We start from the raw sequence: 71430 nt of genomic DNA on the forward strand, positions 1-71430 counted from the left end.
AAGGCTTACGGTGCTGTGGCATATCTTCAAGGACAAAACAACCTAGGAGAGATTATTACCAGTTTTGTGGCCTCCAAGTCACGAGTAGCACCATTAAAAAAATGACATTACCTCGCTTGGAGCTCATGGGTGCACTTATTGGAGCAAGATTAGGATACAGCCTCCTTAAGCCACTGAACATGGAGAAAAACCAGCTCAACATGTGGACGGACTCTATGATTACGCTTCACTGGATCCGCAACTCATCACGGCGATGGAAACCATTTGTGAGCAACAGAGTGGCAGAAATACAAGGGATCACAAATCCAGAACTGTGGTCCCACTGTGCTGGCAAAATGAACCCTGCCGACCTGCTTACGCGGGGTCACAATGCTCAGAGCCTTATTGAGAGCCAGCTGTGGTGGAAGGGACCCACTTCACTGTCTACAGATGAGAAGGAACTGAACATTTGGAGTGACTATGTAGTAGATGAAGTGAATGCAGAGCTGAGGTCTGGGTATGAGACAGTTGTACAGCTCACTGGAACTGAGCAAACTGAACCTCTGTTAAACTTAGAAAGGTACAGCAAGCTTAAGACCATGTTAAGAATCACTGCATGGGTAAAGCGGTTTCTTACTAACACAAGATCTTGTCTGAAGGTTCAGGGAGAGTTAAGTACAGAAGAACTTAGTGCAGCTGAAATGTACTGGATTAAGTCTACACAAGAGAATTGTTTTAGTTCTGAAATAGTGCAGCTAAGGTCAAAGCAAAATGTGAAGGTAGATTCTAAAATCAAAGATTTGAAACCGTTCTTAGATGAAAATGGTCTACTAAGTGTGGGGTGAAGACTGCATAATTCAGATCTTAGTTTCAGAGAACAACACCCTTGGATACTACCGACAAATCACAAGTATTCTGAACTATTAGTTCAGTCGTGTCACGAAAGAGTGATGCATTCTGGTGTAGGAGACACATTAACTCAAGTTAGAGAACAATATTGGATTTTGAGAGGCAGACAGCTTGTAAGACACATTGTATCAAAATGTTACATTTGCAAAAAACTAAAAGTTAAGGCAGCACAACAGATCACTGCTCCCTTACCTCGAGACAGAGTAATAGAATCACCTCCTTTTGAAGTTACTGGTGTAGATTTTGCTGGACCCTTATATGTTAAAACTAAGGACGGGTCTGTAAAATCATATATAGCACTGTTTACATGTGCAGTGACAAGAGCAGTACATTTAGAGTTGGTCTCAGATCAGACTACAGAGAATTTCTTATTGGCCTTAAAGAGATTCATCGCAAGACGAGGTCTATGTAGGGTCATTTACTCCGACAATGCTAGAACATTCAAAAGGGCGGACAAAGATTTAAAAGAGTTGTGGCAAAATATCCAAGGATCGACACTCACAGAGTTTTTCACTGACAAGGGAATCACATGGAAGTTTATTGCTGAGCGAGCAGCTTGGTGGGGGGATTCTGGGAAAGGCTTGTGAGATCTGTAAAAACATGCTTAAGAAAGGTACTGGGGAAAGCATCCTTGAGCTTTGAGGAGCTCACGACTGTTCTTACTGAGGTTGAGGCAGTGTTGAACTCTAGGCCTCTGTCCTATGTAACTAGTGATGCATTGGAACCCCAGCCACTTACCCCATCTCATTTCCTAGTTGGTAAACGCTTAACTTCCTTGCCACCAAAGATTATTCCTTCACCTCACCTAAATCAGGTACTCACTGCAAACTGTGAACAGCTAGGTAGAAGGTGGAAATACCAACAGAAACTTTTGATAGGCTTTTGCAAACGCTGGCGCAGAGATTATTTGATGGACTTGAAATCAGCCCACAGGGTGAACAGTCCTACTCCAACACTACTTAAAGTAGGAGATGTAGTTCTCTTGGGAGAGGACAATACACACAGACAGACATGGAAAATGGGTAGAATCGTAGAGGTCTTTCCAGGCAGGGATGGTCTCATACGTTCATGCAATGTTCGTACTTCGACTGGTGGCTTGTTACACAGGCCTATTCAGTTATTGTATCCTTTAGAGGTATTTTAAATGAAAGGTAAATCTTATACACATGAACAGTTGTTCATCGGGCGGGAGGATGTTGTGACTTTTTTACACTTATATGTTGTTCAGTATGATAAGTGACTGATTTACAATTATATGTTAAGCATAGATTACATGATTATTATTAATTGAATTGAACATGATTGTATATAATTACAAGGATGAAGTGAAATATATTTAAGTGCAAGACATGATTTATTTGAATAGAAGAAGTCTTTTATTTTGAAGAATGCTTAAGTATCTGGTTCTGTTTTGTCACTATCTTGCTTTGTTGATATTTTGGTTGGCTTGGTTACGAACACACTGTAAAAAAAATTCTGTTGTTTTTACAAAAAAAAATCTGGCAGCTGTGGTTGCCAGAATAATTCTGTAGAAAACACAGTGAACATGTAAACCGTTTTACTGACCAAACAGTAATTATAACAGTGTTAAATTGTGAAATAAACAGATTATCCCATAGTTTTGCACAAATTTTAACTGTGATTTGAAAAGGTTTATTTTGGTAATAAAACAGTTTTATCAAGTAATTTTAACCAACTTTTTCTGATGAATTATCATAATAATGCTGTTATTTTACACTTTTTTTCCAGTAAGATTTACTCAGTTTTTGTTTGTTGTACAAAAAACTTCATTTAGTCCTACTGATAAATTACCTTTAAATAACGGATTAGAACTGTTAAAATGTCAATTTAAAACATTTTATTAATACTTTCTGAAAAACTGAAATTTGCTTTAATTTTTTACTTTTTACTAAGAATTATATCTTTAAATATCTATAAGCATGAAATTTCAACAAACATTTCTAACTTAAAGGAAACTTTAAAACACAAGGAAGCCCAATATAAATTGTATCTATGATAACCTTAAAAAAAATAAACATACACTTGCATGCCTTTGAAATATTTATTTTCAATGAAGTTCTCATTTGTCTTTTCTGAACATCATGAAGCACATGCACCTGCTGAATACATATAAATTTCTTCAACGTTTTTAACTTTATCAGAAACAGTATGAGAGCCAACTTTCACCCCCTTTTTTTGGAGGGGGGGGGGGCTTGAAGATTATAACATACAATAAATTTCTATTTCCAGTATACATTTTAATAATAATGTTTGTTTGCTTCAAAAGTTTTCCTTTTTTAGAAGCAATTCTATTTTCAAATATCTATAAATAATCAAATTTCAACAAACATTTACCAGTTAAATGCAAATTAAAAACACAAGGAACCCCAATATAAACTGTATCTATAATGATAATTCAATATATTTTTTTAGAAACAAATAAACATTTTAATTGAAAACATATTTTCAATGAAATTCTCATTTGCCCTTTCTGACATGGAACAAAATTCAGCCACTGAACAAATATAAATATGTCTTTTCTACTTCCTTAACTTCAGAAGACACTGTGTGAGATGCAACATACATTTAGAAATCTATTCAGCTCTGTTAAGATTAAACACTGTCTTGATAACTCACTGACTTTAGTCCTTTCTCAAACATCACGCCACTCATGATCCGCAAGTTCCTGGATCAAGGTGAGGACACGGGGGTTCACATGCAGTCTGGGTTTACGGGTTTCTTCCACCTTACTGCCCTTGTTTGGGTTGATTGAGAAGAAACACCTTAAGATAAAGAGGACAAACAGAAAACTACATCAAAATGTGCTTCACAAAGACATAAACATTTTATTCAAGATATAAAAGTTGTCAAAAGTCAAATTTAACTGCCTACAATAAAAAACAAACAAACAAAGAAACAAGAACTCATACCTCTGCAGAAACTCCAGTGTAGATGCCAGCCCCGATAGATAATGTATGTTAAAACAATAATAGCTCCCAAACATCATGCAGAGGGCAGAAATAAAACAGGAGATGTTGTTGTTTCCAATCTGTTGATCCACACTCAGCATGAATCGTTTGGCATGGAAGCAGGATTGACCTAAGGAGAAAGAACAAATACATTTAGACTCCTGATACAACAAAACAATGACATTTATAAGAAAATAACAAATTAAGTAAAAAGTACAAAAATAATATTAGTATAGTAAAAGCTTAAGAAAATAATTGGAATAAAAAAAACTATTAAAGAAAATGTCAGATGGACAAAAGTGCAAAGAAAGGGGACAAGACAACAAAAAGACAACAGGTCAAAGAAACTGGAAAAACAAAAATGAACTCACCACACACAATGATAGTGGAAGTCAAGGAGACATTCTCCATCTGTACTTCTTCAGCTAGGCATGTGTCCTCCACACAGAAGAACACTGCTTCTTCATTTTCATTGAAGTAGCAGAGAAGTAAGAGCATCAACTCTAACACTCTAATGCCTGCATCAGTTCTTCTGAGAACTTTTCCCAGGGTATCTCAAAGGTGTCCACCCAGTCTGCTGCAGATGTCTGGTTGCTGCTGGAGGAGTTTGATGACACACTTAGCGGGGACAAAGACTGCTGTGATGGAGGAGTATCTCGTGATGCATTACTTGAGGACCTGCTGGTTTCAGGGGTCCTGCCTTCAAAAACACAAAACAAAAAATAAGTTATCAGAACTGAATATCAGTGTTTAATGGTTGATTTTCTAGAATTTTACTTACATCTGAATTTCCAAGCAGCAAGTGCCTTTCTGGCTTGAATTGGTCTTAATGCTGACAGACAGCAAGTCTTTCTCAACAATGAACTGGAAGTCATCATACGTTTCTACTCCAATTGACTGTAAAGTCTCCTCGAAAATGTCTTTTGAAGCCTCTGCAAGATCGGGCAACACTTCATTGATAGCACTACGTAAAAATGTTTGCTCAGCCATTTCTGGAATAAAATCAGACAAAATAATGGTAAAAACACAAGATCACCGTAATATAACATGTATTCTATGTACAAATTAAAGAGAGTCATACTTAGTGTCAAACAAAATATCGTGCCTGATTCACACTTTTTATTCATGTACATCCTTAAATTTTTAGTCAAACTTCTCTCCCGGTATCTTGTCACCAATAATTACTGGCAACAATCTCAGCAAGTTCCAGTTTTGAACAGCTTGACCTGAAAGCCTGATTGCCTCAGAGTTGACAGGGCATGGCTTTGTGAGAGCATCTGATTCTTTGTACTTGAATTGCTTGATTCTACGGTTGAACTGGGAATATGTAAACCGTTTCTTTGTTTTAACGAAATATTTCAAGTATAGTGCAAGATCACAGGACACGACATCCTCAAATAAGTCATGGCCTAAGCAAGGCGGAAGACCAGGTTGGCAAACATGAAAAGACTTTAGTGAGTTGAAGTCAGAGTTTACCTTGACACCTTTGATGTCTTGAATGCTTCCAGTCTCTCGATGATGGACTGCCAAATTGTAAGCTTCAGGGGTTCGCTGTGGACCACAAGCATTTGGATCATTAAGAAAGTATTTTCTTGTGATTTCACAGCACCTACAAAAGTACTGAGAGGTACTAAAGTTTTCAGTAAACCCACCAATGCTGTGTTACGTTATGTTTATCTTATGTTTACGGGACATATGAGCTGTGAATGATGATTTGACGCTGAAAACTTTTTTGCAGGCTTTTACTGGACATGCTACCGGCCGCCCCTCCATTATATGCTCCTTTAAATGAGCAACGACTTCTTTCACAGTTTGGCTTTGGTGCCCACACAATGAAATGGTGCATTTCAATTTAGCAGCAATGACTTTGGCTAATTCGGGTTGTGAAGCCACGTTGTGAACTCGGTAAAAATGAGTTTTAAACGCTGCATATGTACAAAATGTCCGCTTACATTCTGTGCCGAGGCATTTGAATACACAACTGGGCTCGTTTCTGTGCACTCTACAATGCAACACATAGCCCCTCAATGATTCTAGTGTTTTACAGCAAAATGTACATATAATCATGTTTAAATAATTTCAACCTACCCAACAAGTTACACGTGTTGCAGGTGTAGCAAAAAATGATTCTACTGCATATTGTTCCAAGAAGCAATATGACGCCTTAAAAACAAAATGTAATCTCCCCAGAAACACAAATTACCGTTACGTTTGAAGAAAACAAAGCTTAACTTACATTTGCTGAAAGCTGACGAGGTCCAAACAGCGCTCTTTTCTTTGTCAAGGTTTGAGCACAATTCAGCTTCTTCTGAGATGAGAACCGTTGTACGAACTTGTTCAAAACAGCTTTCAGGCGCCAGGTAAGCGAACCAATCAGAGAGCAGAACAGACCGGAAGTTGAGCACAAAGCGGTGTTCTCTGTCTTTCTCGCAGTAGCCGAACTTTGAGCTTATAATGGCAACGGTGAAGGTAAAAAATCCAGTGTTAGCAAAAATAATAAATAAAAATAAAATACATGTACCAATAAGCAGGTACATGACTTCCTTGTTGATTCATATGTTTCCTCCACGTTAGACGTGAAATATGAAGAAATGATCCAATCAAAATTGACAGAGAATAAGTAAATGAATTAAAGAGGAAATGACAATCTAAAGAAGTGGGAAAATACAAGTGAATATAAATAGATAACTAGTGAACAAAATTGGAAGTAAACAATGTGGAATCATAATTACTTAATTCCACATTAATTTCCAAATCTATTAATTTATTCATTTATTTCATTATCCATCCATCCGTCCATCTTCTACTTATCTGGAGTTGGGTCTCAGGGGCAACAGCTTAAACAGGGAAGCCCAAACTTATTTCTCCCTAGCAAAAAAATGGTAAGCTAGCTTCCAATTCATTTGGATTTAATCATCACAGAATGTAAATGTTAGTTTTACACTGCTGAAATGTTGTGAAGGATCCAACTTTTTTCATTAACAATACAAAATTTGTGTTTTCTACAACTAAATACAATATTATTTACAATTTCACATTTTAAAATTTACAATAATTTTCTGTTCTACGTTATACAACATCATACTGGTAAATGAACAAAATATAATTGTGTTTTTCTTTACAACATTTTTCTGTCATGATTTCACAGATTTTTACTGTTGATTTTACGGACTTTTTTTACAGTGCAGCTGTTGCCGTTATCAGCTGTCGCCTTTTTCTCTCTTCAATAAAGGAACTGAACAGAAAGGTTCAGTAAAAGACATACGAGCCTCCGTTTTGTTTGAAGAAGCTTCACTCCGTAACAATATTTGTTACCTTTTGTCCTCCGATTCTTAGTTTTTAAATAAGTCCGAATAGCCATGCTGCACGAACAAACGCAGGTCTCTTCGTGAAGATAAACATGAATATATGAATAAGTGACGTAAGGGATCGCACCTTTTTATTTTCAGTTGGCCTGTCATGATTGGTTGATTTGTATGACTGACCAATGGAGATAGGAAAAAAAGAAAAGAAAGTTTTGGCCACTCTGAGGTTTAAAAAAAAAAAAAGGGCGGGCAAGGCTGACTCTGAGGGGGGGCAATGCCCCCCCAATGCCAGCCCATGCCGCCGGGCCCGGGGCGACCGCAGGAGGGGCAACTCCTCCGCCCCCCATCCCGCAGGGCGCCAAAGGCAGCCCATGTCGCCGGGCCTGGCGCGACTGCAGGAGGGGCAACTCCTCCGCCCCCCATCCTGCTGAGCGCCAGTTCTTTGTCGTCTTGTGTGGGAACACTGAACCTTCAAGACAGGAAGGAGAAACTCCTGAGAACCTGTCTAACTGGTTCGTTCTGCAAGACGAAAAGAAGTTTAGTGACCAAATGATGGTAGAATACCTACATTCAAGGACTCTGGTTCAGTCCTTCATTGACGTCAATCTGTGACGTGTGATTCGGGCTTTGAATATGCTTCCTGAGGATCACGTCATCAATGACGAGCTGACTTGAATGTTGCTCCTGTTCCTTTTTAATCTTGTTGTGTACAACTTGTCAAAGTGAAACATCTCAAATAAAATAAACTTTTACCAGCTTTATATGAGCTGATGATGAACTCGCTCCCTTACTAAGAGAGAGAGAACATTTATATCTGATGAATTTTCAGGTTTACAGAAATTGACACGAAAAAGACCAAATTATTACAGGGACCAACATTCATACACAGTCTAAAAATACTGTGAGGTAAATGTGAATATCTATATCCTCATATCTACATTATATAGCTACATCACATGTCATGTTACTATTAAAGCTTAGTCACATGACACAGATTGCCCTCAGTAAAAGCAATAACCTGATAATGACCTGCCTCTGATTGTTCTCATTTACATACAGGCAGGGGTGAAAGTAGTTTTAAAATCTTGGGGGTACGATGACAAAAATAAATAAATAAATATATATATATAGCTTTGGAGCTTCTGTGCTGATTAACGTTTTTGCAAAGCGATAAAAGCTGAGTAGCTCTTGAATTGCTACAAAATAAGGCTGTATTTCCCTCAGCCCACTGGCTGCAATGTTGACACCTTGAGATGCCACGAGACCTAAATTCTGAACATCATGGCATGGAGTGCATCCCACTTTCCCATGTCTGACATATAACCATTAATTTTAGCTTTTAAACTGGTTATATTGATCCTGTATCCAGAAAGAGGAATAATCAGTAATTCAGAATCTAGAATATCAATATTTACCAATCAAACTTCAAGTCTAGAACTTATTTTATATAATTAAAAATTTCTTATTTCAAGCACAGAAAATGAAATCACATACTTAATGAAATGTCTTCAGATAATTAAAACAGACTATGTCCAAATGGAATCATTTGTGTTATTGGCAATGAAAAATAAAAAAAAACATGAACTTATACTCTTGTATAAGTTGGCAGAGTGTACTGGAAATTATAATTTAATATTTAAACGGTTGACATTTAACACAACAATTTCAGAGACAATATCAGTTTATATATCAAGATAATTCTTGGCATGTTTCCGTCTGCTGTGGACCTTAATCTGATCTTCTTGATGCAAGATGTGGGACCTTTTACTGACATGTCATGACATTTCTATTGATGTGTGATTTGAAATGGCTGGTATTCCACACAATGAGATTAGAATGAACAATATTGATTAGCTCAATGTCATGATAAATATTTGAACTTTTGGTTTATATTTCAAATTCTTACTTTATAAGTTACTAATATTAGTTTGAACAATATTTTATTCATCATGTTTGTAACCCCTTTTATGACATCATACAATCCAAATGGGAAAGCGCCCAAAATGTCAGTGAGATAGTATTAATGTTTGATACAACAGATTTTCTTTCCGATCCAATACCGAGTAAAATTTAAGCTGGTATTGGCAATACAGATCCCATACTTTGTGCAAAGACAGTTAATTTGTTTCTTAACTAAATAAAAAATAGATGTAATCCATATCTTGGCTTCATAAAAAGAACACAATGTACTCTGATGGACTCATTTTACACTCAGAAGGACATTGAGAACAATCTCGTTTACTATAAACTATTTTAATTCAACAGAAATATACAAAACATGTGAAAATGGAGTTGCAAACTAAAAAAGAGAAAATTAGTAAAGTAATAACCCTACTAAATACATCCTTGTTTAATTATTAAAACTAATATAAAATGACAGCTGAAATAGCTCCATGTCACTTTTATAATAATCTGTCAACATGTTCATTTCTGAGTGAGTGAGCGTCAGCAGCACGCTGCGCATGGGCATTACGTCCTTACACATTACATACTTACCAGGCGGAAGAAAAAGTAGTTCCCATTAACAACGTTTTATTTAGGCAAGATCTCAATAATTTAGTTACTTTCTAACGTGCTCTTGTTAATCTACATTATCTCAAATTACTAAAGTGTTGAAAGTATTGATCCTTGGATCTAACAATAGATTTTAAAGAATTAAGTTCTGGTATCGGAAGAATCGATATTTCAGTATCAATCCGCACATCACTAATGGCAACGCGAGAGATCATTTAACTGCCCTGATTAACGGTTAATTCAGTTGTAACAGCCTAACTAAGCTTTTATCTACTGTACTTTTATAAGATTTTCTTTTGGCAAATTCTCTAATCTCGGTTGGACATGAATGAAGATGGAGGACTTTTTTACGTGTATAGACCCTACAGCTGCTGTACTCAGAGGTAAGTTTAAAGTCTGTCTTTCTAAGATAAGCTAACTGAAGCTAGCTAGCATGTCGTGATATACCAATTTTCATCCGCGGTTAAAGAGCCGCTCTTGTGAATATGAGCTTTGAACAGTCATTAACCACAATAGATGTGGCTTAAAAATAATATCGACACGAGTTCTTGGTAGCTTCCGTTTTTTAACATAGCTAAGGTGGCTTCTCATATAGCTTCTGATTCGGGAAATGGTTAAAGGGCAATTCCGCCTAGTATTTCACTAACTGAGGGTGTTTGATGTGCTGTAATTAAAAACTTAAATGCAATGAGTCTAACAGCCTAGGTTAGATATTCCACACTGTTACCAGGATATTTTAAACACTATTTTTAATTGGTGAATTTAAGTAGTCCTAGTTTGATTTAATTAAAATGACTTTCTTGCCATCTTGAATTCATGTAATATTGTAATTGAGCAAATGAACTAAAATAAGACTTGTTTTATTTTTCAAGTAAACCAAACTGTTGCCATGGTGAAGTCTATGCCAGACAAGTCTCCAATCACGTATTGCACCATCTACAAGAAACTTTGGGAATTGCAAGTGACGGCGTCCTTCACATTCTTGAGGTAAGAAATTTATGATACTGATTCATCATTACACTGATTAGTCCCTAAAACGTGGTTTGTTTTGTGATTGTTTTTCTGTCTGTGCTCCAATTAGCAGATGACCCAACAACTTCAAACAAGATCACTTTTCAGCTCTGTGGTGATCGTGAAACCAACTTTCTACTGGCCATTGGAACCATGCCTGCCCTGATCTTCTGAAAGGAGGACATCACAGCTACTACACCTTTCAGCATCCGTGTGTGGGACCACTCCTCTCTGTGCTGCTGACAGACGTCTTGAGAACGCCGTCCGTAACTGAGGCAAGACTTCCACATATAAAAGGCTATGGCTTATTGGAAGAAGTTCATTGCGGAGGAAGCTCCTATTGTTGACATCTAATCCCAAGATTTTTTTTTGCTTTGGACAATTTGGTTTGCTTGACTCTTAGGGCATCTTATGAGTGCGGCAGATGTGTCAGATCGTCATTGTTCTGTCATTTTACAGGATTGTTTCAGAATCAGATGCCCATCCAGACTTTAAATTCTGACCAGTAGTCATGTTTTATTGTGTTTATGTGAAACTTAAATGTAATAAAGATGTTAAAAGTAATTGAACTCATGTCTTCATTTCAGCTAGCCAATAACATCTCTTGTTCCAGTATTCACAGGATCAATTTTTGGATTTTTGTCTTAGCATAAGAACCTTGAGTAAGGCTATGACAAAATATATATTTTAATCCTATGCAACAAAAATAAACTAGTTTTAGGTATATCGCTGCAAAAAATCCCCTTTCAAAAACAAGGAGAAAAAAAAGTACAAAAATAGGGTATAATTTTCTTAAAATAAAAATTATCTGCCAACAGAACAAGAAAATTTATCTTGTCAAGATTTTCCAAATATCTTAAAATTAGTGTATTTGTACTTAAAACAAGCCCATTTTAGTAATATAAATAGAATATATGAGATTTATTTTCTTAATACATAAAACATTTTTCTTAAAATAAGAAAATTTTACGCTGATTTCAAGAAATTCAGTGTCAAGTAACATTTTCTTGAGATAATTTTTCTTATGTAACCGGGTGGTTTTACTGGAAAACATAGTTTACTTCCATTGGTTGTAAATTCCCACCCGTTTTTGGCCCTTGAACACATCTGGGCCACGCTCCCCACCTTCACTTCCGGTTGCAGCCTTGCCGGGCTCATTAGTGTATATAGGCACCGGGTGTGCACGCCAATCTGAGTGTGTTTGTCGGGTCCGTTGTGTTGCAGTTGGCTCTCAGTCAGATGAGCGCTGGCGCCGTGCTCATCGGGTTGCTGGAGAGTGTTCGGATCGTGGACATTTGATACTGGTAGGACATGGATTTGATGTCACTACCCTGCCTGTCTATTATTGTCAGCAGATGCGTTATTTTTTTCTTTTGGTATTGCAGATTGCTGCTGTTGCTATTGTGCTCCACCAGTGCATGGGTTTTGTAGTTAGATGCTCTTAAAGAATAGGTCATCTTTTAGGGATGGAGTTGTAGCACGAACAGTGCAGAACCAGAATAGTTTATAGCTCCTTATTTTATTAGATTATGGGCACAGCCTTAGGACTGGGTTGGGGAAATGTGGGATTTGTTTTTCTTTTGTCTAACATTATTTTGTGTTCTACTAATTTGGTTTGTATTTGTTTTGATTCCAATTGCTTCTAGTCTTGTCCTGGGGTTGAGCTTTGAGTTTTTAATTAGAATAATAAAGTCAACTTTTAACATTGTAAGAGAATGTATAAATAAAAATATATTTTGTATACTATTTCTGTTTCATCATTCTCAGCCAGACCTACCTGGGTATTATTAATAGGGAAACTCTAGGCCACTTGATATTTCAGTGGTCTACCAGTTGGCTTTAGAGCCACGTCCTCAGTCACAATCCGGGTTCTTTCCCTCGTGTTACAATTTTCTTAAAATAAGAAAAAATATCTTATAAGTAAAATTGGCTTGTTTTAAGTACAAATACACTAATTTTAAGATATTTGTAGGTTTATCTTGGTTAGATATTTTTTCTTGTTTTAGAAAATCTTGACAAGATAAATTTTCTTGTTCTGTTGGCAGATATTTTTTCTTATTTTAAGAAAATTATACCCTATTTTTGTACTTTTTTTTCTTGTTTTTGAACGGGGACTTTTTGCAGTGATGGAGTACATCCCACTTTCCCATGTCTGGCATATAACCATTAATTTTAGCTTTTAAACTGGTTATATTGATCTTGTGTCCAGAAAGAGGAATAATCAGTAATTCAGAATCATGACCTGTTTGTTCTGAAGATCCTTCAGCTTCCATTTCATCTTCCTAACATGGCGCCTCCTCACACCGACTCTCATACTGATTGATAGGAGGAACCACAGAGCTCTGTTAAGTTAAAGCTCATCTTCTGAAGTTGGGATATTTTTCCTCCAACAGGTTCCAGAAGTATCACCTCAAACCAGATGTTGCACTGGATTTTATGCCACTGTCATTTGTGAATGTTAGCTTCTCATTTTCAACAGTGGAGCTCTAAAGGTTGAAAAAGGTTTTCATTAAGTCTCATCAACATTTCCACTAAATAAGAGGGAAAAAAATTGTTTGATGAAGGAAAAGACTCAAACTCTGAGCCAGACAGCATCAAACTATTTTTTTATATTAGACAATTAAATTAATTTCACATAATTATCACGGTAGAAGCCATTTGTTTGTTAAATACTTAATGAAACATATTTACCGTGTTTGATGTTTGTTGTAAATGATGTATACTCACACAGAACGAGGTAATTAGTCCAAGTTTGTCGTTTATTGAACGCTCAGAAACTACAGCGGCTGTGATGCACCAAGGCAAAGGTAAACAAAACAACCTGAACAGGTGATCAACTCTAAACCACTCGCACCGTTTTATTCTCCGTCTCTGTCATTTAAGCACAATCCGTTGCCATGGCAACCTCATGCCATGGCAACGGCAGAGACAATCCGATCCATAATATTCAGTCTTGGTATTTATTTTGCGATTATTAATAAGCGCTCTTATGAACACAGCGGTGGATGATTAGTTAATTTTAAGCTCCTGTTCTGCTAGTTATTTTGGTAATGGAACCGAAACGAACCTTAATTTGAACACTTTTTTTGTTGTTGTTTTTTAATAAAGTTACGGACATTTTGATAAGCCAATCAGAGGAGGACGTGCGGGTATCAGCCTCCTGGCGGCGTTCAGTGTGTCACCTAACGCCGAGATCGACTCAAAACCTTCCACGATCGACGTATTGCACCGCTGCTCTCTAGTAAAGCACCAACAGTTCAGAAACAACATGAAGTGGGAAAAGTTATTTATTAACTGATTTAGTTGTGATTAGTGGGTGCACTCACGGCTGCACAGTGAAACCATTGATATTTTTTTTATAGCAGACAGCCTCTCCCATCTTTTGCAGGTACTACTTACCCCGCTAAATCTTAGGGGTACGCAGTCCCCTACCGTACCCCATTACTTTCACCCCTGCATGCAGGTCTGCCCTCAAGGACGTGCAGCGCCACAGCAGCAGCATTGGCAACTCCTCCTCCCCCACCCCGCAAAGCGCCAATTTCCTACCTTACGCGTCATGCGGGAAGGTGTAAGTTTTTGGGGATGTTTTTAAAGACAAAGCCTACAAAAAAAAAGCATATTTGTTACCTTTTGTCCTCCGATTCTTAGTTTTTAAATAAGTCCGAATAGCCATGCTGCACGAACAAACGCAGGTCTCTTCGTGAAGATAAACATGAATATATGAATAAGTGACGTAAGGGATCGCACCTTTTTATTTTCAGTTGGCCTGTCATGATTGGTTGATTTGTATGACTGACCAATGGAGATAGGAAAAAAAGAAAAGAAAGTTTTGGCCACTCTGAGGTTTAAAAAAAAAAAAAGGGCGGGCAAGGCTGACTCTGAGGGGGGGCAATGCCCCCCCAATGCCAGCCCATGCCGCCGGGCCCGGGGCGACCGCAGGAGGGGCAACTCCTCCGCCCCCCATCCCGCAGGGCGCCAAAGGCAGCCCATGTCGCCGGGCCTGGCGCGACTGCAGGAGGGGCAACTCCTCCGCCCCCCATCCTGCAGAGCGCCAGTTCTTTGTCGTCTTGTGTGGGAACACTGAACCTTCAAGACAGGAAGGAGAAACTCCTGAGAACCTGTCTAACTGGTTCGTTCTGCAAGACGAAAAGAAGTTTAGTGACCAAATGATGGTAGAATACCTACATTCAAGGACTCTGGTTCAGTCCTTCATTGACGTCAATCTGTGACGTGTGATTCGGGCTTTGAATATGCTTCCTGAGGATCACGTCATCAATGACGAGCTGACTTGAATGTTGCTCCTGTTCCTTTTTAATCTTGTTGTGTACAACTTGTCAAAGTGAAACATCTCAAATAAAATAAACTTTTACCAGCTTTATATGAGCTGATGATGAACTCGCTCCCTTACTAAGAGAGAGAGAACATTTATATCTGATGAATTTTCAGGTTTACAGAAATTGACACGAAAAAGACCAAATTATTACAGGGACCAACATTCATACACAGTCTAAAAATACTGTGAGGTAAATGTGAATATCTATATCCTCATATCTACATTATATAGCTACATCACATGTCATGTTACTATTAAAGCTTAGTCACATGACACAGATTGCCCTCAGTAAAAGCAATAACCTGATAATGATCTGCCTCTGATTGTTCTCATTTACATACAGGCAGGGGTGAAAGTAGTTTTAAAATCTTGGGGGTACGATGACAAAAATAAATAAATATATATAGCTTTGGAGCTTCTGTGCTGATTAACGTTTTTGCAAAGCGATAAAAGCTGAGTAGCTCTTGAATTGCTACAAAATAAGGCTGTATTTCCCTCAGCCCACTGGCTGCAATGTTGACGCCTTGAGATGCCACGAGACCTAAATTCTGAACATCATGGCATGGAGAGCACCCCACTTTCCCATGTCTGACATATAACCATTAATTTTAGCTTTTAAACTGGTTATATTGATCTTGTGTCCTGAAAGAGGAATAATCAGTAATTCCGAATCATGACCTGTTTGTTCTGAAGATCTTTCAGCTTCCATTTCATCTTCCTAACATGGCGCCTCCTCACACCGACTCTCATACTGATTGATAGGAGGAACCACAGAGCTCTGTTAAGTTAAAGCTCATCTTCTGAAGTTGGGATATTTTTCCTCCAACAGGTTCCAGAAGTATCACCTCAAACCAGATGTTGCACTGGATTTTATGTCACTGTCATTTGTGAATGTTAGCTTCTCATTTTCAACAGTGGAGCTCTAAAGGTTGAAAAAGGTTATCATTAAGTCTCATCAACATCAAAATTTCCACTAAATAAGAGGGAAAAAAAATTGTTTGATAAAGGAAAAGACTCAAACTCTGAGCCCGACAGCATCAAACTATTTTTTTATATTAGAGCAATATAGTACATATACTTGCATCATTGTTATTATTAAAGAGTTGATTCTTCTAATTAAGAAAAAAGGTCCAACTAAGTAGATTTAAAGTGATATCTTATCACTGATGGTCTTATTTTGTGGGTTAAAATGAGAATAAAATGGTTAGTTGTGATCTAATAACATCAAAGCAGAATTCCCTTATATAGGTTTTTAATGTATTTATCAAAGTGTCACTCACAATACCAATATCCAATCCAGTTGTTCATGCAGAATTCATTCTTACACTGAGTGTCAGTTTTTAGGGGATACATTTAGGAAGCACCATCATCTTTGACTGAATAATATTTTTCAAGGCAAACACAGACAGCATGTTTAATCAGTAAATATGAAAAGAAAGTATTGGAAAAAAAACAACCCTTTATAACACTGATCTTATTAACCTTCATTTTTTTGCATATTATATTAAAATGTAATGCACATTTCATTACTACAAATCAGAAATGATGGGATTAATTATAACTACAGATGGACCAATCAATCACCGAGAGATTGCATTCTGTCAATATTTTCCTTTGATTATCTCTGATTGGCATTTAGTTTCATTTACTATCCACCAAGTCATAATCTGGTGCACTGATTAGAATTTCATTAAACATATACAGACAAACGCTTTGACACTTCAATCAGAAAACTTGAAGCACTTTTTTTCTCTTTCATCAGTTACTTTTTTGTGGTTAGAACAACAAAAAAAAGATTTAATAGAAAACTGAAAATCTGCATTGAACAGGAAAAAGATGACTGTTGCATCTCTAAATAAAACACCTACATTTTTTATTAAATTGTTTTTATTTGGAAAATGCTCTGGACATCATATTTAATAGTAGCCGAGTAAAAATGTATACTGAGAGAATATTGGGCAACAAATTTTGCATGAAATCCTTTATTCCATCAGATATCAAGCAGGGTGACCTCCCCTTTTTAAAGTGTCCCTTTGTGGCGTGTATACATATTATTTATTTATTTCTTTATTTAGTGCAATTTTTAAAACTACAAATGCCTTAGTGCTAGATCTCCTCTCATCTATAAAAGTGCTCGTAGATTCTGTTGCTAAGCATAATTTTGCTAGCAGTGCTTAAGCAACATATCCTCTGTAGGTATTCTCAATATGTATTGCTACTAGATTTAAAGTGCTCACATTGCATTTTTTTCCCCCCATGTAGTCTGCATCCTAAATGAAATGCACCATGCTGTCTTCACATTCTTTAGGCACTGTTAGCTTGTAGTTTTGGCAGACTAATTTATAATTCTTTCCATCGTTGTTGTCCCAGTATTCAGCCCCACAAACTTTGTATTGGATAGCAAACTCCAGCTGCGCTCCTGGTCGAAGGGAGGGAGGGACTGTTAGGTGGAAACGAAATGTATCACAACTAAATTCCTGCCCTCTTCTTCCTACTCCATCGCAGGTTTTGGTGACAGTGGAGACCCAGGAAGCCTTGGTTTCCGCAGAACTTTTCCACTCCGTAAACGAATACCGAACTTCAACTTCTTTCTCAAAGTCTAAATTTAGGACTTGGGTGATGCCGATAATGCCCAGTTCGAAGCACAAGACCCTCTCCAGACACACTTTCTGTTCATGGAGACGCCGCAGGAACTCCGGCTGGTCACCGGGCTGTTGGGCAAAAACCGGCTTTAGGTATGGCAAGTTAATCTCAAGATGCTTTCCATCTGTCATCTCGGCACCCATCAGGAGTCGGAAGGTAACATGTTGTGGCACAAATGGGTCTTCGCCTGATTTAAACACCCTGACGTCTTCCAGGTCCAGCCCAAGAGAGTCGACAAACCTCACGCCAACACCTCTGCTTTGTTTCTTTTTGTTCTGGGTCTCAGAAGGCAGAGAGCGTGACCTTTGTCGGATGATGGGCTTCGGCGTAGGCTCGCAGGTCAGGAAGCTGTGGGAGTCTTGTCCTTTTGGCCGAGTAACTCTGGGACTTGGCGGGCGGATTGGGACAGGCTTCCTGACGGTGTTGGGCTTGTCAGCTCGAAGCATTTCGTTCACGTTTACAGTCAAGAAGGGCCTGGACCCACCGCTGCAGCTAGACAATGGCTGTTGAGATTTGGGGGGGAGTATCCTCTCATGTCCGAGGAACCACCCTCTTTCCATGTTGTCTGCTGGCCCTTCTGACCTATATAAATACACATTAAAATGAGCTTCGAAGCATAATCACTTAGCATGTCACATTAAGTTTATGAATCTGCTCTAAGCAAAGTGTTTAGGATCGAAATGAAACTTTCTTTATTAAGAAAGAAAATGCACAGCCTTTTCATGAAACTGTACTGCCAGAAACTTCGAGTGGGCGTGTATGCTGGTAGTACGTGCCCGACTGCACAGTCTGTCTGAACAGCTGCAGCCATACTGAAAATGCCCTTAATTAATTAGCATCAAATAAGCAAACGTGCATCAAACAAGCAAACTTTGAGCTCACCTCAACATACACAGATACGAAGCGTGTTGCATGCAGGCTGCAGAAACACTGTAGGTCCTTGCTCGATCCTCCATATAAAGCAACGTGTGGCGGAACTACGTCGTTTAGACTGCGAGAATGATTTCAAGCATGAACCCAGACTTATGAACTCTAACAGTTCGCACAAACCCAGCGTAAAGTCGATGGAGATCGGCTAACAAGCGCGCAGTTAGGAGGAAATGTACAGTACACAGACTCATTGGGTGCGCACCATTTGTCAGCTGGCATGGAAAACGGTGCCAAGGTGGGCGTGGCCTGGGAAAATTTCAAACAAATCATAAACTTCTTGATTTTAATGTTTACAAGGTAATTTTTTTTTAAAGACATTGAACAATTATATTATAACAATTATATTATAACTGATTCTCTTTTCCAGTATGCACTCTCAAAATGGGTTGGATTGGAACTGCAAAACATGATTCTAGCTTCGAATAACTTATATATATATGTAGATGATGTATGTGGGAATACATCATGCAGTTATATTTGTACGTGCATGCACAAATATAACTGCATAGACTGATGTCTTTGTTTATGTATCTCTCAGTTATAAAGATATACATGCTTTTAAGCATCTGCTTTTAAGGGCTCCACCAGAGAAACGGAAGCAAGTCCTGCCTGTACAGAAAAACAACGAGCACCAATTCATTTAAATAGATGAAGACTATCTGGGACCAAATTAGCTGCAATATTGTGCCAGAAACCCTTTGTTTCTGGTACATAAAGAAAGTGTCTTGTTTTTTTGTTTGTTTGTTTGTTTTATGAACAGTAAATATTGTTTTATGAGCAGGAATTCACATCTTACATGCTTCTCCTCAAGTACCTTAAAGATCATTAATATGTGCACCTTACAGGTTTGTCATAGCACCCTTTCGTCGCACATGGGTCATTTCCTAAATCTTAAAAATCTAAAAATTTTCATGACTTTGGAATGTCATTTGCTCGGAAGTAACGTATTAATATATGTTATTGCATCTCTTAAGTAAATAATTTAACTAATAAAAAAAATTTAAAAGCACTCTTTGTTAGCAAAATTTTGTGTTCTCATTCAAACAAATTGCATACACTTAAAGTGTGCAATTTGTTTGAATTGCACACTTCAAACAAATTGCAGATTCTGGAGACAGTTTAATTTACAAAATTCCAGTAGCTTGTTACTCTCTTCTGAAGAATAGAGTAGAATAAAATAGAATCCAATTTCCTTCATGTACAGTTCCCATTGGTTGATCAGGCCATCATGATGTCTCCTTCAGACCAGGTCCTAAGACAGTTGAATATCGAAATGTACACTAGGAAGAGAGACACCAGAAAAGAAAGCATGAACCAGCAAGGAACCAGACCCAACTGGCAAATACTTGTATAACATGTTATAAAATCCAGAGGAATCCAAAGCATTTCACACGACACATTGTAGCCACAGAAGCACCGGTGCTGCTTGGCCCTCTGACTACCACCAGTGGACGAGGCAGGTCTTTAAGGACACAACAAGGACACAATGACGGAGATGGATGGCGAAGGGGCTAAACTCCATAGATTACAGGACGACCTCCTACCGCCACCACCGTACTACTGATTTGGTGTGTTTCCTATTTATGGCAGAAGTTTCTCCATCTGTCACTAGAGCTTTGCCAGATAGTGTCAGAAGGCATACTCTTCTCAAATGACTCGCAAATGTCCACTTCTACCACGTGACGGTAATAAACATAGCAGTTTTTTTCTATTTCTTTTTTCCTTTTGCATAACACAATAATTAATCAATAAAGAATTTGATGTGTGTGTATCAACAAGCAGGTGAAACCTAGTAGTTTAGTTTATGTTACTGCTGCACATTTATCCTGTCAGCTATTAATGATGCTATCAACCAAGATCCTTCAGACAGATCCTTACCTGACCTTCACTTTAGAGAAACCTCCGCCCAAACCGTCCCGTTATTTCTTCTAGCCGAGTGATTCGCCGGCTGACTGTTAAGAAACGCGCCCACTGATGTTGCCTGGGTGATTGAGTAATTCAAAGCTGATTGCCAAAAGTGTGTATCTTGCTTTTCACTTCCTGCATCTATTATGGGGCCTCAAAATAAGATTTGTTGCATCTCCAGTGTTTTAAAGTGATAATTTAAAACCTGGACTCTTTTAAACAGCGCCTTTGGTGGGTTTAAATCTCGATTACTGACGCTTGCACTTCAAGTCCCATGATGCACTCCGGCGCCTCACTGAGGCACAGGCAGCGAGCCAGTCAGCAGCAGGTAAACAAACCCATCTCACAGGGAAACAAAGCGTCTGCGCTGCTTTTGCTTCGTTGCATTCGTAATGATGAAAAGGATGACAGTAGAATTAGATATGCCTTTTCTTGTCACAGGTTAATTACAATTACAAAAAAAGCGGAATTGCGTTTGAGCAGCGACGTAGCGTCGACGACCAAAACAGTAGTTCGTGTGTTAAACCTGCAGCAGAAGAGGAGAGGCTGGTGTCTTCACATGATGCATTGCAGCACCTCGGAGAAAATGGGCGATTTTAGCCGTATTCTCAGACTAGACTGTCTGATTAGAGATGTCGGCTGGCTTCTTTAGCTACCGTGCAAGACAAGATCCGTGCTGGACTCCAGACGCAGCGTCCCATGTGGTGCAACATGGGCCCCATCATGCAGGAGCGCACGGCTTCCACAACACTGAAGCGCGTCGTTTCCAAGGAGAAGATACGAGTTAAGAATACCGAAAATAGCGGGTCACTTACCAGGTAGGCATTTTCTACATTAATGGGACTGAACGTTATGCTATGGATTGTATTTTTTTTTTTTTAAAAGACATGCCTGATGCTATTTTCTGTTTCATAGCTCAAAGAAATGTAACAAGACCACGAAAGCAATGAGCCAAATGAAAAATGGTCTCCCGGGACCAGATAAGGATAAGGACACAGCAGCCCTACAGAGGGTATGTGACTGGCACCGTGACTAATTAATATGCAATAGGTATTAATACCACAGGTTACTACTGTTACTACTACCCAGTAGTAATGGGCCAGAATAGACTGTCCAAAAGTTACACCTTTGATTCAGCACAGCACTGGGTAAAAAGTAAGCTTAGATGTGTTGTACAATTAGAACTGACCTGTTTGACACCCACCTAAGGGTTTCCTACTGGCTTTGCTGAGTTGGTTGTATTAAGTCAGGTCACCAGGGCTCTCATTAAAGAAGCCTGTGTGAGGCCAGGCACAGGTGGGATCCCTTCAGCATGAACGACATCTGAGTAGTGCATAGTGTAGCCGCACTGCTTGAACCAATTCACGTTTCCTCATTTTACAATCAGAAAACTTAATGTAGGTTTTGGTGGGGGTTATGTTATAAACATAAGGGTGAACTTCCACTTCACACTTGCATGTGAAGTGAAAGTAAGATTATCCACATTCTACCAGTTTTGCACATCTAGTGATTGATTTGATAGATCTGGTGACTCTTCCTTGTCATATAATTAAAAATCAGTCCGGTTCAGTGGAAAGTTCCACCACAGATTCTTTATTTATTTACATGAACAACCTTTGACCTTAAACATTTAATTGTGGTTCAGACTGTATGTTTGGGAATTGCTTGTTCCACATGTTTGATGTGTCTCCTACATGGCTTGTGGCAAACTGAGTACACAACTTCTTGTGGTTTTGTATCAACAATTACTATTTTTAGAGTGCACACATAACTGTTCACCTGTCTACAAATTCTCCAACCTGAGCAGCAGATCTCTTTTTTCTCCTCCATGTAAATCTTTCTGCTTGTTTGATTAGTGCTCTCCTTGTCTGGTGTGTCAGTGTAGGTGGACAACCCTGTCTTGGTATGTTTGGAATTGAACCGTACTCTTTTAATTTTCTGATAATGGATTGAACAGTACTCTTGAGTTATTTGGAATTTGGCATATTACTTTATTGTAAACTGAAAATGATTTTGCATTGTAATTACTTTTCTGCAGAGTGCTCAGTCTAAGAGTGGCAGGATGAAGTCAGGTGCGTCTCAAAATGCAAGCAAACTCTCAAGGTAAGAGCTAAAAGTGGCGTGTATTATTTCTAAGTGCTTTCCTTCAGATACATTAAATCCCTAAATCCTCCAACGACTTCTCCCCCACTCTCTAAATCCATCTGTCTTTTCTCAGCCCTGAAGCAGAAGTTGAGTTTAGGCCTCAACTTCGCAAGCAGTCATCTGCACACAGGAAAGAGGAGAAACGAGAGAATCAGCGGCTGTCTCCGTGCGGCACCGAGCTCCTCCCGAATCGCCAGGGGATGGGAAAAAACCGTCGAGCGCTCTCTCTGCCTATTTCTCCAATATCAGGGCTACGGATGTCGCCATCCCACCCGCTAATGCATTCCCCAGCTCCGACCCCAGAAGCACTGCAGCAGCACTACAACAACAAGGAGGTCGACTCTGACAGTGCTAGCGATCTGTCAGACTCTGAGCGGCTCCCCGTTTTGCCCTCACCGTGCACCCCGTGCACCCCGCCCCACCTCAACCTGCGGGCGGAGATCATTAACACTAACGACTTCCTCCCGGATATTCCAGGACCCCATGGGATGGCAGGGGACGAAGAGGAGAGTGAGAAACCTGCGTACACATACTCTGATTTCCTGCCTCCTCCCTTCAACTGCTGGAGCCTGAGACAGCTGGCGGTGTTTCTTCACACAGAGGGTCGCGGCGCCCCCCGACCCAAGCCTGTGGGGCCCTTAGAGAAGTACCTGGAGAAGCTGCTGCAGCTGGAGTGGCTTCAAATCCAAACGGTGCAAGCAGAGAGCAGCCGCCCCCCCGGGGGTCGCACAAGACCGCAGAGCTTCCCGTCTTCCACAGCTGCACACTCGGCCAGACCTCACACCGCGCCATCTTCCCGACTCAACTCCCCCAAAGGGCTGCGGCACGGCTCGCGAGCCTTCCCTTTCACACCTGTTAATAACCCGCCGTCGCCTGCCTCAGCCCAGCAACAGCTCTCCCGCTTTCCAGTGTGTCCGCATTGTCATATGCGCTACCCTCTCTGCAACGGCAGCTGTTCTGCCTACGCTTACCAGCGCCACTCGCGGCTCAGCCCATTGCTTGAGCGCAGGGCGCACCCAGGAGCGGCGGCAAAGCGGAGCAGCAGCGAGACCCGAGCCGCCTCCTCTGAAGGTAGGAGCCCTGGAGCACAAGGCGGAGGGGCCCGAACACCAGTTAGCCCCTCAGCTGGGAGGAGTCATCTCAGGCACATGCAGTCTGCGGGCAACGCCCGGAAACAACCCCAGGAAGCCGGCACTAACCAAAAGGGCAGAGGGCAGGTGAGGAAAAGCCGCGTCAGAGCCAACTCCGAGACAGATGTGAAGAAGGAGCCCAGTGGGGTCAAAGGCTCGGCCGCCGAGAAACGGGGACATCCCGGAAGCAAGAGAGAGCTCATCGCTTCCAAGAGAGACGAGAGGGACTGTCAGAGGGCCGAGGCGGGAAGTCAGGCCTCTAAAACTGCCACGAAAAGAGCTGCTAAAGACCCAGCGAGTCTATCCAAAGCTCCACCTAGCAGCCACAGCATTCCTAAACAAAATGGCAAAACAAAAAATGTGCACTTTGTTGCTAAGTAACCCCTATAGGCCTGAAGTATATTGCTTTAGTTAGAGGTTACTTGGTAAAAAAAAAAATCCTAAACCTATGCTTGCTTTGTGTAAAATCTGTGTAAAACTAACATGCTCTAACCCTTATAAAGCAGGATGCACACAGCCTTTAAACCGTAGACATGGTCTGTCATTCATCAACTAGTAAATAATAGTAGGTGTGTAATAATGAATTTTAATATCCTCAAATTATTTATTTCACAAATTTAGAAAGAAAACTTATTTTATAAAGATTAATGACAGATTACATACATTTTCAAATGGTGTTCTTTCCTTCCACATAATTTTCCTTTTGCGTCTTACCCAGAAGGCGGTACTTCTGGTGGACTTTCTGCTGGACAATTGTCCAGTCGGTGGGCTTACCCATGATTGTGTCATCCATGGGCGTCTATTTAGAAATATTTTCCTTAGATAATATTCAGATCCTGTGAGAAACTGAATTTTGAGCTTTCATGAGTTGTAAGCCACAATCTCTCATCATCATGAGTTTCACGCGTATAAAACGGACATAAATAAACTCTCCAGCGATATTCTAATTTTATTGAGAGGCTTCTGTATTTTTGGCATTTGTTTAAAAAAATTTTTGAATTAAAAGCGTAAAGCTGAGCTCTGCTTAAACATCTGGTTCAGTATCAACATAGAGACCGCTCTGAATTTTAATGCACTGCACTGTCATCCCTCCGTTCTCTACTAATGTTAAAATAGAGATAGGATAAATGAAAACAGATACGAGCATCCATAATGCATAACGATATTTAATACAAGTCATAGCATTTCTTAAAATACTCAAGCAGCTTTTGATGTTTGAATGTATTTTTGTTTAATGTCATTGTTTTTTTAAAATTATAATTCTTTTGTGACTCGTGTTTGAAACGTTTAAGCGTCTCTTCAGCAAAAAGATACGCACTGGATCATCTTGTGACTTTTTTGAGATGTACTGTTTTTTTCACCACTCTCTTCGTTTTTTGTTTTTTTTTTGTTACAAGGGCTTTGCACTGTCGAAAAGCTTGAATTGTAGTTTAAATTAACTTGATGTATTTTGCATAGCGCTGAGTTCGTCTCGTCACTGAAGGCGGTGGATTGTTTGCTACGAATGTAAATGCGTATTTTTCCAGAATTTCTATACCATAGCTATATTTATGAGACGTCGTTGTGGTCGACTTATTTATTTTTTTGTCATCTACATGTTTACATTGTGACTAATCTTAAAAAAGAATAAAGAAAAAGGAATTGTTTTGTAGAAGAGCTGAATGTAATTTCTCTGGCCTCTGCAGTCATCCCAATGATTTGAACAGAGCTTTGACATATCATGGCCGCTGGGCTGTAAACTGGGTGATGGTGGACAAATCACCTCCACATTCCACTACATACTTAATGTCTGTAGAGCAATGTTAATATTGCAGCGCTTTGTCTGTTTTATAGTTTGATTTAAATGTTCAGAGCACTAAAATTAATGTAGATGTGACGTACTATGACTGCACTCACTAAGTATATATTTATGTAAAATGTCAAAGCCATAGTGAAGGGGCCGGGACAGACAAATATTGTTCATGTGTACACTATACACTACGTTGAAAGATTGTGGTATTTTTTTCAGTGTTGGACACGAGTATTTGTAAGGCATAGAAATAAATGTTTTGGACGCAAGAAAACTTGTCATGCGGTTATTTGTCAAGTTGGCACAGACCAGCATACAGGGAATTGCAAAAGTTGGGGTTGGACTGGGTTTCTATAACACATGTGGATTAAACCATTCTGTTGTAGCTGTATTTATATTTCGACACAGGTAGATTCTTAAGAAAATGAGTTGCTCTGGAATTTATTTAGGGCATCAGAGTAAAGGGGGATTGAACACAAATGCACATGACGCATTTCGGATTTTATTTGTATAAACAAGACATGACGGTCTGTTCCCGTCTCGTTAAATCAACCTGCTTGTTGCACGTCCAAAATTGGTTGAAATGTTGTTTTTACATGCAGAAAACATTGGGGGAAACTGGGTTGGCGTCTTTTACCACACACAAAAAAAAAGAAAAGTGAAGCCATGTTGGAGATTCCGGACACAATTAGGTCCTCTTCTGAAATGGGAATGGTTTAAAAAGATGGCGAAGCTGCTTCTCTCTGTCATTCAGACACCCTGCAATGAAGAACGGGCAAAACCAGAGGGTCATTATTAATAGAGCGATTCAGACCGTAAATCACACCCCTATAAACAAAATGGTAATAATAGATTAGCGGATCACTTTCAAAACCAAAAAAAATGAGTCATCTTTTTTTTCTTCCTTATTAAGATTGCATTAACTTTGCTGCTAAGTTACCCAAGTATGTGTTGGCAGTGAAACATGAACTGCCAAATGTTTGTAGGTAGATATCCTCTCTATAGACAGGCCCATTGTTCCACATGAGATCATAGCCTCCCACTCTTTTCTCCTTGCCAGTCAGCCTAACGAGAAAGAAAACAATCCATTAGAGTGCCTATCATCCCCTGGACAGACTTTATCTTGGAAGTCTAATTACATGCTAGTCCATCTTTACCTCTGTAGCATGTTCATTCATACCATACAATTATTCGATATTACGTGCTTTAAGAGATGGTGAAAGCCATTCTTTTTGAACTCTGCGTTTAATACAAAGACAGGAAGTCCCCCACATGTAGTTTGCTCATGTCCAAGTGTAATAGTGATAACGACGCCTTTTACCTTCCCTCCATGTCAACAACATTCAAAGTGTCCTCCAGTAGTCTGAACTTCATCTCGTAATCCTCCCGACTGCTGGGGGAGTTAGATGGAGATGCATTCACCTCAATTAACCACCTGTGAGGAGATGGAAGGTGGCATTCGGAGCTAGAGTGACAGAAAACCTCAACATGATACCTTTGCATGGCATAAGGCCTGCTGTGGAGCTTTAGCTACATTTAAAATTATAATAGCAAATTTATTTGTTTTTTGGGGTTTTTTTTTTTAGACAAGTACGTCACGTTCCATGTCAGTCTGTAATTTGTTTTCAGAGCGAGAAGAACAGAGGGATTGTAAAACAAAGGCTCACATTGGTAAAGCACTTACGGCTTGAGATTCTCGTCCAGCAGTATGTCGTAACCGTAGAGCTCAAAGCAATGTTTGTCATTTATAATGACCTTTTGGACACTCTGCAGACTTCGAATAAAGATGTTATCCATCTGTTTGAAGAGGATGTCAATCGACTCCCTACCATGTTTGGCAGTCAGGTATCTCCGAAGCTGTTGCATCTGCCATTTGCATCCCTATTTGCATATAAAACAAAACAGTGACATATTGTACCTACAACAGCAAATAGCATGACATACGTTTTCAAAATGTCAGACATGTACAACGCCTCGTAAAGTAATAATACTTTCTTTTTTTTATATCCTTGAATTTTGTCACATTACGGACTTCAAACTTGAGATTATGTGATAAATCACAACAATTTAATTTAAAATTGTGGAAACTGAAAATTAAATTTTTTTATGTTTTTTTTTTCATTTTGCAATATCCTAAGGAGCCACGATTGGTTTCTTAGCACATTTCCTTGAAAATAATGTGCGGTCAGGTTGGATGAAGAGCATCTGGGAAAAGTACTTTTAAAGTCTTGCTGTAGGTCGTTGATTAGATTCAGATGTGGAGTTTGTGGAGCCAACTGGAGGCTCAGAGACTCAACAGGTGCTGCATGAGAAGCATCTGCCATTTGTTCCAGGTCTATGGTCGCTCACCTCAGCTACGACAGGAGTTCTCAAAATGCATTGCTAAATACCTCTGGATTTATTTTTCAAGCAGTTTTCACTTGATTGCAGCATGGTTGAATCACTCATATATGACTGATATCTGGTTATCCCAATATTTTAACTATACAGTTGATTTTTAAAAAGTTTTACCTAGTTTGATTTGTAAATAATTGGTGTCAAAAATTTTTCTGAGTAAGGGTAGCGCTAGTTATGCTAATGCTACATGTATCACAGTTTAACAATATTGCATCGTTTGGGTGGATAAAATAGCAACAGTTTCAAGTAGTTTGGACCATTTAACAGTTTTTTTTCAAGACTTTGAATTATCAAGCTGAATTTATTTTTCCATCACCTTTGAACTTAATAAACAAAACATCCTCACACAGAATGATGCTGCCACCGCCATACTTCATTGTTAGTCTACTTCCACATTATTCATGCAAGAAAAAAATAAACAAATAAATAAAAAAGAGTACTTTTTGCACTAATTATTATTATTTTGGATACATACCTTTTCATGATTATAGTTTGGAGCTGTTTTTTGAACAGACACATTAGTGAGATGCATGTCTGAAATAAACACTAAGGACAACTCAGAAATCTCAGTGGACAGCAGCCTGACAATATGGGATTATTTCAGCCACACTTGTGCTGTGGATTATTCTTTATACCTTCAAACACTGGCAGGTAAAAAAAGAAAGGGATACACTTGTCGTCGATGGTGCTGAGCGAAAAGCGAGTTCCTGAGAAGCGAGCGAAACCGTCTCTGTATAACCATGCCTTTAAGGGAACATACTGAAAAACAAAAACAAAAACAAAAAATACGGTATATACAATGTGCAGATATAACAGCAGTGTTGACAACTTAAATAAAAACGAATGACTTCTTGCTACATACTGACGTGACCAGGACGTAAACCCTCAAATCAAATTTTCTCCCTGTGATAATAAAAAAACATGTCAAGTGAGGATTTACAACATATGTATACATATAATAATGCCATGTCTTATATTGATACTATATTATATTATATCAGTATTTCAGCTGATTACCATTAATAAGGTAAGGGTTCTCTATATATCGCTGTGCCACATAGTTTTCCACAGGTGCTGCATCCTTCTGCTCTTCTGAGTGAGAGCTTTCCTGTGAAATACAAGACATATCAGTAAAATTTTGTAATTGCAAGTACTATAACTTTTTTTCATAAAAGGAATAAACGTTACCTTCTTCCAGTCTATAATATCTTTCAGTTTCCTGAACAGGAAAATCCCTTTGCCCTGCGATTTTGCTACCTGAAAAACACCAGACAGTTTCAAAGTTAAATGCATTCTTGTCTCTTGGATCTTCCAAACTGAGAATAGAAGTATAATTTTTTTTTTATTATTTGTATTTTTTGCATAGGGTCTTTTCTGTGGTCTGTTTTAGCTCACCGGTTTCATGATCCAGATGCTGCCAGGGTTTCGATTGAACTCCTCTACAAAGAGATGATACTCGCTGGGCAGGACAAAGGTGCAGGGGAAAAAGTCACATTTAGAGGCTTCCTCGCGGCCAACTTCCTTTTCCAGATTCTTCTGGTACCTTTTGAGGTTTTTGACCATAAGATTTTTGCGGGACAGCTGTTTTAAAAATACGAGAAAAAAAAACAACAACACAGATTTGTACTTTCTGCTAAAAAAATAAGAAAAAAGAAAAATGTTTTAGTTTATCATCATAAGGCACCAGAATTGAAGAGATCTCACCTCGTAATGGTTACGAAAGTGATTTATTCTGACGTGTTCGTCCATGTATGAGTGGTCAAAATTCTCCCTAAGCCAACCCACATCACACCAGTTGAAGTCCCACTCTCCATCACTGGAAATGGGAGAAAACAAATCAAAACAAAGAATAATGAAGAGAAAGATGCTAAGGTCTTTTTGCCTAATGACCTGCCTTACTGCAAAGGTCCCCCCCGCCCCAATATATCCCTGAACTCACTCTTTGACTTCAACCCAGTTTGGTCTTTGTTTCAGGACATCTTGGATGGTGGTCGGTAAGCCGCATTTATAACGCACGCAACTTCTTCCTTCCCTGAGGAGAAGCAGCAACAATATCACAGTTTCCAGCAGCTAATTTATCAGCTACACATTAGCCAGTTTAGACAAAACACCCACCGTTCCTCACTTTTGCCACTATCATTTGAGGCTTTGTTTCCAGATGTCTGCAAAAGTAAGGAAAGAAAACTTTAATATTTAATTAAAGCTCTTTTCTTGTTTTGTAAAGGAGAACCAGCGCTTTCTAACCATACAAAAAAATATATTTGACAACATGAACTGGGCTAACTGATCTCAAAAATAAATATGTCATGACTCGATCTTAAAAAAAGTGAAATAAAGAACAAATGACAAACAAAATAATTGACATCTCATCAGTCTTTGCTATTTTGTTTACCAAGCCGTTTCTGGATCCCCATGTTCTCGGTTTGACTCTGATCCATTTATTGCTCGCTCTCTGGCATCCTTCACATTAAGTTGGCAATTATTGAAGGCTAAGAGAGCAATAAAATTAACAGAAAAGAGAGAAAGGAAAAACTGGCCAAAAGTGTTCTGTGATGGTGGCTTTAGACTAAAATCACCCAGAGGAAGAGATGTCTCCGGTTTGCTTCCCCAAACCCCCAAAATTGTTTTCTTATCACAAGAACTCTTGCGAAAGGATTGTGTGGACTGATGAAAGAAAAAGGGAACTTTTGGTGCTAAACTAAATACATTTTAGAAGAAAAAAAAAATCATATTGACAGTCAAACACAATACTCATCTTAGGACATTCAAATATTCTTAGACAATTTAGGTTGATGTCGAATCTTCAGAGACTTTTATTGTTCCACCCTACTTTTACTTGATTAATATTATTTATTAAGTATCGTTACTCTTACTTGAGTAAAATTTCTGGCTACTTCAATATCACTTCGCTGAACATAGAGAATGTACGGAAATAGACACACATAAAGTGCATGTTTAGGTGCCACTTCTTTCCGAGCGATTTGGAGATCAAGTGAAGTTACATTAAGCATTACATATTTTCATTTGAAGAACTGTACCGTGTTCTAACATTAGGTAGGATGCTAAAAACAAATTGAAAAAGTGTTCCTTCTGCCCGAATTTGTTATTTTGTATTCATGTTACTTGTTTACCTTGTGCTTCGACATAGACCCGTTCACCACGAAGTAGCAGCAGCAGGCTTCGGAACTCTCTATTGAGGTATTTGTATGGAGAAAGCTACATTATCTGAAAGGACGTCCACAAGAGTGTTGGAACAGTTGTTGTCATGACTACCGAGAAACCAACCAGCGTGGGGATATTGTCCCAAAGAGCTTGCCGTAGTGTCCTCGAGAAAATACGTTTGTTTGTAAGTATTATATAGATTTATTTATTTATTTATTTATTTATTTATTTATTTATTTATTTATTTATTTGGGCGGACTTACCTTTACCGAACTGATTAGCTTTGAACTGTCGAAATGCAACTGAAAATATAATGTGAAGAAAGAATAAAACAATCATCAGTTAGATCTCCTATTGAAATTAACTTGAAATGGATGTCATAAATAAATATTTAGAAATGAAAGTTGATTTCCAGTTTTGTCTCTCTGTGCTATTTACCATCTGATAACCACACGGGGGCACCAAAACCTCAAATAAGTAATATAGAGTTTTTTTGGTTTTTTTCTCAACATTAAATTTTGAAACATTTGCAAATACCCTTTAAAACAAGCCAAACCTGTCAAATAATTTATATATCAATATATTTTGTGATTTGAAATAGTTCATTGCAGAGTCTAGCATTTTTTTTATTTTATTTTATGTAGGACAACGGTTCTATTGAATAATAAGTGCTGTTTAGTAAGCAAGAACTTTAAAAATCAAACGATCCTGTTTCGAGTCACCTGGTTTGCACTTTGATCTTTCGTTCATGCCAAAAGATTAAAATCCTGCTCTGCTTATTGAGAAAACACCATTTTCTTCATATTCCCTCTCTAAGTCTGCTAAGACCAATGGATTTGAACAAATCTATATTTATTTTGTGACTAAGACATTCTGTTTTCCCTCTGTTTAGCACACCTTGCAGATTCTGGTTTTGCTGATCATTTTGTTTTTCTTTGTAAGATCAGAAAAAGGCGGCTTTGGGTGTACTGTTTATCCTGCCTCTGAAGCCTGTGCGCTGTCCAGCTCATAAAACAGTGACGATTATTGTTTTTAACACATTGTAGTCGGTAATGTAAAAATAGCTTATATCTGGCTTAGATTCTTGTGGAAAGATCAATAATAGGCTAGAACCTCAATCTCAGCTATGCAGCATCAATAAATGATCTTCCATATTGAAAACTAATGAAAAAATCAGGTTAGCCCACAATGAAAATGACTTTCAGTAAAATTAGAATGTGGGTGGTCAGCTACAGCAGTGTCTCAACTGGAAAGCAACACAAGGCAAACATCTGTGCCAAAGATTAGTTTCACAATGTTCTCACTGAGTGGAAGAATTACAATATAATTTTTTTGTGTCATTTTATGAACATCAGAGTTTGGGGAACATATCTTTTATCGTGCATTGTATTATTCAGAATTTATTTTATTGTTAGCAACACTGAAGATAAAGCAAAATAAGATATGGTAAAAGAAAATGAAATATTTTAAATCAAAAATAATGGTGGGAATATATCCATCCATCCATTTTCTTCCGCTTATCCGGGGTCGGGTCGCGGGGGTAGCAGCTTCAGAAGGGAGGCCCAGACTTCCCTCTCCCCAGCCACTTCTTCCAGCTCCTCTGGGGGAATCCCAAGGCGTTCCCAGGCCAGCCGAGAGACGTAATCTCTCCAGCGTGTCCTGGGTCTTCCCCGAGGCCTCCTCCCGGTGGGACGTGCCCGGAACACCTCACCAGGGAGGCGTCCAGAAGGCATCCTTACCAGATGCCCGAGCTACCTCAACTGGCTCCTCTCGACGTGGAGGAGCAGCGGCTCTACTCTGAGTTCCTCCCGGATGACCAAGCTTCTCACCCTATCTCTAAGGGAGAGCCCAGCCACCCTGCGGAGGAAACCCATTTCGGCCGCTTGTATCCGTGATCTCGTTCTTTCGGTCATGACCCAAAGCTCATGACCATAGATGAGGGTAGGAACGTAGATCGACCGGTAAATCGAGAGCTTCGCTTTTTGGCTCAGCTCTCTCTTCACCACGACGGACCGGTACAGCGCCCGCTTCACAGTAGACGCTGCCCCAATCCGCCTGTCGATCTCCCGTTCGGTGGGAATATAGTCTCATCAAAATCCTGGACTGGAGCCTCTAGTAAAAATTACTAAAAATTATTTTGCAAATGCATTTGGAAAGCCCATGGGCTTCAATCTGTTCAGACACATAAGACAATTTCACATGAGAATCTATCTATCTATCTATCTATCTATCTATCTATCTATCTATCTATCTATCTATCTATCTATCTATCTATCTATCTATCTATCTATCTATCTATCTATCTATCTATCTATCTATCTATCTATCTATCTATCTATCTATCTATCTATCTATCTATCTATCTATCTATCTATCTATCTATCTATCTCAAGCTCGCTAGCTAGCTATCTAACTACTTAGCTATCTTGCTATCTAGATTTCTATCTTTGTTGACTTGTAGGAAAAAACGTTTTGTTTTTTTTAAATCAGTTTAAACGTTTTTGTTTATCACAATATTTTTTTTCACAATAATGTAGGTTGACCTTTTCTTTCATCCAAAAAAAACATGTTGTTTTTGAACAGAGAATCTTCAAATAAATAGTTTCCTCCATTTTATAGGTCTGTGACTTTAAAGATCAAAGTTTGCCTTTAGCCACAAGTTTCCATTTCTATGACCACAGCAGCGCTGGCTTTCCCATTCTCATGTTCAGCCTTTTATTAGATTTAGAGCGCATTACTTCTTCAGTTGCCAACAGAAAACTTTGGTTCTTAGGCACAACAGTCAGTTGAAACATAGGTGCCTCGCAAAGATCAATCTCTGAGCGATATTTAGTTTTTATGGAGACAGATTATCTGGACTTGTTTTAAGTGAAAATTTTTAGGTTTGGCATCCCTCCCTCCAGGGAACTGCTATCTGTCTCTTGTCGCAGCTGTTATATGGTATGCATATAATTTTGGCTGACCACTTGTACTTATGCAACACGAGAAAAAATGTAAACGTTATTTTCACCGGTATCTTGGAATAAAGATTGTTTTTGAGGACCAACCCACAATGGGCTTGTCACTTTCAGACATGCAGCCTGTGTTTTCTGAGGAAGTCGAATTGAATTCCAGCTTTATTGTCCAATTTAAATTGTCATATCCAATATTGAATTTCCTTTTGCACAGATTTTATGTTTGCCTCAGTCTGACAGTGCTGGCCTCATCGCTGTTGGGGTTTTGCATAAATCTTCACCAATTACTGTGAGGTATCCCACAGACCATACATTTTCCAGAAGGTGAAAGTCATCAGTCCTTGTGAACCGTATGCTCCTCAGCAGCTAAACCACAAAGTAAGAAACTTGTGGGATTCAGGGTATAAACTGCTATCTGTCTTTGAGTTACGCTGCCTACATTATAGTGCCTCTATAGCTGTTCTCCTTAGAAATATACTGCTTTGGTAGATGAGTAAGTACTGCAAGCTTTTGGCAAACAAGTTTGTTTTGAATCCTTTAGGTCAGTAATAAGAATATAATTAAAAAAATACCAAAGTATTCAATTGTTTTAGGTTAGATAACAGAGAATATTCAGTGCCTATCAGTGTAGTGGGGATTTATGAGCAACAAAAATCACCTTTAAGACAAATTTCATGTAATAAAACAATGTTGCACAGAATTGGAATAAAAAATCTGCACATTTTTAATTATTTATTTGCTAATAAAATTTTGTGTGTACCTCCCTTTACTTACACAACCCTAAATTAATTCCAGTGCAGTCAACTGCCTCCAGAAGTAAACAAATTGGATAATTGGGTAAATATGTCAGTAATCACAGTTATAAATCTAGATGTTCTGCCAAGGCGTCAGATGATTGTTAGGGAATTCTGGCAAACAAACATCATCACATAAACTAGGGATTAAAGTAAACAGATCAAGATGTTTGAATATGTTTAAAACAGGTTTAGGCTATAAAAAAAATATTCTAAGCCTTGAACTTCTGAGAGAGCACTGTTCCAACCATAATCTGAAAATGAAACGAGTATGGCATAGCTGTAATCCTAACAAGACATGGATATTCCCCTAAACTAACAGCTAAGTGGCTGCGGATGGTAACTCTGGAGGAGCTGCAGAGATCTAGTGGAAGAATTGTTCAAAAATGAAAATCAGGAAGAAGTCACACAGTCCCCAAACAAAACCATTGTACAAAGAAAGGCCAGTCTGCAGTTTGCCACCTCCCATAGAGGTGACACAGCAATCAGCTTAGACCAGTTCTGACGTTTTTACCCCATAAAGCTTCACTTGTGGAGGAAGCCAAACATCCCACATCCCACTGATTACTTGTTTCATGCAGTGAAATCTGGTGGAGGATTTGTGGGGATATTTTCTTCAGCGGTGAAAGGAAAGCTAACTGGACAGAACTCAGTATATGTGGTAATCTTGCAAGATATTTTTGCCATCCTTTCCACAATAATGTGTAGTTCAATCAAATAAAATAAGATGAAGTTTGGGGTTGTGACAAGACAAAACGTACACGTCTTTGAACGACACAAATACATTTATGACAATCCCTCTTGTCACAACCATTCAAGCGGACATTGTGATAAGAGGTTTATTGTAAATTACTGGATTATAACGGAGACCCATTCAGAGCATCATTTAAAACCTTTATCCAGTTTACCATCACCAACCACGAGACAAAATCATGTCAACAAAAAAAATCTAATCTGATCTCCTCTCCCCTAAAAGGGGACATTCTTTTTTTTCACAATAAGTCCAAAATATTTGACATGTTTTTAGACTCAAATATGAGTCCCACCTGTTTATTGCTTCTCTGCTTACTACCTTAGAAGCAACAACAACGAAATGCAAATCCCTGGGTGCTGCACACAAACATGTTTTCTAATAAAACACGTGAAAGCCCAGAATAACAGGTCAAAGTGGGATCTGAAATACCTCTGCAATTTAACGCATTCCTTAATGTCTCCTTGTTCTTGCTGACGTTTGTGAATGTTTTCTTCTGCCGAAAGCCACAACATGAGCAAAGGCAGCAAGGCTATTGTCAAACTGAACATAGCGTATTGTGCTAAAGCAAAGACTAACCTGTCGAGTTAATGCCCTGATAAAATGAAAAGAATAAAGGACTATGTCGAGCTTAACTCTATGGATAACATCTGAAGTTTAAAGACTGTCATAATGAGCTACGTTGCAAAATACAATTCAGACTCCTAAATGTGTTACACAGCACAAGGAGGGAGATTTAATTGAGGTACGTACGTTTACTGCTCTCTGCCTCATTTTATTGCCTTAATTAGCAATGCCAAAACATGTTAATCAAGGAGATTGTGTTCCCGTTTTGTTTAGCTCTAACTCCCCACTTATGGTAAATAACTAACAATGAATCCACACTGAAAAAAAAGCAGACTGAATAGATCAGAATGTACAAGGTCTTTTGCAGCATGCACACATCCTGAAACCGCCAAACCACACACAGCCAGCTTTCCTGATAGCGCTCTGTCTCCACAACTGGGTTGAGGAGAAAGAAAACAGAATATGGTCTTAATTTATCTGGAATTCTCTCCGTTTCCCAGCTTGGGGATTGTGCCAGAGGACTTGGGTATGGCACAAAACCTTAGCCTTAGGGAATTTGGAAGGAGACCAGAGGGCAGTCATGAGTCAGACAGATTTGGCTTCAGAGGATGCTTCAGTAGGACAGTTAATGTGTCTAATACTGGGACTAAGGAAGTAAATAGTTTGAGAGGTGGTAGATTATTAAACAAACAAGAGTTTAATTCTTTCAGGAGCTTATGCCTTTGGTTCATGTCAGTGTTCTGTTCATGCATTTCTATGTTTGCCCTTGGGTTTTGGTCTGTTTCTTTCATCTTCAGGTAATTATTTCCACAAGTGAGACAGTGCCTTCAGACATAGTTATTAAAAGAAAAAAAATAATTAAATCCAAATAACTCTGTAGCTTTCCTCTTTGTTATTCTGTTTCAGTCTGTCTGGCAGCCCAATATCTGAGCGTAATAAACACCTAGCAGGGTCCAAGCAACTAAAGGGAAATTGGACTTGCAGGCTCACTGAGTAAAGTTTGTTTTAATAACACTGATTTGGAGCAACCTCCACTTAAAAGTCACCCAATCGGTGCTCCAGCAGTGTGACTCATTTCTACTTCCACCACCTGCATCACTGCCTTTCATTAAAAATGTGCTCCTGTACATTTGTCACCTCTGAGTGTTTTTTTTGGGGGTTTTTTTCTTTTTTGGTGAGTTTCACATCCATCAATCTTGGTGTAACACATATGATTACAATTACTAGAAGCTATCTTATGTTTTACATAATATTGCAGCAACAGAAATATGACTTTCTTTGGCACACACCTTTCACAGATGACATTACTCAACTAAAAATAATTGATTTCATAGATAATGTTCAATAAATCATTCAATAAAACATGCAGTTTTTTGTAAAGGTTATCATAACCGCCAAAAAAAACTATTTAAAATATTATCCCATCCCCACTGCAGATTAGATTTATTAGTAAAATATGCAAACTTGCGATTTTTTTTACACTAAACAAATCAGAGAAGAACAATTTAAATAACTGAACAAAAGCAATAACACAAGCGCTTTCTTCAAATACGACACAAAATTATTTGAATGCCTTTCTTGCAAATTTGTCCTTCCTCACAGATGGCATTTTTGCAGGTTCTTAGTGTCAGTGGAAGCAAAACATTACTGGACACTGCCTTGCTTCTTTGCTATATGGATGTTCCTTTTTTTTTTTAGATCATGTTCTTCTCACCGCAAACGCTCCAGGTGTTTTGGAGTTGTATCTTAAACATACCTGATGCAGCCATCATGTCTTCGATGGATTGCCTCAGGTACGCCTGATCCACACTGTGAAATATTCTGTTCAGGTATTTTAATAATTCTAATACTGAAACGGCCATTAAAAGTAGAAGTTAGTCATTCATTTGGATCAAAACCTCATAATTAGTTAATTTTGTTCCCAGTGTATTCATGTGTAACACGTGAACAGTTTTCAGTTTTGCCCATTATCCTATTTGCAAGAGGCTGAATATCTTCAGCTGCAAATCTAAAGTATGTGATCCCACAATGATTTTATAGCAAATAATTGTATTATTTTGTACTCACTTATTTACTTATTTGTATTATTTGTGCAAATTTTTTTCAAGTGTTTTGTCTTGTTTATCTAGTTATGAAACACTTATGCCATGTTCTGTTGTTTCCAAACAAGCTCTAGAAAAAAATCGGCATCTTATAGACAGCAGCCTCAACACTGACACAAAATGGACTTTTTTAATTGTTGTTTATTTTTTTTTTTTTTTTTTTTTTTTGCCTTGGCGATAAGCTCCAAAATACGCTTAATTGTCGTTTCACTGACTTCTTATTAGAAGTCTTCTACATTTTTATTAATGGCAAATGAGAATCAATGAATCAAGTTAGGCCTAAATATATATTATACAACTTGTGAGTCTTCAGTATCGCATGTGCTCTGCAGTCTCCTGTTGCGTAAGGGCGTTAGGAGAGGTGTGGGCGTGGACCTCTGCCTCTCCACAGCCCCACACCTTTGATTTGGGCTTTTTAGGAGAAGTAACATTGTGGATCATCGCACCGCACTTTGCGGACGTCGTTTTATTGAGACACAGGCACGTTTGCAGTTGAGATTAAGACGGGAAAATATTAAATCCACCTCAATGCTCTTGCTTGGGATTAGATTTATGACTTAATTTCATCGAGTGGAAAGCTTGAAAGCCGTCCCGCTGTCTGTCCGGACCATGTGAGTTACGAGGATTTACGGCAAACTTAATGGATGTACTTTCTCATCTTACTATGATTCAGTTTTGGAGAGTCTGACGCAGCTCAAATGCTGCCCTTTCACACAAGTATGATGCTTTTCCGAATACTGGTTCTGATTGTTTTTCAAGGTAAGTTTTTATTTTAAATAAAAAAATAAATAAAATAAATTAAAAAAAATATATATATATATATATATATTGTTTAAAATATAATTAGACAGTAGTCGCCTTGGTTTTTCTTTTCTTTCTTTTTTTTCTTTTTTGTACTTATTTCACATATTGTTTCACGTCCTTTTAATAAAGGCGTTTTGATGTCCCACGTGAAATCCGAGAGCGACCCCAGCAGTGTGCGGGACTCCAAGGTGATGGGCTCCACGGGATCCGAGGCTTCCGAGCCGTCTGAGACCTCAAGGTCCAGACAAAAGCGCTGCACCTGTTATTCCTACACGGACAAAGAGTGCGTCTATTACTGCCACCTGGACATCATCTGGATTAATACTCCTGAGTAAGATAGGATTCTCAAAATAACTGATTTGCTCACAATGTATCTGTTACAAGTCTAATACAATGAATGCAGCTCATAATTTTGGAGAGTAAAATGTGCATCGTTTAAAAAAGTGAGGTATTTAACCCCCCTTTCCCTGAGTCAGAGCTTTGCAAAACCACCGTCCACAGAAGCTTTTTGGGCATCTGCTTTGTGCATCCAGAAGCAAAATGTCTAGTCATTTTCCTGTTTTGCAACTTGTGACAGCATTACCCTGTGTTGTTTAGCTCTGTTTGCGTTCCCTTCCACTCTGGCCTGCTTCCCTTGTCCCTGCTTAACCAAAGCCTCCCCACAGCATAATGCTCCCACCACCATGCTTCACATCTCTACTGCTTTGTTCAGGCCCTTGTGTACCGCCACACACAGCTCCTCCAGAGTCACCGTGTGCCTCTTGGCAGCTGCTTGCCCTGATGTTAGTTTACACACAAACAGACTATACGGCTGCGTAACTTATAAAGGAAGTCGTTTGCAATGGATATGATTTGAGTGTGTCAGATTCAAAGAGGTTTATTAGATGTGCATGCTCCAGCTTTTGATCTGTAGAAGGAAAATTAAAATGTATTCTTTTCCTCACAGTTACTTACTATGCATTGTGTGAGTAACTATAACATAAAATCCAATAAAACACATCGAAGTCTGTTATTTTAGCACAAAAAAATATGGATATACCGCCAGATGTTTGAATACATTTGTGAAGGTGCAGGATAACAGTGTAGAACGTGTCGCATGGTTTCTGCAAGCGTCTCTAGACAGGATCCTGCCATATGTGGGTGAGGACAGAGTGAAGGAAGCGATCTGCCGATTGGCTTGCGGTGGGTTTATGCAACTAAGAGAGAGGAATCATTTATATTTAGGGAACATGCTATTGTCAAGTTACACCCAGTCATATTCCCCCAAGGCCACGCAGTTTTAGTTCAAGTGATAACAAGCCCGAAAGAGACTTCTCGTCTTACCCCGGTTTAAATTCACATGCTAAGTCTCTGAAGTATTGTCTAGTAGAGCTTGCACCACACACGCTTTTCTACTGAATTAGTGTGTTCTCAGAGCTTCAACTGGGTCTAATAGTTTTAATGACGTTCACCATCTTTTTTCATTGTAATTCGACTTTGCAGGAGCCAGAGCAAAGGTAATTTTGCTAAAGCTTAATGTTACGAAAATAAAAGCCTGAAGAGACAGCAGTGTGTTTTATGGTGTAATTATATTGAACAAGGTTAAAATAAACTCTGACTCTGTGAAACTGGGAAGATCTGGAACAAAACAATAGGAAGAACATCATCATTAACCAGCACCATTTCCATTGCACCAAGGTCAAAAACTTTCAAGGTTTTTTTTTTTTGTATTAAAGCAGGACTTTAATTCTGGATGAACACCACCTTGCAAAAGTATTCATTGTCTTTGAAGTTTTTTTTTTTTTTACATTCTGTCAAACTGCACCCGTTCAATCTTTATTTATAGAGCACAGTGAAGGTGACACAAAGTGCTTTACGGAAAATTAAAAAAAGACAAACCAAGGGTAACCATGTGGAAAAAGTACAAAAAGGTGTAGCTACCAAAGGTTTGAAGCACTGAGATAGTTCTCTCATGGTAATAATAATCACAATTCTTCTGCAATTGATATCACAAAGAAGTGCACAGTTGTAAAGCAAAGGGACGAGAATGCCTTGCCTGTATTTTACAAACTTTGTGTGGTGGGAAACTAACCCTTCACATCAAAATGAAAACATGAACTCGCTGTGAAGTATGACTTTGTCACGCTGTGGGGATCTGTTCTTCATCACGGACGGGGAAGCTGGTCTTAGTTGACGAGAAGATGGATGGAGCGAAATACAGGGCAAACCTCAAAGAAATCCTGCTAGAGGTAGAGAAGGACTTGAGGAAGTGGAGGGAGGTTCCCTTCAGTGACCCAAAACACAACCCTACAGGTAGAATGGAATACTTTAGATGGAAACATGTTCATGTGTTAGCACTGTAGCCACTGATGACCCAAACGTATAGAGATAGAGATACCAATGGAATGCACATTTAAGTCAGCTCATAACTTTTTTCACAGTTCATTTTAAAATGTTGCTGCCAATGTTGTTCTTTGGTTTGGTGGTGGCATGAAATGTTGCTATCTAATCATGCTAAATTTAGACTGATAGTTATTTCAGCTTTATTGTTTTTGATAAAGCAACAAACATTGGCAGAAAAATGATGGGGTTTTCTTTGGTGGTTGACATTTTACTCTGTTACCACAGAACCGTCACATTTCAATCGCTAAAAGCGATAAACAGAAGCCTTAAACAGGGGCGGTGATACATGCATTTCAGCATGTAGGGAAACTTAAATATCTCAACCGTATCTTCCTGCAGTGTGTTTTTTTTTCTTTTCTATGTCAAACTGAGGAAAATTGCCCTCAGCATAAAGGCAGTCAAACCACAGATTACAATCAGTGTGTTAAAATATAAATTTCAACACATTCAGTATTGACATCTTCATACCACATCCCAAGAAAGAAATAAAGCAACCACCCATTTTTTTTCTTCCTGCCTTCTGGTGCCAAGATTGTCAAAGGCTGTCTCAGATAAACAACTAAATTTATTACTTCAAAGCATGTCAGGACAAACAGACATACTTCAAATACTGAATGAAGCAACGAAATGGAAAACAACAAAACTATGGGAGAATTTGTTTTTTGTTTTTGTATGGAAATCTCTGAATAAATAATACAAAACCAGGACGAGAAAGTCAATCTTTCTTAAACAGATCTGTGAAAAGTCTTACAGACTTTTCAACTGTATGCGCAGAGCTGCTGTTTTGCTGGAAGGTGAACATTTGCCCCAGTCAAGTTTTTACAGCAGTTTGTAATTTCCCCATTGTTGCCCATCTAGAGCCATCCATTGTCCTTTGAGCTATGGCTAATTTCACGTTACGTATTAGAAGAAAAAATATTCTCAACGACACGCGAACATATGGTGTGTTTGTTTTCTGCACGCGCCGTATTTTACGTAAAGGTCAACAACTTGAATTTCAGTCTCGTCTGAATGCAATACAGTCTTCTAACATGACGTATGGCACGTGGAACATCAAGAAGGACTTCTTACGGCTTTCTTATTGCCACCTTTTCATTTACACAATATTATTAGTTGTCCTGTTCACAGATTCTCCTGCCTAACTGTGGATGTCTGCAGCTCCTCCATACCTACCATGGACCTTTAAGATACTTATGAGTTGCTCGCATACTGACATTGACACAGAGTTGGAAAGGACTCCAACTCTGAAATCCAGTTGGTTGCAGTTTATTTTTTATCAGAGTAAAGTAGGCTGAGGACAAATCAACACTTGTTTTCAGACTTTAATTTGTTCAATAGGATTCCACTTTCAGTTCATAAATCTGAAGTACTCTGTTGGTTTATTAAATTATAATAAAATACAAAAGGTGAATAAGGCTCAAGATGTGTAGTTAGATTGGCATGACAATGTATTAAACACAGCTTCAGTAATGCTTTAGTGAGGCTACTTTTTAGTCGTACTTACAAAGGTGTGGCTGCAAATAATTTCCAAGTTTAATGCTGTTGTACGTGAAAGTGGAGACTCCTTATCTCCCAAACGTGAAACAAAAGGGGGTACGCTGCCTCAAAGCAATTCCCTCCTCACCAGCTCATGCTAGCATTTTCAGAACCATTTGTTTTTATATTAAACCGTAACTCTTGACGCACAGCTGCCAATTCACACTGAAGAGTCTTTTAGCCTAAGGGCAATCAGTTGCAAACTGGCAGACAAAGGAGGAGGCGAGAACTGCAAAGTGGAAGCAATGGGAGACATGTCTGTTACACTGCAGATATTCAGTAAGACACAGGCAGTTTGGCATATTCTAACAAGTAAAGGAGGGAAAGTAATTTATTTTTCAATGAATCTTTTCACTTTTCATGACTAGCCTCCTTCACCCAAGTCTGTTTGTGGAACAGTATGGATTGTGTTTTTTTTTACCTTTGAGTCTTTACGCCACAATCACTTATGCCTCTTTTTTTTTTTCAAATAAAATGATTGTCAAGACAGTTGAAAACAGATGAGACAAAAGAGAAAAAGGGCAATCTGACAGCACAAGAATTGCTATCCAGATAGACAAATTGGCTTGAACCGACAGTATCGTTAAAGACTCTTTGAATTACTGTTGTGAAGTGGATTGATAGAAGTCATATGTCAGATGTTATATGTTTCACCTGCTTCTCTGGTATGGCTGCCATTTTTCATCCGACTTATTCCTATTGGCAGTGTTAATAGTGATCAAACTCCTCAAAAACGTCAGTTATGCAAAATGGATCCAGTCGTATCACACCATGTTATTATATTTTAGTTCAGCCAAATCCACTATAGTTTTTTATGTGGCCCTCTAGACTCTTGAGGGCTCCATAAATGGAACATTCAAGATAATAGTTGTGTGCCTAAATGTTATTTTATTAATCAAATCTAGCTGTTTTTATCTGTATACTGCCACATTTCATTTTAAGATATGCTCAATGAATACAGAGATATCGATTTATTGATATTTTGAAATTTTAATCTGAAGTTTTATCAATACATTCTGCCACCTTTAAGGACATTCACGGCCGCAATATGGCTCAAAATGAAAATGAGTTTCAGGCTCTTGCTTTCTACTAAACATAGCACATCATTTTGAACTTCGGTCCTTCGCCGCTGAATCGAGGTGTTTGTTTGCACTTTATCTTAGGCGCACTGTGCCTTATGGTATGTCTAACTACAGAGGACCAAAGAGAAGGAGACGTGATGCTGCTGCAGCACCAGCGCCTGAAGGTGGCCGAACTCAGACACGTCGCTGTATCTGTGCTGTGACAGATGCAGACTCTGGGTGTCAACGCTTCTGTCTGTCAAGGTACGCCTTACTCCAGCTAGCAAAAGCTCTGGAAAATGATGTGTTTGCATTACTAAAGGTAATTAAGAGTAAATATCAAAGTGGTTCCACCAGATGCCAAAGATGCATATGAACCACTATAATTATTGCCATTAGTGGTAAGCAGTAAAACACCTTAAATTAAATTCACTTTTGAACATTGAACAATGTGGAAAAATCCAAATTTAAATTTGAGTGCATTTTTTTTAGCACCAAAGCCTATAGATTACTTACATATCTAAATGAATATTTGTCCATAAATGATTGATCAGTGGCTATGACCAAAACAAATGAAAATGTTTTACTCCCTGGGCTCCAACAAAAATTGACAGCACATTATGCTGGATATCTGTAAAAATCTAAATTTCTTAATTGGTACTGACACTTTATTGACTAAAGATCTTTCAAAATTTTCTTGTCGAAAAAAAGTGCAGTGTGCTGTTAAATTTGATTTTGCATGAGTTTTTTAGGTCGGACCTAATTTAATGGGTAAGAAGTCGAGATCGTGAGTGTGCCATCTCAAAACCCTTAGCTCTTCATTGTAGTCATTCTTGTTAAGTCTTATCAAAGTTTCAATGGTGATTTAATCAACTGATTATCTTGTTCAAATAATTTCTTAAACATTTTTAATCCCCTAATTTTGCCTGAATTGGACAATCTCTTGAAGTAGCTACTTCTTCCCATCTTTCCATCTTGCTTGGAAAGATGGAATATCAGCTTTACACCAACAAACTAGAGTCCTAAATTGAGCAGCCCTCCTTTTTTCCTTAAGCTGATTGATTCCTTAAGCTTGGTCTTTCCCCCTGCAAAATTGATAAAAAAAATTAGCTTGTCCCATTCATAAAACAGTTCATTTGTTATTTTAATTGGAAATGTTTGGAACAAATAAAGCATCTCAAGCAAAATATTAATCTTAATTTTATCGAAACGTGACACCAATCCTAGGATTGGTATGCAATTGTATCTTTTAATGTCCTCTTTTATTTTATTGCAGAAGAGCTTAAAGCTTCACTATTTAAATGAGTAAATGTCCTGCATAGGACATGACTGGCGGTATCTGGTATTGATCACAGTGTTATCTTTAACTGTGCCTCTCAAATTGGTAAACTTTATCATGTTTGCTTATACGTATTCAGACATTTTGCCGGAATAAAGCATTATGTTTGGGCATCTTGGTTTCTCATCTTGAGCATATAATTGGCCTAAATCCACAGAGCTCTTGTACTCTTGGCAGAGGTCTAAAATTAATATTAAAAAATTCCTCCCGTCTTTGTTCTTGTTGGGTAAACTAAACCAGCCTTGTCATCTCTGCTGAGGAGTGTTTCTCCTAAACAATGTGGCATGATTACTGGTTTAAGGTCTGTGGTTACTCATAAATGTACGGGACTATGTTTCACATAAACCCATATCCTCGTTTTCTATGTTTTTGTCACAACTATTGGTTAATGCAAGACTAATTTGAGGGAATGTTCCTAATACCAAAATTTTCTCTTTAAAGCCCACATCAGACTCAACTATCCAGGAGTCCCCACAGAGTCCCCTGACTTGGATGATGCCACAACAACCATCCATCTTCTGCTGTTCCTTCCTAGGTCAATGGATCTTTCCGCTCCCCTTCACCCACTTCCCTTTGACCTCCGTTTGGCTCCTTGACTCCCAGATACAAACTGTGAAAAGGAAGAACTTCTGAGTTGCTTACTGCCAACATTCCTCTGCATCAAAACTCTTGGAACAAGTTCCATCAGGCCAACAGGTTTCAAGAAGTCATCACAAAAATTTGATGCAGACCTCTTGGGGCTATTCTTACTTTTTGCTACCTTTTTGAGAGAACCAAAGGGATTGTTTTCACCATAATATCAATGCAATAGCAAGTGACCTTGCTTATGTCAAGCTTGACCAGACCAACTCTTTGGTTTTGGTTTATTTGCTGTCGACTGTAACTCTCAAAATTTGTTTTGTCTAGACCAACATATAAGCTTATAAAAGTATATGAGATGGTTTGTTCCGCAGAACAGGCCACAAAGCAATAAATGTCCAAAGAAATCAAGGAAAATAGAAACAGGGAATATTGGGGTGAGGGCTTGCCATAAAAATAGGGAAACAAAGGCTGGAAGTTGGAGCGCAAAAGTACTGAACATACTGTTTTAATGTAATCTTTTCCAAATTATTAATCATTGATAGGAAAGACACTGACAGCCCAATTTATGAGCACACCTTACTTGTAATGTATTCTTACTTCCCTTCAGAGCTGCTCTGATTCTTTGCTGCAAAGATTCCGCAAAATGTGCCTTACATCAAGTAACAAGTCTGAGGTTATTTCAGATTTGTGACTCAGGTGGGGTGTGGCATTCAAATTTCGCACAGTTGGTACTAAGGAACCCAAATAGTGCCAGAAATATTCCCCATACTATAACAGCACCTACACTGGTCAGAACTGTTGATGGCCGGATGGACTCATACTCTGCAGATATTTAATCCAAACTCTGACCCTATCATCTAAATGATGCATCAACATTGCTACTTACCTGACCATACAAAACAACAACAGTTTTGTAGTTTGCTACTGTTCAGTGTTGGTAAGCATGGATGAATGGTAACTTCAGAGTGGTTTCTGATGTGGTTTTATGCTGCTGTTGCTCACCTACTGCAAGTTTTGAAGAGTTTTACATTCAAAGGTGGCATTCCTTGGATGTAGTTGTTAGTCATTTGGGCAATAAAGATTGACACGAACAGGTAGAGTAGAGCTGCATGAACTGTACTCAATCGTGACTTGAATATAACCATAAGCCAGTAATCTAACATTACTTAAACTCTGACATGGTGAGCTGGTATAGAAAATGGTCTTATGTGGTAAATGGTCTGTATTTGTATAGCGTTTTATCAGGTCCAGAGGACCCCAAAGCACTTCACACTACATTCATTCATTCATGAATAATACCACCTCTGATTTTTATGTAAGACAGTCCTATGTTACATAGAAATGTCCATTGGCATTATGTTTTCAGGTCACCCTGATTATTCTTTGAAAAACATGTATTTATACAGCAGGAAGTGAAACTGTTTGTCCTCAAACATCGTGATTGAATCAGGAGAAATGGGCAAGTGTAAGGATTTAACAAAATTGAACGTGATTCAGATTTTCAAAGCATCTCTAAAACCGCAGTTTTGGTGTTTCTGGTCTGTCGTGGTCAGTGTTTCCTAAAGTAGTCCAAGAAGAGACAACTATAGGGTCATGGTCAACCAAGGTTTACTGATGCTTTGGTGTTTCTGGTCTGTCGTGGTTGGCCCATGTGGTCAGACCTAACACTCAAATAGTTGAAGTTAATGGTGTTTCTGACACAAACATGTCCAAGTACACAATGTGATTTAGTATATGTCATAGCATACCTGCTGGCCAGTGGATACAATATTTCCTTATAGATACATCTTCTTTTTCCAGGATTAGAGATGGCAACAAGTTTGAGGTGTGGACTTCCAGACAATCTCAATTCAATCAAGCATGTTGATTAAATTGAGGAGGTCAGGCACCTGTCTTCCTTGCCTTTGTCTGTTTATTGTCTTCTATGAATGAAATGAATTTTGTTGTGCTTCTGTACAAAACCAATACAAAGCATTCTGATTCTGATTCTGATGTTTGGGATGTGCTGGATAAATAAGTCCAAATCACAGAGACCCCATCCTTGGATCTCACAAGACTTAAAAGATCTGCTAAAATATGTTGGCGCTAGATATTACAGTGCACCTTCAGCATTCTTGTGGAGTTCATCCTTTGACGGATCGGGGTGTTTTCAGCAGCAAAAGCAGACCAAAATACTAACAGACACATGACTATAATGTTAAGCTTTATGAGTGTTTAGTTTGTCTATAACTTTGGACATGACATGAAATGCACACCATCCCTACTACAGAAATCTTCTATAGTTAGTTGGAAGGAACATCAGCCTTAAAGAAAAATAACAGTGGACTTGTGAATGTTGCATTCTGTAAAATTAAAGACATAGGGATTATCCCCATGTTTACAAAAGAATCCAGTTTAATCCCCAAGAATTTCCACAAGCAGTTATTTTATTATTTTGTAAACTATGTATAGCATGTATAATGTGTATGCATAACTTGTATGTACATTTCAGATTGCTGTATTCATACATACCAATGCAATATCACGTATACCGGGATGATGCTAATTGAATAATGATCAATGATTGTGATTTGAAGATTCCACTAATTTGTCTAGCCAGTCGAACAGTTTTCATTGTTGGAACAGACTGTGAGTTAAAGGTAAATTAATTATCTTACTCTCTTGTTAAAACACGTTGCTAGAATCTTATTTGTTATTGTTTTCCTGCATCTCATCTTGTAATAAATAATTTCTTTCTTTTTTTTTTTGACAGTCTATTCGAAAGCGTTATTATTGCTCTCAGATGTGCACACAGGAAAAACATTTGCATGGGTTTATATTGACCTTCCTTAGTCAATGTGAAAAAGAAGTATGCAACAACTGTAGCTAAAGATGTTTTATTATTTCGCCACATTTTGTGAGAATATTCATCTGCAGAAACATGTATAAATATATTAAGCATTTATTTTTTTTGACTAGATTATAAACTGTTTTTGTTATCCCAAAAATAGAATATTCAGGTGTAACAGCAGCATCAGATATTAAAAACAATATATCAAAACAAGATTAATGATATCAGCAATAACAGTATCAATAATAATATACTGTAGGTAACTATAACAGAAAATACCCTGCAGTTATTAGAAATAGGAATATTTCACTCAAGATCTAAGGGATGTGCAACTGAGTTGGATAACTTTTAAAACAATTTACACAATGTGCATGTGTTTGAACATTAAAAAAAATACCCATATATTGTTTTTTTTCCTACGGTTTGCTGCCGTTATTCGTCAGTTGGATCCACAGAATAATACTAAGAAGAAAAATGCATAATACGTACTGATAAAACTTCAGATAAGCTTGTGGTCACATTGTGAGTAGTAAATTGCTTCATGTCAAGAATCCTGCAAATTACTTCAGCTCTCAAACTCAATAGCCTAATTTAATTGTATGTAATTATTTTACTATTAAATTAAGTAAAAACAGATATTAGCCTCAACATTATCTGTATATGTGCTAAAGGCCAATAATAAAACAATACAGGCAGGCAGGCATTTGTAGAAAAGCTATGCTGCAAAAATAAACTGTGGCTGGAATTTCCGCCCATCACCTGTTTATCTTGTAATCTTGAGGCAGGAAAGTATTTTAATCCTGAACTAATTCTGTGTAACTTTATTTTAAATTCACAAATAATATTGTTTTCATGTAACAGAGTTTTTTTTTCTAATTAATTTGAGAAATGCTCTTTTATTTTACCAAAACAAAACAAAACAAAAAAGAAAAGAAATATTTACTCAAAGACAAACTTTCTTTTCTTTTTTTTTTACTCTGTGCATTGGCAAACATGTTTTCTTGAGATATTAAGAAGAAAAATGCATAATACGTACTAGACATTTCCAAATCTTGCTGTTTGCCTTTGGAATGTATATTTTGATTATTGTTTGCCTTACAAACAGCTTTTCCCTTTCAGATACATAACATACGCTACTGTCAGCCTTTGAAATACTAATACCGTTAAATTTTTCGGAATGTTTCACTATGTCCAGCCTAAATAAGCCTTCCCTGGAGCCTCGGGCTAAACCCTCTCCAGTCAGAAAGGCCTCATTCCCACAGCACACCATGGGAAATACCTGTAAGCAGACATCCTGACCACGCAGTGGCAGGTTCAGGGCCCCCACTCTGGCTTAAAGGCTGTTGTTTGAACTCTAGACTTGTAAATGAATAGATTCTTTGTGCGGCACAGCTAATATGTACTAGCCACTAGCAAATGAAAGGCATTGAAGGACTTCCCAGGTGAAAAAAAAGTATACTTTAGCATATTTCAAACATACTTAAATTTGTGAAAGTACACTTTAAGTATACTAATTATTAAGTGTACTACCTATAAGTATATCTGAAGTATACTAAAAATACACTTGTACCAATTTCGAAATTATAACTTTAAACACACTTAAACATAATTGTACCAAAATACGCTTTTAATATATTAAATAAAAGTATAATTTAAGTGAACTAAATATGAATGAATATGTATGAATTTTTAAGAGCCTTAATAATCTTTTACTATTTATTAAAATTGCATACAATAAAAAAATTATAATCATGATGTAATTTTTAAGAAAGTATCCAATCAATTTTCAGATGTGATGTAAAACCTTATAATCGACGGCATTAGCTCCAGTTCATACTCCAGACCAGATGGTGGAGGTAATGCACACTTTCATTTATTTAGAAAACGCCACAAAGAGAGGAAAGAACTTCAACGCAGGGAAGATAAGCTGTTCAAATTCGCCATTTTTACTCGCATAATATTGTCTAAAAGTAGAGAGGACCATGACAATATTACTAATTTTGGTAAATTCTAACTGGTGACGTCCTAGTCCGAGTTAGACGACAACACAACGGGACAACAACCCGTGGAAATGAAATGTGTGTCACAAAAGGAGCCCGGGGGATGAAGGCTGCTAAGTGTTGCTAGCTGGCGGTAAGTTTGCTTATTAATTATCTTCATTTAATTATAAACAGTGCAGTAAAGATATATAACTTATGTTGGTTTCATAAATAACTATTTTATCAATTTTATTGTGACTTTTATGATTATTACTATAGGAATCATTCAGCTTCATGTTATAACTGCATGGAGGTTGTTTGTTGCGACTTATACTTTAATTCATAAACTAACCTGGTTTTAATTAAGCTCCATAAGACAGAGAGACTTTGATATTGTGATGTGGTTGTTGTTCTAACTCGTTCATCAATGATTTTATCATCAACATATGTTTGCAGTCTAGCTAAGCAAATGGAGATGAAAGAAGAAGTCAGAGAAATCAGGTGTTAGAAAACCTAAAGACTTTCTGTCTCAGAAGAAGCTCTGACTCCACCAGATCACCAACCAGCTCTGAAGATGAACCTCCACATTGTCTTCATGATGTAAGTTTGTTTTTCAATGCGGCTAGCTACATTTTCAACAACAAAACTGCTGTGTTACCAACACCAAGTTCTTAATAAACATGATTTCGTTTAAAGGCAACTGGAAAATTTTCTTTCTTGTTAATCTAACATTTATCTTTCATTTTTTTATTTGTTGTTGACTTTCAGGGCACTGTGATGGACTGGTGACCTGTCCAGGGTGAACCCTGCCTCTCATCTGATGGCTGCTGGAGATGGGCACCACCAGCCCCCCTCACCACCCTGCAAGGATCAGTGTGTTCAGATCATGGATGGAAAGATTTTAAGGTAGTTTGTCTCCTTAAGTCCACACTTAAAACAGCTTCATAGTTAATGGCAACATCAACTGATTCTATGATATTGCTGACTATTTTTTTCTACTTCTAACACAGGGGTGTCAAACTCAATTTCACCGAGGGCCACTTCAGCATATTGGCCTCCCTCAACGGCCCACATTGACGGTGCAAATCAGGAGTGCCCAGGTGCAGTTCTCCAGACTGCAACTTTTACATGCATCCCTGCTAAAACACCCCAGACAAAAGGTTGACTTCCCTCATCAGCAGCAACTCAGTTCTGTGGAGGCTTATAATGAGTCACTGATCAGGGTGATGGAGAAGGAACGCATCTAAAGTTGCAGATGGTAGCTCTGGAAAACTAGACTTGGCAGCCCTAGCATAAATGTATGAAAATACAATGTTAAAAATAGATTAAACACCTCATATTGTTAAATAACGCTTTGGAGCGTCTGGTTAGGAAGCGCATTCAAAACCTTTGGTTGAAATGGCGCGTTAAATTCAAGTCTCCATTACAGACTAGATAAAACTAAAGAGAATGCAACGTTGTGTTAATCCGTTTGAGGAGCCGGAGTTTATCTTGAGGAAATAAATGACGACGCAGAAGTTAATTAGACTGTAACATGCGCAGTCCGCTGCTCAACCACTGCGGACGCGGCTAGAATTAAAAACCGCTGGAAGTAACTCAACAAATGGAGCCTTCTTGGTGCACATTACCCAGGAGAGCGGAGTTCTGGAGGAGCTGCAGACGTAACATCTGTCCGTTTCGGAGAAGCGAAAACACGCAAAACAACAAAAAAAATCCTGGTAAAAGCGCAAACCGGACGCGCACAGGGCAAAACACTCAGAGTTCAGTTGATCTGTTTGGACCAGACAGATCCAACTGACTGATGAATTAGCGCAGATTTTTCTGCAGAGAGGAAATGCGTTCAGACCCCGCGGGTGAAGTGATGCTAATTTAAGTGAAGTCGCTTAATTTATTTTATTAAAAGTTATTGAGGCCTCAGTCAGAGGTTTTTGTCACTACGGAGAAAAATGTAGATACATTTACCTGCTTAATTTGTGATGGGATCTGGATTCACGGTGAATATCAACTAAACCGCATAAAATGCGGCTAAATAGCCGATGTTAATATGATTGTAATTTCACGGATAAAAATAGTACATGAACGATTTTTTTTATGTTGTCGGTCAAGATAACGGATAACAAAAAAAGTCTAGCGCCACCTGCCGCCCTGACACCAACTCACACACATCTTCATTCACAGTCTTGTAAATCGATGTTTCTTTTCTTGGACATTTTGACGTTAGCTTGTGATGTCTCAGCTTGAGGTGACTCTGCTGCTCTCTAGTGGCGAGAAGCCATAATGTTGGCTGGTAACAATCGGAAGGCATTATGGGAGATGTAGTTTGTAGTCAATTTGTGCTGAAAACCTATTTTAAGTCAATCATGGACCTATAAAACGCTGGGGGGGCCACATAAAATGACATGGCGGGCCACATGTGGCCCGCGGGCCTTGAGTTTGACACATGTGTTCTAACATAAACAGGCAAAGAAGACACCCAGAAATGTTTTTCCACCCCAGGCATCCGGTCCCAATCATCATCAATTCTTATGATGCCACATACATGGCGAGTCCATGTCTTAAAATTGTATTATTTTTTTATTTGCCATTTTTCTGTTCTCTTTAAATACAAATGCTTTCTCTGTTTAATTGCTCTATTGTTCTTTTTTGTAAGCTTCTGTAAGGTGCAGTGAACGAGAATGTTCTGTCGTTGATCCTCACTTTCATTTTTTATTGTCACACTTAAATTTTCATGTTCATGTGTTCACTTTTGATGTGTAAACTGATAATTTATGTAAAGTTCATAAAGTTGTGAGTAAAATTGGACAATTTTAAAATGTCAGTAATAAAACAAAATATTTAAATTACCTTGGGCATCTTGTGTAATTAATCTTTCCATGTAATTGTAGCCTAAAACAATGTAAGTCCTGTAGTGTAGTTATGCATGTCATGTACAAAGTATGAATAAAGTTAGATTAACAAGACTTATGAGTAATTAAAATTGTACTTTATTAGCAATAACAATAAATCAAAAATAAAAATTAAGTGTAATTTAACATTACTTATATATTAGTAGTAGTATATTTAAAATAAAAGTATATTTTTAATATAATTCTATGACAGAATTAGTACACTCAATATAAAAATGAAGCTGTTGAATATTACATTTAAAAGTATACTTTAAGTATACTAAGTGCAATTTGAAGTTGTTCCAACAAAGTACGGTGAAGTATACTAAAAGTTGTAATTTTATACTAAGTACAAAATTAGTTGTTCCAAAATAGTACAGTTTAAGTACATCAATCAAAGTATGTTAAAGTATGTTCAAATTTAGTATACTAAAGCATACTTTTTTTTACTTGGGTTTCCTGGTCACACGAGCATTTTCACCGTGACGTGATGTGAATAATCTCCAAATTTGGTGTATTATGTGTCTTGCAGGTAGAATTAGTCCTTACATATGTGACAAATTAAAACAAACTGAGTCTGCAGTCATTCCACTTCCATTTGGGGACAAAATGTATTAATATTATAACTGTAATTTAAAACAAAACACGATTTCACTGCACTGTGTTGGGGATTAAATGTCAGAGATACACAATCTTGAAATTATTGTTCAGTAACTTTCAAAACGTATTTCTAATGAGTAAACCTTGTGAAGAGTGAGTATATTTTGAGTTACACCACAGATTTGAAACCTATGAGTTACAATGGGTTAGCTCTTATATGCTTGCAGCAGACTTTGAAGCCAGCAGCCATTATGCCAATAAAATTTATACTACTGTAGATGACAACATTAAGGCAAAGGATCAAAACGGAAAAATTGCCTTCAGAACTGAGATCCGCTTTCTTTTCACTCCTGAATGGCTTGGGTGTCTGCGACGGACTGGCGACCCCTTCAGGATGTACCACACCTCTTGTCCATTGACCACTGGCCATTGGCCTCGCTACCCTGCAAAGATAGGCGTGCTAGATAATGGATGAATGGATGGTCTAAGTGCATAATAGCCTCTTGTAAAACAAGTACATTTTGTATTCTGCTTGTCTCACCTTATAGTGTTTCATGATTTTCCTGTACAGTGACAATGCATGCAGGCTAAAAATCGTACTATTTTATTTATTCCCAAAATCTTCAGTGTTTCGGATTATGTCAATATTTTTCTTCCACCGATGAAAAAAGGAATAATGATCTTGGTACAGAGTGTACTACAGAGGAATGCACAGTGCTATGAAAAATTTCTTTGGTTTAGCTTTTTTTTTTTGGTCATACTTAAATGATTACCTGAGTAAATTCAAAATATGTTTTTCAAATGCTGATTTCATCTACTAAGAGAAAAAATATGCACAAGCCACCACACCCAGGCCTATTCGCTTTCAGACCAGTACGATCAGGAAATGCTTTGACTAGAATGTGTCTAAATGTGCTCATGCTCAAATCTAAAGAACAGACAAGATTGACATTTATCAGTCTGGAGCAGGCAACATAGCCATGTCTTAGGCTCTGGGACTCCAGTGAACAGCAGTGAGAGCAATTATTCACAAAACAGAAAACATACAGCAGTGGCTCGCCTTGCCAACCAAAATTACTCTAAGAGGAAACTTCAGCCAGGAAATCACAAAAAACCCAGAAAATCATTTATAACAATTTAGGCTTAAGGGGGGATTACTTTTTCGCACAGGGCCAGAATGATTTAGTCTGCTTAATTTTGTCTGATATTTTACCTTGTTTGATGATATGAAACATTTGAAATGTCTTAGGGGGAAACTGTTTTTTTTTCTTCTTTCTTTTGTTTTGCACTGCAGGCTCTGGGCAACAGGTGGGACTGGGCTTGTTGCACATTTGCTTTGCGATCATTCAAATTCATCTTAAGGGAACCTACTGACCAGTGCCTAACATTTTTTGGCTAAAACTGCTGATCTTTGACAAAACTTTTGAGGCAGTGCTGTCAGCCCGAATTCCTCACAAATGACTTTTAAGCGTTTTATTAAGCGTTACCAAACCTTTCTGAGAAACAGCTGTAGTTACACAGAACACTAAATAATAGTGGACATAGAAACTTGCTTTGCGCAGTTTAGATTTCAGGTATAGATTAATTTATGGCAAAAATAACTAACCTTAACATACTCTTTTTTATTTGGAAAGATTTATCTAAAGTGAGTTTGATTGTGTGTTCAGAAAGGCTTAACTAGTAACTTTAATTTAGAAATGTTGTAATCTTGTACAATAGTAATCACATGTCTCATAACCATTATGAACAATTTGACAATTAATCCATATTTGTTTTATTTGCACTACACAGGCATATATATATACATATATATGCTTTTGGTTAAATCTGAACTAGAAACCTATCTAACCTACTCAAAAGTGGTTTCCGTCTGTTCCGCACATGAAGAACAAAACATTCTCTCCAGCTGTTGTACGCTGATGTGGGTGTTTTTCCCTCAAATATTTTTTGCATTTTGTGATAGATGTTGCAGCTGTCTATTAAAGTTCCAAGCTGGGTTTTGCAAACATAAAGGTGACGAAAGCAGCCTCGACAAGTGTAACGTAAAAGCAGTAAACTGTGTGATTTATTGCAGTCTGTCCTATTGAATTATAGCTGTAGATGATTAAAAGACCTGCTGAGCCGCTTCTCTGTATCACAATTTTTAAATAGTTTTTGAGTGACAGTTATTTATGTAGTGCTCCACAGGGAGTAGGCCCAAAACTCTTCCACCAACAGATAATAAATTAATCGAGTAAACTCCTGAGGTTACTCAGCAATAATCTAAATAAGAATAAGGCAGTATGTACTGATGGATATCTGAGCTTTCCAATCAGCAGATAAAATTGATAAAATGAGAAACTTGACTGAATTCCATGCCAAAATTTGCTTGCAAAGTAAAACATAGTTTTGTCCGAGGTTTATTCTTTCATCTGTGTGACAATTTTTTAAACATTCTTCAAATAAGACCAACAAGACTTTAAAATATGATTTTCAGCTAGTTTTTGTTTTGAGGCTGCTGTCGAGAAAAGTCGAGCTCATCCCACTTCCCCATGCTGGAGATTTTAGTTTAATAGTAATAATAAATAAAATTACCTTAAAATTAATTACACAGGTGACATCAAGACCCAACAATAGAGTCAGACTGTAATAAAATTAATCTGGTTGTGTGTGTTGTTATTGTGTCCTGCAAACTTTGTTTTAATTCTACTTTTTTCTATTTAATCATAAAAAATCAAAGTCAGGCAGAAAGAGAGTCATGAAACAGGAAGAGCTGGTTTCCTGAAGAAAAGGGGAAGTTTCTATCTTGCATCAGGCTAAAAATAGTTCAGACCATTCCTTATTTTAAAGCATTAAAGGTTTTTAAAGAATAAAATCTAAACATTTTGAGAGATTGGATAAAACCCAGAGTAAAATACTTAAATTAATGACTTATAATTGGGCCAATAATTAATATTTAACCAGTGGTTGATGTTGGTTTGATTATAAGAATATTTACACTTACTCTCACACTTGTGGAAGTACTTAAAGGTGAAACAAGAAACTGTAACATGGTATCGGATAATTAGAATAATGGGTATTCTTGGTTTCTTGTCAGAAATGTCTGTAAGAACTCACATTATGATTATAATAAGAGTAACTAATAAGTTATGGTTATTATAACATTATGAATGAATGTTAAATCAAAGAAACTAAAAGGTTATAAATGTGATTTTGACATTGAACTTGAAAAGGTGTAAAATGTTGTAACTGTAATTAAAGGTCACTGATGTTGTGTCAGAGGTAGATGGTAGGTGAAAAGTCAGGGGTAAAGAGGAACTGATGGGAGAGCGGAGATGACCAAGGCCTTATTGCTAGAACTTCAACTTTTCTAAGAAAAGAGAACAGACATCAGGACATAACTTCTCCAAGGTGATGGATATGAGATCATCTGTCCAAGCAGTCAGCCAATGAGACAGGCACAGCAACAAAGCTAGCCAATGCAAACGCACCAAAAGGTGGATAAACCCTTTATAAGGTGGGTGCAAAAGAGGAATCATTGGTTGGATCCTTCAGGCAGCTTCGAGCCAAGACGGAGATGGACAAAGAACTCTGCAGCTGAAGAAGAGCCGGGGCCACAGAACCGAAGACTGTTCTGCACATGGGGACCAACCCGTTAGCCCCGCAACATGTGGCTTCAAATCGCACTTCTCTCAACAGCTGGGTTTAGACCCCCAAAGACAAAGACCAAGGCAAAGATGAAGATAAAGACAAAGACAAAGATAAAGACAAAGGCAAAGAACAAAGGCAAAGAGGAAGAACTGGTGTGTTCCTTCCGTGGGACCAGGAAGATCGTGAGACGAGAAGAAGGGAGCTCCAGAGCTGCAAGACAAGAAGCTGAGTACCGCTACGCGCATGAGGAAGTCACCCTGAGGCCCGAGACCTGCCGCTCTAAGTCAGTACTCTTCCTGTACTGGGAACCTCCTGCTGCTGCAACACCTTCTTCATCATCAGGCCAGTTCTGGGGTTCAAAATGCCAAACTCTGTCCGTCTCTCTCAAAGTTTCCCTTTTTTAGTTCTCAGTGTCAGCATTAGGGAAAGATAGGCTAGATTATTGATTTTACTTATTTGATTATTTCTGCTACTGAATTAAGCTGTACTTACCCTTGCAAAATTGCCTTACTAATAAAATAATTAGCATTAAGAAAATCTAAAAGATGTTGTGGACATTCAATTAATGAGTCACCTTAAAGTTCTTTGATGGTTGTGAAATACCTATGAAGTTTGATTCTGGGAGGAAAAAGTAGAAATGTTTTATAGGTTGCTTTTAGCCAAAACTAAAACAACACCCTTGGGACTCGCCCGAGTCACTAAAACCAACCTGGTTCAGTAACAAGTGCAAGTTGTAAAAAAGAGAAAGAGCGACCGTTAACAGGTGTGCTCTGTGAAGCTAGCTGGTTGCTGGCTGCTCAATCTGGCTAATTCACAGGGTGAAAAAGGGTGGGACATCTGGAAGGAGGTCGTTAGAAACCAGGCTAGTCTTTCTCGATGCCAGCTTAAACAGAGTTTACTCAGTTCTGAACAGGGTAAAATCCCATTAGATTTAGAAAACTCAAATTACCCGTTAGATGGAGAGCTGGCTGCACATCTCCCTCCTCTGAGAAGGGGAAGTAGAGAGAGAGAGAAGGAGAGGGAGGTGTTGCGCAACAACACTGCAGAAACCAAGAAAACTCACAAAAGAAAAATCTGAACTGTACTAACTTGAAGAAAGAACTGTAGCGTTTATATTTCTATGTGTAACGTGACAATCAATACTGCAAAACCTCACTTTAAATTTCAACATCCTCAGTGTAACACTAACTTGTAAAAAATATATATATTTAGGTTGATATCTTAGTGTTCAAATGACCAATTAATGTAAAGTCATTAAAAAAATTATGTGAACCACATTCTTATCCATATTCAAGTCAATGAACACGACATCCCAGTGAGCTGTCTCTTCAGAGAACTGCAATGCGCTGGATATAGCATCTGGCTAGCAGACGTGGAAACATTTTGCATCTATCTCAATGTATGCCACATCTGATCATTATTTTCAAATCTACTCCTCTGGTTCATGAACCTGACAAATATTTGGTCATTCTCTGACACAGATTTCAGGAGTCTCTCAGCTGCCTTTTATGTGTTGTGATGATTTCGACATGTTATCAGTGTTTTTTTATTTCTCTCCTCTGCCCTATTTGCCTCCTTCCAACTTGAATCACATTAATCCCAAACATGCCTGGGGAAAAAACATGGCTTTTTAAAACATATTGCAAAATCTAAACAAATGCACACAGCTTTGTATATAGTTTTGAGCCTTTTTTTGTTCAAATCATTTAGAAAAAATCCTCACAGGTTCAACTTGTAATTTGTAAAAAAAAAAGAATGGTAATCTGATAATCAGAGTTGATATTCCACGGCTGATTATCAGGAAACATGGTTTCACCAAAACAACTGCCATTTAAAACAATGTGGAGGATTATAAAAGTCTTCGAAAAACATAAATCAGCATGTGGAGGGGCAAAATATGATTGTTGTACTTAGTTAGCTGCGTCTGGTGTTTGGAGCAATTATAAAAAAGGGCGAGGTTGTGAAAGGGAAGAAAAAATAGAAGTATATTAACAAAGACATTCAATCTATAGAAGAGAAACCTCAAAGTCTTGTGGTTTGAAAGTTGAAAATGTCAAACAAAAGGTTTGAGGAAAAACGGGCAGAAATGGGAGTCAATGTTTGCGAGGGAACTGAAAGAAATTAGTCAGAGGGAACAGGATTCATAAAGCCAACCATAAACCAAAATGTGTTTCTCATGGGAAGATAATTGGAAATGAAACACAACACAGTAACATTTGCTTTCTAGAACACCAGTGTTACCGTTTGTGGCAATGTTGCCTTACAGCAGTGGTCCCCAAGCTACGGCCCGCTGCCACATTTTGTCCGGCCCCCTGAACAATACCAGAGAGCATTCAGATTTTTTTTTCATATATTTTATTTTCCGGTTTATATGTGGATTTTTCTTCAACCACCAGGGGGCTCTTTGGCAGGAGGTGTGTCCTGTAAGCTGTGGGTGTTTTGTTTTGCATGGTGCATTGCTGCCATCTGTTGGACTTTTAGGGAACTGCTTGACTTTTATGTTATTTAATCAGTATGGTTGTTTGCTAGCGGTAGAGCAGATGAACATACGTGTTTGTTATGAACGCCGCATTCCAAGTTTCCCTCAATGAAATATATAGTAGTCAGACCCAGTGACCGTTTCACTAACGGTTTTTGCCCATATGCTTTCTGGGTAAAAATCAATCGAGAAACGCCCCCTCTCCCCCCAGTTGAACAATTTCAACCTTCAACCCCCCTCCCCCTGTCAACAATTTCCGGCAGCGCAGGTGATTAACGTGTAACACTTTTTCTGTTACAAACTGACTCCGGCCCCCCACCAGAGAAGGGAAAAGTTATGTGGCCCTCACAGGAAAAAGTTTGGGGACCACTGCCTTACAGCAAGAAGGTCCTGGGTTTGAATCCCAGCGTGGGATCCTTCTGCATGGAGTTTACATGTTCTATCTGTGCATATGTCTTACTGTTGTGTTAATTGATCTCTCTAAATTGTCCTTAGGTGAGAGTGTGTGCATGTATGGTCGCTTGTCCTGCCTGTCTGTTTTTCTCTGCGATGGCGATCTGTCCAGTGTGTATGCCGCCTGTTGCCCGATGACAACCAGCGATCCTGCAAGGGCGAGCCTGTTTGGACAATGGATCAACGGAGAACAGCATTTGTGATAAACCCCTAAAGGTTTGGATTTTGCAGGGTTCCTCGGTCATCTTTCTGAAGAATCAAACACCAGAGAATTGAATTGTGCTCAACAAATTCCTCACAATGCAAGAAGTGCATCTGATCTGACCTGAGGGACAGAGACTAACATGCAAAAACTAGCTTCGTTCAAGCACGGAATGTGAAACGTTCCCATTTGTACTGCTCACATTTAAACTGTTGTCATATGCTTGTATCCATCAATTAGTTGTTTCTAACATCTCTTACCATGCTAATTATCATCATTACAATCATCATGATAATGTTAAAATCTACATTTCCAGTGTGGTTTCTACAACGTCTGTGCAGAGAGAACTTAAAGTAGCTGATTATAGTTTCCAAGAAAGAAACAACTTATACATTCCTGAAAGCAAGAGGGGACAGTTATCGCAACCATAAGCTGTGAAATAATTTTTTGCCCTAAGCGTAAGAACTTGTTTTGTTTTTGGTGACTTTATTACTTAGGTTGATGAGTGTTTGACATAGATGTATCTGTATTATTTGCAAAAAATAAAAAACTGTTCTGCTAGTCAAAAACACCTTAAATTCTCAGTAGCGATAAAGAAATAATACATATAAAGAAAAAAAATTGAAACTACAGCGTCATTAACTTGACTAACAAACAACTGCAGTGGAAGTATGTTTTCTAGGTACAATAAAAAGATTAAGATTTGCTCTTTAGAAATTGAGCTTGTCAGTCAGACCCACACATACGTGCCCAAAGGGAACTCAGAGGTGTTCAAGCCAATCAGGGCATGTTCAAACATCACACCTGATGAAAGAAGATGTCATCATGCATAATGGTTCTCAGCAAAAGTTAATAACGCTCTCGCTTGATTAATGCTACTTCTCGTCTCCCCAGTGAGCTGCTTGTTTTGCACTTCGCCTCAGCAGAACACAAGAGTGGATGAGCGTCATTTTCATTCCACTGCGGTGGCGTTTCACTGAGTGCCTCACAATTTTTGTGGAGGAATGTTAACAGTTATTGTGGAGGAGAGAAGAAAAAAAAACTGTTTTTTTCCATCTCCTCTCCAGATGAATGGGAGCCAAGAGCGGTGAGTCTGGTTGCAGGCAATGAGGTCTTACATATGTGACAGTGATGGGAACTCGCTGATTATGTGGTCACGTGCAGATACGCAATGCGGTTGAGGAGCAGCATGAGGGATGAAGTAGACAGTTCTGCAGGAGTTATTTATGCTTCGAAAGCACAGGATTGATTTAGGGTCTGGGTCCTTAAACATGTGCGATTTTCAGGAGTAAAAATGACATCTTGCAGCGTTGAAGGGCCACCAGCTGGTTTAGAACACCAATAACAAACACACCCACAAATGAGCTTTTTTGTTTTACTGCTGCAAAAATGAACTTCCCACTCATTTTAAAGCAGTCCAGAAGAACATCTATATTATGCATATCGTCAGATTAACTTATTTACACTGGTTAAATGACAAGGTTGACCAAAAATCCTTGTTTACCATAAGGAAACCATCCAGTTGTGTGTGATATAGCTTAGCCACCATCAGTATGTGAATGTGTGCATGAATGGGTGAATGACTGAATGCAGTGTGAAGCACTTTGGGGTCTTCTGAGCTTGATATGTGGCTATACAAGTATAATTTATGATGACTTGATTACTCTATAGAAAACACTGAGATTCTTCAGAAACATAAAATGGCGATCACTAAAACAAGTATGCAACAGCTACTGTCTGCAGATTTTTATTATTAGTACCTCATAAATGCCTGTATAAGCTTTATTTTTTTAAGGGAAAGCAGGTTGGGAGTCTTGTGACTCTATGCCTTTTTGATAATTTTACATTCTGATGCATCATTTTGCGCCAACGATACTTTCTTTCGTCTTGTTAAACCACCCTTTAGTCTTACATTGCCTTTTTTCCATTATTCATTAGCAACCCACTCAGACAGCTGCATACCTCTATTATTATTATCAGTAATAGTAGTAGTATTAACATGTCAGTGATCTTACAATTATTCTGATTACTAAAGACTTTTCATCATGTATTTTTTTTTATTATTATTTTTACATTACACGTCACCTGAAGTCGTTGTTTCCAGAACAAATTCTTTCTATTTTAAATGTAAAAGTGGAAAAAGAAGAATAGCTAAAATATTCTTACAAGATGGTTTGTTTTCTTTCATTTTATCTTAATTTTCTTTTATTTTTTTACTGGTATTACATGCAAACCTTTGCTTTTTAGAGGAATGTCATTATTTACCGTATTCACACATTAGAGCATTTCAGCCAAGTTGCTGCTTTTTCAAAGACACCTGTCCCAAACACAGCCCACTACCACACACTTCCCATCGCTGCAGGAAATTATGACTCGTTTCCCACAGAACGACATCAGTGCGCAAATAAGGAGGTATGCAGCAGACATCCCATCTTTGGCTGAGGAATTTCAGCAGCGCTTTCGGGATTTTGCGACTTTTGAAAAAGAGATCACAATTTTTTCCGCTCCTTTCTCCGTGGTCCCTGATGACGCCCCACACGACCTGCAGCTGGCACTTATTGAACTGCAGTGTGATGCAGAGAGTCGCAGTAGGCACCAACACCTCCCTCTTGTTCCCTCTTGTCGACTTTTACTGCCAGCTGGACAAAGACAGGCTCCGAAAGATTCGAACATTTGCTAAAAAAAATGCTGAGCTTGTTCGGCTCCACATACTTGTGTGAGAAAACATTTTCAGTCATGAACATAAACAAGAACAGCATGAGGACGAGACTAACTGACTCTCACCTACGTGACATCTTGCGCATCAAAACCACTGCTTTTGAACCAGATTTGGCTCATACTGTATAATGCAGTCGAGATCTCAGTATCATCCTTCACATTAGAGCAGGCAAGGATTTTATTTTTCTGTGGCGATCAAAACCACTTTTGAATATGCATCTATTCGTTTTATTCTGTGTATAATTTGTTCTATGGATTTTAAGTTCACTTTATTAACTAAATAATCAACAACAGTATTGTTATCTCCAGTCAGATTTTTTTGTTTAATTAGTTGTATTTTTCTCTTATGAACTGTTGAAACCTAAGATGACTGGACCAAGGAATCCAGATGGAAAATGCATTTTCTTATCTTTTTCTGTATCAGCCTGAAAATATCAATTAGCCAGATGAGTTCTATTATTAGTTTACTATCTTGCACTTAAAAAGTTGTTTGAAGTCTGTGCATTTTTCTCGATATATGTATTTTATAAGAGTCTAACGTTGAAATAATCTAACACTGCTTCTCTCGTTTCTGATAAGTAATGGACCTTACCAAGCGCCGCCCAAAACGCACCTCGAAAGTCCCACATGGCTACATGTCTCACAAACAAAGACTCACTGTGCTTAGTTTCTATGTGTAAACATGGCGCATTTCATTTTGACTGACTCTGCAGAGTATTTCTGAGTCGATTAGTGTAGCATTTATGCCGGATTTTCATAAAATATCAGCCACAACAATGGACAGGTGAACCAACAAGTTCATGTTATCGTTTTTGGACGACATCAAGGTGTTTGAGCCACGCGATGCCTCCAACATTGTGCGTGTCACAGCTAAATGCTACCGGTTGATGAGGAAAACAGCAGATCCTCACACCCTCAGCATCAATGTAGCTGTGGACAAGATCACTGATGCCTATTGTTCTTGCAAGGCTGGGTAAGTCGGGCATTCATGGTTTTGAGGATTTCTGTGGCAAATGATTGAGTGTGCCGGGGCCTGATACACGGTACTCTGTGCTAGCGTGGCTAACACGATTACAGTTTAGTAAAAAGCCTTTTCAGGTGAAATAAAATCTTTAATGTATGTCAGATACGGTACACATTGCATATTGATCTGTTCAGCTAACGTAAGACTGTGTAACAGACAAGCTTCAAGGTGTAGAAGTTGTATCGGTACTGCCATTAAGCTGTGCTGTACTTGGTTAAAAGGCTTTCATAATGTATGTGTTTATTATCGACTTTATTTTTTTCAGTCACTAAACACAAAGAAAGCAAAGCAATAATACTTACGCCAGCAGACACTTTGTTCTTATTGATCCTATGACGGTCGAGCTGCAAATGCGGTCGTGCACAAGCTTTGATCCAAGCAAGGCTTTCCGTTTCAGATTTTGGAAATCTGTGAATTTTAGTTCCACAAATACGATCAGGATACCTGACATCGCCTGAACAGATACCCCACTGACGGTGGAGAACCATTCTTTTTCGAGTCCTGACGCGAAAACTTTCTGCCGATCTACTAGTCCACAATGTACATTAGCATGTGTTTGTGTTTGTGAGACTGTCACGCATGTGCGCTGTGATGTAAAATGGGCATTCGCCAATGAAACGCAGCCCCCTGTAAGGACCATATAATGATGCAGATGACCTTCTGTGTTTTGTACTTCAAAGTACTATTACTGTTAATATGTTCCTGTTTGCATTTTGAATTTAGAAGTTCATAGTGAGCACTTACAAGTGGATAAAATGCCATGTTTCAGATGAACCCATATATGTTGAATCTTTCCAGAATTAATATTTTCGCACATACTTTTAATTCATAGTACAAAAGTCATACTGACTTTAACAAAATCAAAAAACAAACTACTCTGTGTGAAGACATGAGTAGTGTGCCATTTCCAATAAAGATTTTATAAAACGATGGACTTCCGATTGGAATGCGTGAGGAGTGGACGCACGCTTGGACTGCTGCTATATTTGTTCTTTTTATACCTTCTTAGAACCCCATATTCTTTATAAAGATTACAGTTTTTCTTTGTTGCTGTTGTTAATATTCAAGCTTACTTCGTCATGTCCAAGGACAAAGGAAAATCCTCTGAAGGAGAAAGAGAAGCGCCGGCGGCTACCGCTAGCATAACAATCGCGGACATTAGCTCGCTCCTTGACTGTCATAAAGAGGCCCTGTCTGCGGAGTTCAAGTTGTCTTTTGAGTCTCTGAACTCCACACTGGACAGCATCAACTCTACTATGACATATCACGTTCCTGCGAAGTTACGCATCACACTCCTGAACGAAGATAAGAAGTGGTCCGGTCGACCGCGGTTGCGGCTAAATTCGTCCAGAATTTGGGTAAGGATTAAATAATAAAAAAAACAGTAACATTCTTTGTTGCCTTGGAAATCTAAAATTTTTTCCTTTCTTTTTTCAATTGCGTTTAATTATTTCCCTAATTCAGTGCGGCTTGTTCGGTCCATTTGTTAGTGAATAATACTGTAGCTATTTACATTACATATACACAGCTTTATCACTCTAAGATATAAGAAGTGGGGTTCTAATCTATCTGTTTTTCCATAATGCGGTTGCAAGTAGTTGGGATTTAGGAAAAAGGAAGTATTAAAATATGCTGATAGGTTTATCAGACTTCTGGTGCCTGCCTTTTGCGACTTTTTATTTTTATTGTTGTTTTTTCTTTCCTCTTTTTATACGTGTGTTTTGCGGGTCTTCCTTATCTGCATGTATCGGTGCTACTCATTACATATGTGCTACAGTTCATAGCTCACTGTCTTTTTCATATCTATCAGTGCAGTGGCGGAGCTAGACTTTTAAAGTTGGGGGGGGCAGGACTACCTCTGGGGGGGCAAAATTTTAAATGTGTGTATATATATATATATATATAAGATGCAGAATATGGACTGGAAGCCCCGAGATCAAAGTGGGGAACACCCCCAAAAGTGGTGGAGAATGACCGAGCTAAGATCCTGTGGGACTTCCAGATCCAGACAGACAAGATGGTAATGACGAACCAACCGGACATTGTGGTGGTGGATAAAGGACAGAGGAAAGCCGTTGTGGTGGATGTAGCAATACCAAGTGACTACAACATCAGGAAAAAGGAGCATGAGAAATTGGAGAAATACCAGAGCCTCAGGGAGGAACTGGAAAAGACCTGGAAGGTGAAGACCACAGTGGTGCCTGTGGTCATTGGGGCCCTCGGGGCAGTCACCCCCAAACTGGAGCAGTGGCTCAAACAGATCCCAGGAACAACATCAGACATCTCAGTCCAGAAATGTGCAGTTCTAGGCACAGCCAAGATACTGCGCAGAACCCTCAAGCTCCCAGGCCTCTGGTAGAGGACCCGAGCTCAGAGGATGAAACAGACCACCCGCGGAGGGTGAGAAGGGAATTAAAAAAAAAAAAAAAAAAAAAAAAAAAAAAAATATATATATATATATATATATATATATATATATATATATATATATATATATATATATATATATATTTGGTTATTTTTTAAGTCCCTCTGTCATTTGACATGTTATAAATAACACCTTTGACTGGCGCACATGGAAACATGATATACTTTGCAAAGAGCTCATCTCATCGCAGAGGCAACTAAAATTAATCAAATAAAAGATCTTTCCCATGGACACTGAACTAAATGCGTCTTTCTGACCGGGAGCTGACAGCGTGTTGAAGAGTTATGGACACCTTGGTTAGGAAGCTCTGTTTGGACAGGTAAAAATAGTCCAGGTCAGACCAGAATTATTTGCCTGATGGTGGCTCTGGCTTTTAATGAGTTTGGAGCACACAGAAAAAACCTAAAGAGAATGTTATGATCTACTTATTGTAGTTTAAATAGAGGAATAGCAGCTGACTGTTGAGAGAGGAAAGAAATTAAAGTGCAGATCCGTTAGGCAGAAACAAGCGCAGTGCGCTGGGCAATAAATGCGCATAAATGCTCCACCGTTAAACTCCAACTAATCACACATGAGATGATAAACGCCAAATATACAATATATAGTCACACTGCTTACGTTAATGGTGTTTTAAAAACAAAACCAGTAAAAACTTAACTGAGTTAATATGTCAGATTCCCTCCTTGCCCTCGTCTTGATAAGAATAGAGAGCAGTCCGCTGGTTTCTGTCCAGAATGTCATCAAGGGCAGCTGACCACTTGGTGCGCAGACAGTTTCAACTTTACGCACAGAGAACATCGTGGAGCTCATTATTAATCAGACTAAGAACAATACAGTATCTGTCAGAGAATCATCTCTGATCTGGACCCTTTAACGGACCAGAGGCTTTGGAGCGACCAGCGCAGCTGATCCGCTTCTGCTGGGTTTTTCTCCCGCTGAGGGAAGTGAGTGCGGGATCAGGAAACGATCAGAGTTCTGTCGTCTTCTAATAACATCATTTTGTGAAATGTTACCTGATTTCAAAAACGTTCTCGCAGAGAAATAAATGTTTCGTTTGATAACTACAAATTGGAAATAAAATGATTTTTTTCTTTGACGGACAACGAAAAATCTCTAGCACAACCTCTGCTCCAAACTACGAACATTGTTGGCCCCTCTTCAGTTTTTTCTCTTTTTTGCGGAGGATCAATAAATAACTTATTGGCGTTTTACCATCACCACCATGTATGAAGTGCTTTAGCCTTTGAATTGCACCACAGCGCAGCATAACTGAAACACCCAGGAGAAGAATATCAGCTTGTTTTTCTGAGTATAAAGGTGGCTGGTATCGCGCCTGATAAAAATCTATTTATTTATGTCACATGGACTTATATAAAGTTTTATACATTTTCTTTTCATATATTTATTATTGTTTTTCTTTTTTAGATATTAGGTTGGCTTAGAATGATTCCAAATAATGTACAGGAATAACCTGGTGCTGTTACATGTCAATCATCAGGGGGGGCACTGGGCCCCCCTCTGGCTCCGCCACTGCTAGGGTGTTATGTGTTATATTAGTAAACATATATGGTCCGAATTGGGATGATGAGGACTTTTTCAAAAACATTTTCTTCTCACTTCCTGATTGAATAATAGCCACCTCATTCTTGGGGGTGACTTTAACTGCTGCCTTGACCCTTTGCTTGACCGTTCCTCAAGCAAGTCATATTCATGCTCTAAGACACATGTGTCAAACTCAAGGCCCGCGGGCCACATGTGGCCCGCCATGTCATTTTATGTGGCCCCCCCAGCGTTTTATAGGTCCATGATTGACTTAAAATAGGTTTTCAGCACGAATTGACTACAAACTACATCTCCCATAATGCCTTCCGATTGTTACCAGCCAACATTATGGCTTCTCGCCACTAGAGAGCAGCAGAGTCACCTCAAGCTGCTTATTGATTTTCCCAGCGAATAAAACTGAGACATCACAAGCTAACGTCAAAATGTCCAAGAAAAGAAACATCGATTTACAAGACTGTGAATGAAGATGTGTGTGAGTTGGTGTCAGGGCGGCAGGTGGCGCTAGACTTTTTTTGTTATCCGTTATCTTGACCGACAACATAAAAAAATCGTTCATGTACTATTTTTATCCGTGAAATTACAATCATATTAACATCGGCTATTTAGCCGCATTTTATGCGGTTTAGTTGATATTCACCGTGAATCCAGATCCCATCACAAATTAAGCAGGTAAATGTATCTACATTTTTCTCCGTAGTGACAAAAACCTCTGACTGAGGCCTCAATAACTTTTAATAAAATAAATTAAGCGACTTCACTTAAATTAGCATCACTTCACCCGCGGGGGTCTGAACGCATTTCCTCTCCTGCAGAAAAATCTGCGCTAATTCATCAGTCAGTTGGATCTGTCTGATCCAAACAGATCAACTGAACTCTGAGTGTTTTGCCCTGTGCGCAGTCCGGTTTGCGCTTTTACCAGGATTTTTTGTTGTTGTTTTGCGTGTTTTCGCTTCTCCGAAACGGACAGATGTTACGTCTGCAGCAGCGCTCCTCCAGAACTCCGCTCTCCTGGGTAATGTGCACCAAGAAGGCTCCATTTGTTGAGTTACTTCCAGCGGTTTTTAATTCTTCGCAGCCGCGTCCGCAGTGGTTGAGCAGCGGACTGCGCATGTTACAGTCTAATTAACTTCTGCGTCGTCATTTATTTCCTCAAGATAAACTCCCGGCTCCTCAAATGGATTAACACAACGTTGCATTCTCTTTAGTTTTATCTAGTCTGTAATGGAGACTTGAATTTAACGCGCCATTTCAACCAAAGGTTTTGAATGCGCTTCCTAACCAGACGCTCCAAAGCGTTATTTAACAATATGAGGTGTTTAATCTATTTTTAACATTGTATTTTCATACATTTATGCTAGGGCTGCCAAAGTCTAGTTTTCCAGAGCTACCATCTGCAACTTTAGATGCGTTCCTTCTCCATCACACCTTGTTCATTGACTCATTATAAGCCTCCACAGAACTGAGTTGCTGCTGATGAGGGAAGTCAACCTTTTGTCTGGGGTGTTTTAGCAGGGATGCATGTAAAAGTTGCAGTCTGGAGAACTGCACCTGGGCACTCCTGATTTGCACCGTCAATGTGGCCCGTTGAGGGAGGCCAATATGCTGAAGTGGCCCTCGGTGAAATTGAGTTTGACACCCCTGCTCTAAGACTTCCAAAGTTTTACATACATTTATACAGCAATATGCAGTCTCTGACGTTTGGCGTTATTTCAACCCTAACACCAGAAAATGTTCCTTTTTCTCCCCAGTGCATTCTACTTTCTCTAGAATTGACTTCTTTCTTCTGGATAACAGACTGCTTTCCTCAGTTAGGTCATGTTGCTATAATCCCATCGTAATCTCAGACCATTCTCCTGTCATCTTGGGTCTCTCTCTCCCGAGTAGACCTGCTTCACGGCCTCCGTGGCGTTTTAATTCAGTTTTATTCAGTGATCCCGTTTTTGTCAAAACTATGAATGACCGTTTAGACCTGTTTGTCTCCTCTAATGTTACTCCAGATGTATCTCCAGCGACTGTTTGGGAGACATGTAAGGCATATTTACGGGAGGAGATAATAGCTTACTGGGCATATCTTAGAAAAACAACCACACAAAAACGGCTTATCATGTCTAGTGCTATATCTGACTTGCAAACAAAATGTGCAGTGTCCCCTGCTCCAGACCTTATAAAAGGTTTGTTGATTAAAAAGGCTGAATTTGACACTCTAGCCTCTGACGCAGCTGCGGCACTATTATTAAAAAGCCGTTATAGTTATTATGAGTTTGGTGACAAGCCCAGCAAAATTCTTGCTCATCAGATTCGGCAGAGAGCTTCAAACCAGCACATCGCTGAAATGAACATCTCTTCTATTAATCCACAAACTATTAACAATCAGTTTAGAGACTTCTATTCCACTTTATACAGTTCAGAGTGTTCACCCGATCAAGCTCACTATGAAAGTTTCTTTGATCAGGTCCAGGGAAATGCCCTGGACCTGATGGCTTTCCATCAGAATTCCATAAGGTCTTTTCAGACAAACTATCTCCCCTTCTGCTTAACATGCTTAAAGAAGCATATGAATTTGGTTTTCTCCCTCTCACAATGCGACAAGCTACTGTCTCCCTTCTCCTAAAGAAAGATGAAGATTCACGAGTCAGCAACAACTAC

General features: G+C 38.5%; 4 protein-coding genes and 2 long non-coding RNA genes across 7 annotated transcripts; 3 read left to right on the top strand and 3 right to left on the bottom strand.

The window, feature by feature from the left end:
• Positions 1–2690: 2690 nt before the first annotated feature.
• On the bottom strand, positions 2691–7806 carry LOC145552222 (uncharacterized). Its single transcript, XR_014088184.1, has 6 exons — positions 6094–7806; positions 5334–5408; positions 4639–4849; positions 4229–4557; positions 3819–3987; positions 2691–3671 (listed from the first exon to the last, which is right to left on the bottom strand). It is a non-coding gene; the product is annotated as an uncharacterized LOC145552222 (long non-coding RNA).
• A 1995-nt stretch (positions 7807–9801) lies between these two features.
• On the top strand, positions 9802–11251 carry LOC145552223 (uncharacterized). Its single transcript, XR_014088185.1, has 3 exons — positions 9802–10059; positions 10549–10663; positions 10758–11251. It is a non-coding gene; the product is annotated as an uncharacterized LOC145552223 (long non-coding RNA).
• A 5004-nt stretch (positions 11252–16255) lies between these two features.
• ppp1r3da (protein phosphatase 1, regulatory subunit 3Da) lies at positions 16256–20808 on the bottom strand. Its single transcript, XM_008413456.3, has 3 exons — positions 20472–20808; positions 18546–19873; positions 16256–18245 (listed from the first exon to the last, which is right to left on the bottom strand). The coding sequence occupies exons 2-3, from the start codon at positions 18617–18619 to the stop codon at positions 17291–17293; spliced, it is 1029 nt and encodes a 342-aa protein (XP_008411678.1). The 5' UTR covers positions 18620–19873; positions 20472–20808; the 3' UTR covers positions 16256–17290.
• A 14-nt stretch (positions 20809–20822) lies between these two features.
• Positions 20823–25836, top strand: fam217ba (family with sequence similarity 217 member Ba). The gene is made up of 4 exons (XM_008413454.3): positions 20823–21316; positions 21414–21510; positions 22537–22601; positions 22717–25836. The coding sequence occupies exons 1-4, from the start codon at positions 21198–21200 to the stop codon at positions 24152–24154; spliced, it is 1719 nt and encodes a 572-aa protein (XP_008411676.1). The 5' UTR covers positions 20823–21197; the 3' UTR covers positions 24155–25836.
• Positions 25837–26048: 212 nt separating this feature from the next.
• On the bottom strand, positions 26049–31248 carry ttll9 (tubulin tyrosine ligase-like family, member 9). The gene is made up of 14 exons (XM_008413453.3): positions 31091–31248; positions 30075–30121; positions 29899–29991; positions 29664–29775; positions 29355–29540; positions 29148–29216; positions 28977–29067; positions 28822–28862; positions 28631–28718; positions 28435–28493; positions 27247–27443; positions 26884–26997; positions 26503–26627; positions 26049–26321 (listed from the first exon to the last, which is right to left on the bottom strand). Exons 1-14 carry the CDS (start codon positions 31103–31105, stop codon positions 26251–26253), a joined length of 1308 nt encoding a protein of 435 aa, XP_008411675.1. The 5' UTR covers positions 31106–31248; the 3' UTR covers positions 26049–26250.
• A 7394-nt stretch (positions 31249–38642) lies between these two features.
• edn3b (endothelin 3b) lies at positions 38643–48740 on the top strand. Of its 2 annotated transcripts, none has more exons than XM_008413452.3 (4): positions 38643–39048; positions 39223–39424; positions 44208–44336; positions 45853–48740. In XM_008413452.3, the coding sequence occupies exons 1-4, from the start codon at positions 38988–38990 to the stop codon at positions 45896–45898; spliced, it is 438 nt and encodes a 145-aa protein (XP_008411674.1). In that variant the 5' UTR covers positions 38643–38987; the 3' UTR covers positions 45899–48740. The 2 variants fall into 2 exon arrangements, with proteins under 2 accessions (XP_008411674.1, XP_008411673.1); XM_008413451.3 differs by having other exon boundaries at positions 38664–39048; positions 44175–44336.
• Positions 48741–71430: the final 22690 nt, after the last annotated feature.

The sequence above is a fragment of the Poecilia reticulata genome, chromosome 7 (assembly GCF_904066995.2).
Source record: "Poecilia reticulata chromosome 7, P_reticulata-male-v2, whole genome shotgun sequence".
NCBI classification, from domain to species: domain Eukaryota; kingdom Metazoa; phylum Chordata; class Actinopteri; order Cyprinodontiformes; family Poeciliidae; genus Poecilia; species Poecilia reticulata.

Excerpts from the sequence above, each read along its gene's own strand:
- fam217ba (XM_008413454.3), top strand. The coding sequence starts at position 21,198 with ATGTGGTGCAACATGGGCCCCATCATGCAGGAGCGCACGGCTTCCACA. Across the intron at positions 21,317-21,413 it reads AATAGCGGGTCACTTACCAG|CTCAAAGAAATGTAACAAGA; the intron begins GTAGGCATTTTC and ends TCTGTTTCATAG. Across the intron at positions 21,511-22,536 it reads ACACAGCAGCCCTACAGAGG|AGTGCTCAGTCTAAGAGTGG; the intron begins GTATGTGACTGG and ends ACTTTTCTGCAG.
- ttll9 (XM_008413453.3), bottom strand. Across the intron at positions 28,863-28,976 it reads GAACCCTTACCTTATTAATG|GGAGAAAATTTGATTTGAGG; the intron begins GTAATCAGCTGA and ends TTATTATCACAG. Across the intron at positions 28,494-28,630 it reads CAGCACCATCGACGACAAGT|ACATGCATCTCACTAATGTG; the intron begins GTATCCCTTTCT and ends TGTTTATTTCAG.
- edn3b (XM_008413451.3), top strand. The coding sequence starts at position 38,988 with ATGCTGCCCTTTCACACAAGTATGATGCTTTTCCGAATACTGGTTCTG. Across the intron at positions 39,049-39,222 it reads GGTTCTGATTGTTTTTCAAG|GCGTTTTGATGTCCCACGTG; the intron begins GTAAGTTTTTAT and ends CTTTTAATAAAG. Across the intron at positions 44,337-45,852 it reads CAACGCTTCTGTCTGTCAAG|CCCACATCAGACTCAACTAT; the intron begins GTACGCCTTACT and ends TTCTCTTTAAAG.
- ppp1r3da (XM_008413456.3), bottom strand. The coding sequence starts at position 18,619 with ATGGAGGATCGAGCAAGGACCTACAGTGTTTCTGCAGCCTGCATGCAA. Across the intron at positions 18,246-18,545 it reads TCGTATCTGTGTATGTTGAG|GTCAGAAGGGCCAGCAGACA; the intron begins GTGAGCTCAAAG and ends GTATTTATATAG.